This window comes from Boleophthalmus pectinirostris, unplaced genomic scaffold (genome assembly GCF_026225935.1).
Source record: "Boleophthalmus pectinirostris isolate CB_2022bp ecotype Guang Dong unplaced genomic scaffold, ASM2622593v1 HiC_scaffold_1, whole genome shotgun sequence".
In the NCBI taxonomy this organism is placed as follows: domain Eukaryota; kingdom Metazoa; phylum Chordata; class Actinopteri; order Gobiiformes; family Gobiidae; genus Boleophthalmus; species Boleophthalmus pectinirostris.
In genome coordinates, this window is record NW_026570970.1 from 16,797,314 (window position 1) to 16,869,249 (window position 71,936).

A 71,936-nucleotide genomic window follows, 5' to 3' on the forward strand; every position below is an offset into this window, starting at 1 on the left:
TAGAGTTGTGTTTTGTTTCATTCACACATTTGAGTAAATCTGCTTTATTAGTCTGTCTGCATCTCCAAAACTCAAAATGCTCTGTTCCACCTTGTGATGTCATGAAGCGGTAGTTTTCAAGTCAACAGGTACCAGAGGTGGGGACTTGCAGGTCGTGACTTGGACTCGAGTCAGACTTGAGTCACTATTTTCAGGACTTGAGACTTGACTTGATAAAATGGACTAAGACTTGGAACTCGACTTGGATTTGAAGGTCAGCGACTTGGGACTTGACTCGGACTTGAGGCCTGTAACTTGAGAAGACTTGAGAAGCACTTTTAAGTCTGAATTCTTTCTATTCTTATTATAATGATTCACTTTAAGATCTTGTCAAGACATTTAAAAAGGAAAAAATTTGCATTTCTACAACTCTTATAAACTTTATAAATACTCATGTAAATATGCTATGATTTTTTAAAGTACAATTTATCTTAAAAGTCACAAATTGCAAAAATCTTGAAATGACTTGAAGCTCAAAGCAGACAACTTGGACTTGACTTGGACTTATGGGCCTGTGACTCGAGACTCGACTTGGACTTGCCTGTATTTGACTTAGGACTTGACTCGGACTTGAGGTCAAAGACTTGAGACTTACTTGAGACTTGCAAAACGACGACTTGGTCCCACCTCTGACAGGTATCGTTTACCTTTAATTCTGTAGAGATTCACAATTCCTGAGCTGGGAATTATACAAATATTCCACAATTATAAAAAAAAAAAAAAATAAAAAAAAAAAAGACATAATGACATCACAGGGTGGAACAGAGCGTTTTCAATTTTAGAAAAGAACTCAACCTAAAAATTTATGAAAAATAGATGAAAAAAAAAAAAAAAAGAAACTAAACACAACTACACGTTTGTTTTTGATGAGGAAACAACATTATATATTGTTGCTGCTGAATGTATCCTAGAGACCTTGCATAACACAAAGTTATTTCAAGTTTGATCAAAACTTGTGTAAAAGTAAAAAAAAAAAGTAAAAATATTAAATTAGGGAAGTTCATGCAATTTCAACATTGTTTTGACCGTTCTGACCCATTTTGTAATAACGTCTGTTCATGTAATAACGTCACCAGACAGAACAGGAAGTACTGATATTTGCCTATAGGCTGAACTAGACGGAAACACATATGACTTACCCAATATTTTTTTATTCAGATCAGCATGATGTTTGGCTTCACTGAGAGGGAAGTGGTTTACATGTGCGTTTTGAAATTACCCTGAAAGTTTCTGACCTTCTTGTTTGTAAGACAGACATGAAAAGATGCTGGCGTCAGAGCATATTTGCATCATTAGATTAAACACTAGATACTTGGGCTAAAATCCAAATGTTTGAGTTGGTGAGTTTGTGCACTGCTGTGAATGAGAGTCTATAGCAGCTGTTAACAAGGGCAGGAGGAAGGCCAGAGCATCTCCAGCGCATTGCCATTGGACTTTTGTTGTTTGTCTCCCGTATTGAGTGTTTCTTTGTATGCTCTGACAGGCATCGCCATGGAAACACAGGGGAGTGGATAGATGGTAAAGTTAAAAGCAATGCAGCTAAGTGGAAGCTACTGCAGCATCTGTGTGGAAAAAAATATATATAAAAATGCCCCATCTCCTCTCTCAGGTCCTCTGTGTAACGCAAGGGTAACACTTAACTGGAGTTTTCTATCACAAGTGGGGAAACAAGCACGAGACAAAAGGCTTTCTCTGTCAGGGTGTAACATGCATTGTCTAGGCCTGGTTCTGAGATGGAAATGGATTCTATTCTGGTCGTGCGCCGCAGATGGAGTGTTAAACATTGATAGGAACGGTGCAGGCACACAAAGAAAAGTGTAGCAAATAGATGTTGTCCTAAGATTCAGAAGAAAAAGAAGAGTCAGATTGAAAATTGGCTGAGGAAATGAAAATGCCAAGGCCAATGCTAAGAATGATTCTATTGATATTTTGCGGTGACATCACGCTGGGGGTGTTTACGTGTATCTCTAATGGGGGAATGTTTAGATGTTGCCATGGTGACGCAACGCACGCATTAGCAAACACTGTCATGCAAGTTTTAAGATGAGTCAGAAGTCAAAAAATTCAAGAATTGATGATTAACACGGGCGTTCATGATCCTGTTTAGGTGTTTGATTTTCAGCAAAAGGTGAAAGTGACTGAAACTGAAAAACTGTTTGCTTAAGTTTTTCTTCTAAATTCAAAAAATTCATAGATAACAGAGCAAGTTCTAGGGTTCAGTCTTCACCTTTGTAAATTATTGACCCACTTTTATCAATAAGAAATTTATTATTTTCAGTAAGTCCACATGTTTGGTAAACTTATTGATATGATAATAAAATACGTGCTGTGTTCCCTTTAAAAACTGTGTTACTTTTTACTTTTACTCTGCTTTTTGCATAACTAAAACACACTCCCTCTGAGAACATACCTAATTTGGCCAAAAGTAAGTTGCTTAAATTCGACATGTGAAAAAACATGATGACCACATTTACTAACCTGATTGTCTGTGTTCTCACAAACCACTTCCTGGTTTCAGCTTCTCTCTCGCATGCATCTGTTTGACTTTTCACACTAGAGACACGCTATCGGCGGAATAAAACTGGAGACTGTCTGTCACACTGTGTTGCTTTGAAATGGTAATCCTGAGAGGAGATCTGGTTCACTGTGTAACTGTCCAACGTGAACACTAAGAAGCTTTGGATTTTTCAAAAAGCTCTAAACCAAAAAGCCTTTTCCATTTTATGTTCATTGGCATTAGTAAACCTCTCAACAATTCAAGACCACTTCATTCATTCATTTATTATTATTTCATTTATTTAACCTTTTTTTTTTTTTTTTAAATAATTTATTTAGAAAAATACATATACATAAAAATGTCACAGAACTGGGAGCATCCTCAAAAAAATCTCTTAAAGCTTGGCTATTTTTTGTTTGGTTTTTTTAACAAACATATATATATATATATATATATATATATATATATATATATATATATATATATATATATATATATATATATATACACAAAAACAATATAAAAATGTGGATAAGACTTTAAATGAACTATACTTTTAATAACCATAATAAAGCATAAAGAAAGATGAAATTCATAATGAACAAATCTATAAACCTGTATTACGAATGATTCAGGTTAGTAACTACTAGAGATGGGACCAAGTCGTCGTTTTGCAAGTCTCAAGTAAATCTCAAGTCTTTGACCTCAAGTCCGAGTCAAGTCCCAAGTCAAATACAGGCAAGTCGAGTTTCGAATCACTGGCCGATAAGTCCAAGTCAAGTCCAAGTCATCTGCTTTGAGCTTCAAGTCATTTCAAATCTTTAAACCAAAGTGCCAAATATAGTTTAGATTTATGACTTTTAAGATAATTTGTACTTAAAAATGATAGTATATTTATATATATGAGCATTTATAAAGTTTATAAGAGTTATAGAAATGCAATTTTTTCCTTTTTAAATGTCTTGACAAGATCTTAGAGTGAATCATTACCAAAATAATTCAGATTTAAAAGTGCTTCTGCCTATCTCTGTCTACAGTGTTTCTGTCTACTTCTCAAGTCACAGGCCTCAAGTCCGAGTCGAGTCCCAAGTCAATGTCCTTCAAGTCCAAGTCGAGCCCCAAGTCTTAGTCCATTTTATCAAGTCAAGTCTCAAGTCCTAACAATAGTGATTCAAGTCTGACACGAGTCCAAGTCTTGACCTGCAAGTCCCTGTCTCTGGTAACTACCTAATTAATGCCCAAACCCCTCTCAACCCATCTTAATTATTAAAGGTGCATTCTGTAACTTTTCTCTGTGGCGATGTTATTGCTTTTTCTGGAATGTTTCAGAGTATGGTATTAAAACTTTCTATTGTCATGGAGTCATGGAGACAAAACCAAGCCAAGTTACTGGTCAGATCTGTGGAGAGGTGCCCCCGCTCACAGTCAGAACACCTGTTTTTCTATGTATTATTGAGCTATAAAACCACCTGTAACTCAGTAAATGTAAAGTAGAATGGTTTAATGTCATACTGTGGAATATTCCAGGCAATGACATAACAACAGAAACAAGCAGGTGATGAACTCTGAACCAAAAAGTTACATAGTGTGCCTTTAAGTCTATGTTCATGCTTTATAAAGACTAAGGAAGATGGTAGTTCGTATAAAGTGGTACCAAAAATTGAAATGCGTCCTAGGTTTTTTTTTCTTCTTCAGAGTAAAAATCAGTTTTTTGGGTTCAGTTGGTGATTCTCAGTCCATAATGACTCCTCTTTCTTCTTCGCTGAATTGTTGCCTCTGCACATCCTCAGAACCAGCAGCAGAATCACCAGCAAAGATAAAACCGTCACACCAAAGAATGCTCCAATCCAGGTAGGCGAGTCACACACAGGCTCAGAGATTCCACCTGTGTAAACAAAACAAAAAAATCTTATTGAGTGCATTCAACCTTCAGTCCACCTTCAGTTATCTGCAACATTTAGAGGACTACTTCCCATTCAGATAATATAAGATTTTAATTTGGATTTGTTAATCAATATAGCAACAGACCTAAGTTATCATCATTCTGAAACCCATGAATAGTATAAAGGTCCTATGTTACCTATATATTTTCTTATTTTATATATCTTATGTTATAATGTTCCTTGACAAAAACATACCTGGGGTTTTGTTTTGTTTCATTCACGCATTTAACACACACACCCTGCATATTTAGTATGAGTTTATCTTTCAAACAGAAGACGCTCTTTTGATGTCATCTGCTAATTCAGGAAGTGATTCAACTTGTTCCATACACCTCCACCTCCACACTCCCCACACCCTCACTAGAAACATCAGCCCTAGAATTGCCATTGTCAATTAAATTAAATGTAAAAGGTCGCCGTTAACTTGAAAACTACCGCTTCATGACATCACAAGGTGGAATAGAGGATTTTGAGCTGGAGACGTAGACAAACTGATGATAAAGGAAATCTGCATAGTTGTAGATGGTTAATTTGTCATTAATTAGTATTTATTGAACCCTTATTTATCTAATTCCCCATAAGCTTACTCTGCTATTAAACATTAACAAACACTTTCCTATTAATACTCTCCTTATTACTGCTTATTAGTTTGATACAAAGCCATTTTTGTGCATGAATTATGGTGCTAAGAAGCTTTTGGTAATAAGTGTGTTGTTAAGGACTATTGCACAAGAAATGTAGATTTTACTTATTTGCACTTAATAATTTTAGCTTACTTAAATCATGGCTAGTTGGACTCTATTAACACCAAATAGAGAGTGTTTTAATGCATAAGAGTAAGCTGAATTTATTAAGTGCAAATAAGTAAAAACTACATTTCGTGTGCAAATAGTTCTTAACAACACGCTTATTACCAAAAGCTTATTAGAATCATAATTCATTGACAAAAATTGTTCAGTATCATACTATTAAGCGAGTGTATTAATAGGAAAGTGTTTGTAAATGTCCAAGTAATAGCAGAATAAGCTTATGGGGAATTAGACATTAATAAAGGCTGAATAAATACAAATTAATGACAAATTAACCATCTGGAACTATGCTAATACAGGTAGTTAGATGTTAATAAGTGTACCCTAAAATAAAGAAACAAAACACTATTCTAGGTATGTTTTTGAAGAGGTAACAATCTTCTAATATGACTTAAAGCTCACAAGAGTCAATTTTGCAAAATATAGGACCATTAGGACTTCAGAGTTCTATAGTCGAATTTACCAAGTTGTTGATTTATTGACCTGTTTTTTGTAGAATATCTATTTTTACTTGGCCTATTCACATGAAACAGAATTGTCTTAAAGTTCAATGACTTCTCTACTGACAGAAATAAACAAAAGTGAAAATATGTTCATGTATGCTTCAGAACGTGAATCCATTATTTAGTTACAAAGATGTGAAAGTCATCAGTTGAAAGGACAGAAGATTGGTGAAGCAGGTTTGTGGAGCACAGAGTATTGATACTTTGCAGAATCAACATTGCCTGGGGTGTGATGCTAAATGTAGGCTCTACTCTGTCTGAGGCTTTTTTTTAAACTTTAATCTCTGCATTAATTTAACACAATCTGACCATAAAGAACCGACTTAGCTGGAACTACAACAGGTAAGGCGATTTGTGCTGATCTCTCACCGTTTTTGTCAAAAATCGAATTCATAGATTCCTAAATACATTTTGCATTTTATTTTATTTTATTTATTTATTTATTTTTTCTTTTTTGATTTTTCAGGCAATCTTAATTTTTTTTTTTTTTTACAGTGTTTGCTAATGTGTGCATTGTGTCACCATGGTAACTCCTTAAAGTTCCACCATGGCTACCCGGCTCACACACTGAGCAACAAAATATTTTGGGTTTTGAGCTCAGTTTTTAACAGTAAATTATGGGATTTTAACTAAGAAGTACAGCATGTGCAGTTCAGAGGACACAAGTGAGGAACTGGTGGATCTTGTGAAATGTTTTTCTAGTATCCAAGGAGACAGTGCAAGACGCGAGCTATGGACATTTGAGATGCTACAGGCTTTGCTGCCAAACCATATGTGGCAGCAAATGTTTCAGAAGACCTTCTAGAGGAAATACTTTGAGGAAATGGTCAATTTCAGCATCAACCAAAACACTAGAGTGGAGTAAGACTGAGGCCTTTCCTGTTGTGTTCACTTGGTTCCCCTCAGGACACTGCTGTGATGCTGCAGGACACAGAGGAGGGCACTTTTGCTTTTGACTCCTCCTCTCCTCAAAATGTCCTGACACAGATCTGCTGACACAACCTGACCAGTCCTCATGTTAAACTGCACTGAGCCCTTTGACACAAAGGAGACTGAGAGGACGCAGTGTAAATGTTGAGACAGCAAAACTTGATTTTCCCTTTGGATCAATAAAATCTCTCTCTCTCTCATAAGAGATCCATGTAGAACACCTCCAGCACGATGTCACTGTAAAATATCAATTCTGTGCAAAACTGTAATAGATAGGGCCGAGTGAGATTTGAAATGCTGACCCACGATACAAACTTGACTCACTGCAATGATGAATTAAAAGATTAGGATAAATGACTCAATAGAAAGCTGATTCACGACTGTGCACTTCCTCGCCCCTATCTACTCACCTTCATCTTGAACACTTGCTGTTAAAGAACCCGACTTCTCCACAGCGACTTTTCTCCACCCATTGGACAAAGATGGTGCCCATTCCTCCACCTCACAAAAGTACTCCCCACTGTCTGCGGGGCTGGGCTTCACGATGGTTAAGTTGAACAGATTGGTGAGTGGGTGGCCAAACCTTAGCTGCTCATCACTCTTCCCAAACCAGTAATGTAAGGTGGAGTTACGGTAAGATGTAAAAAGAGGGCGTGGTTCGGAGTTTGTATCCTTCCGCCAGAACCATGTGATCTGGAACTGTGACAGGGGGCTGGACTGTGTCATGATGTGGCAGGGGAGAGTGAGGCTTTGGGAAGTGCTGATGTTGAACTCCTTGTCAATTTTTTCAATGAGGAGACTGCGTTCTGTTGAGACAAGAGATGCCGTTAAGTGTTTTTTTTTATTAATTTATTCATATATTTTCTATTGTTCCCATTTAAGAGTATTAAATCTTTAATGCTGGCTTTTATTCTTATGGGTTGCACTACTCAAAAGAAATATAGTCAGTGAGAGATACAGGACAGCAACTACACTTACAGTATGTAAAAGATAACCCTATGTCCTGTCAATAATTATATCATCTTTGCACTGTTTTTCCTATATAGCTGAGATATATTTGTTTTATTATATTTTTTTATTTTAATGTTTATTTGTGCATATACATTTGTATAATTATGCCTTATTTGACACCAGCCTCTTGTGACTTATTTAGAATATGTTATTACCATTTATATTGTTGCTCTTTGTTATTATAACATGCTGTGATGTGTGAGCTACTGTGTCCAAATAATTTCCCTTGTGGATCAATAAATTTTGTCTAAGTCTAAGCTTATTCAAAACAATTAGGCCAATGATTAGAGCTGAGCAGAAAATTATGCTGAATTTGAGAATCAACGTACAGTATAGTATATTGTTTATAGTGAAAAAGTTGCAAACTTCAAAACACTGGTGCAAAGTAATATTTCTGCACTTTTTTGGGAAATTTCACATTATCTGATACTAAAACATCAACTAATACAATTATCGACATGCTTTTGGATTGTCATGATATTGTCTGAATAGCATCATCCTGATTCTCTAAAAATATTGAGATATTCATTTTATCTATGTTGCCCACCCCTGTCTATAATGCAGTACGGCGCACTGCTGCTGATATATGAGCCAATAGTATTTGAGCCTGACCACACCTGTCACTGTGTAAGCCCTCGGTCCCACACATACCTGTAACAGTAACATTGAGTGTCATAGGACTGGTCTCATCTGAAGCCTTCTGTTGCCACTGCCCGTCTCGGTCCAGCTGGTACTGCTCCACACGGCATATGTATGTCCCACTGTCCTGCTCATGAGCCTTGTGAATGCCCAGGTTAAAGCTGGTCTGTGCGGGCCTGAGCAGCCGCAGCCTCCCCTGCAGAGCCCTCACGGCCTCGTCCACAGGGTACGACAGCAGTCCTGTGTGATCTAGCTCCACCAGAGGGACTTGCCTGATGGGCTCGTTGGCCTCAGAGTACAGCCAAATGACTTTGTAGAAAACAGACGGACTGTCCACTGCAGAGACCAAGTTACACTCCAACTCCACATCATCTCCTTCTTCTACAGTCAAAACAGGTGTGGTAGTATTCAAATGAAGATCACTGGCTGCAACATTAAAGCACAGGCAATGACATTTTAGTAATTAGTGACATTAGATAGACATACAGACGGATGGACAGATGGATAAATAGACATAGATAGATAGATCTGTCTCTTCTGTGTTATACTGACCAGGTTCAATAACAGAGAGTTGTGTGCTTTTGGAGACAGGAGGGAGCTGATGCCACTCTCGGCTGGGGTCCTGCTGCCACTGCACCACCTCACACATGTAGACTCCTCTGTCTGAGGAGCGCGTGTTACGAATGCTCAGAACAAACTCTGGGCCCTCGGCTCGGCGGCTCACACTGAGGCGCTTCCTCTGATTAAGCTCCAGATCAGGCTCAAATGTTACAAAGGCATTTTGGTCTGATTTGACAATCATCTTATGTCCTCCTGTCTTATTACTTGTGTCCTCTAGAAACCAGGTGACAGCATAACGAGACAACACAAGACTATTTGAGGAAACAGAACATTTTAATTCTATATCTGCGTTGATATTTGCTCTGATGGATGGTGCCGCGGTCAGAGTTAAATCGCTTGCTGTAAAAGAAAGAAATAAACAATGCGAGGTGAGATAGATAGAAACTCAGTTAGGACTCCCGGGATTTCGTAACATATTACCTGGGCGCACCACATTAACAGCTAGTTCAGAGGAAGACAGCTTTTTTGGGGCCTTATCCAGGACCACAGATGCACTGCACTTGTAGCTTCCAGCATCTTTTTTGCTGGCACTACTTATGATCAGGTGATACCACATTTCATCCTGTTGGTTTTTGTTCACTATTTCCAGCTGGTATCGATGTTGATCTCCAAACCAGCTGATGGCGCCATTGGAGTACAGCGTCAGGATGTTGTCTGGAGTCGGGGAGCCACGGCGAACACTCCAGGTCAAAGTTCGAGGCAGTTTCAACCGTCTGACACGACAAATCAGCTCCACCTTGTCTCCTTCTGAAGCTATGTGATTTCGGCCAATTACAGACACACTCGCAAATTTGTCTGTGGCAACAGCACAAATAAATCATCAACCATCATTTATTATTTTGTAACCCAAAATATCTCTGTCCATACAAACAGTTTCCACAAACAGAGTTATTTCATAAGATAAGAAACATACAGTACCTAGAGGAGTGACAATCACGCTGGATGTTGCCACTTGGCTGCTGGCCTTGTTGTTGGTGGTTTTCCATTCTGAAACCTCACACTGATAACGGCCAGCAGCAGCCTGTGTGGCCTCCTCCAGCTCCAGAGTGAAGAGGTCCGAGGCCGGGCGCAGTGCCTTCACCCTTACATCCGCACTGCCCTCAGCTTTGGCCATGACCCCGTCCTCGTCTAGGCTGACCAGACTGGAGAAGGGGGCACTCTGGGCGGCTCTCTGCCAGATCACAGAGAGCTGCCCAGTGGCTCCAGACACTCTGCAGGACAGAACCAGCTTGTCCCCTTCATTCACATTGCACACTGCTGGCCATTTCAACAGAGAGGCCACTTTCTGCAAGAACAACAAACAGATGGTTTCTATGCTGAATCATGTTCTTGTTATATACATGCATGAATACACAAGCATGTCCTGATGCTCTTCAGAAAGATAGATAAGTTTAAGTCATACTTTGGTACATTGCAGACAAACAAATAACATCAATGGTGATAAAGTGATAAGATATTTTAAGTAATACAATACTTAAATAAAAGTGTACTGCTTGAAGGGACCATATTACGCTACTTTCTGATCTATATTATAATGTAGTTTCCTCATCACAAACAGACCAAGAGATGTGTTTTGTTTCATTCACACATGTTTAACACAAATCCTGCATATTTAGTCAGAGTTTTTCCATAAAACGGAAAACATTCTGTTCCAACTTGATGTCATGTGGTAATACAGGAAGTGTGTACTGAACAAAAGGTAAAGGTAGCTGCTGCTTCATCATGCCATCACAAGGTGGAGCAGAGAATTTTGAACATTCTAGATGTAGACAAATAATAAAGGATTACTCAAAAGTGTGAATGAAACAAAATACAACTCCAGGTATGTTTTTGAGGATGTACCCACTTTATAACATGGCGTAAAGCTCATAAGAATCAATTTTGGGTAATATAGGACCTTTAAACTTTTCCCTGGTTGTCTCCTTGGAAGTTGTTAATTCTTTTGTTACTTCTGAGACAAGTACATTGAGACAAACAGGTAACAAGTCCAGGCTTAGTTCACTAACCTGTAAGAGCGATGTTGACAGCGTGGGGCTTAGAGTCCTGGGCTGCACCCTGTATGAAATCACCAGTGCTGCTACGCTCCTCAGGCCATGCTCTGCACACAAACTCTCCCTGATCACTGGTCCTGACAGGCTGAAGAATCAAACTATAATCCCTGTCCCCAATCCTTCCAGCCCGGAGTTCCCCCTCTCTCTCCCGGCTGCTGTAATCGGGCCCCACAGTCAAAACTCCAGTGGGGCCAACGCGAGCCAGCTCCACTCCTCCACGTAGCCAGGCCAGAGAGAAGAATTTCTGCTTTAGATTCTGGGAGTCCACCGCACAGGACACAGAGAGTCGCTGCCCCTCCTGCAGGGTAGAGTGTGGTATAGACATGGTAACCGCCAGCGACTCAGAGTCTAGCAGTATCTCTACAAAATGGAGAAACAAAAACCACAATTAAAAAAAATGCACACATCCTGTAGACAGAGCATTGTCATGTCATGCACAATATAGTTTCACACAATTACTTTTATCTGCATCTTTACATCAAAGGTGCATTGTGTAACTTTTGGGTAGAGAGTCAAATGCTTTTCTCCATGGAGATGTTATTGCTTTGTCTAGAACAGGGGTGGGCAAACTTTTTGAATCATGGGCCACGAATGGTTCTAAACTAAACGGACCAAAAGCAGATGGAGTTTTTTCATGATCCACCTCATAAGAAAACAAAATAACATGGGATATGTAGAAAGCATATACTATTTATTGAAATGACTTTTAAAACACTGAAAATTATCATTATTATTATTGTTTTTCAAGTTCAGTTGGCCGGATTAAAAAGATTAAGGGGCCGCATATGGCCACCCCGGTCTAGAATGTTTCACAGTTTGGCATTCTGTCATCATGGAGAAAAAACAGATTTATTTATCTATTTACTAATCAGATTTCTAGGTATTTTTAAGATATAAAACCACGTGGAAGTGAATAAATGTAAAGAAGAGCTGTTTAACGTCATGCTGTAAATCATTCCAGGCAGAGCAGTGACATCTCCATAGAAACATGCAGGTGACAGACTCTCTATCAGAAAAGTTACACATTGCACCTTTATGATTGCCATTGACATATCGACATTGTTAAAAGTATTTTCGTCATATTATCTGGTATAAACTGGTTACATGCAGACTGAAAAATAAACGCATATCAAATGAAGGGAATGACATTACCTTTAGCTTTCACAGTGAGACTTGTTTCTGTTGACGCTTTCGTTGCTATGGAGTACCAGGTCTGGTCGGGGTCCTGTATCCACTCTTGGGCCTCACAATACAATGCGCCTTGATCTGACAGCTTCAACTGGGATATTTTAAGTCTGTATGTCACCTGCCCAATTTTATCCAATCTGATCAGTCCTGATTTGTAACGCTGCTCAAAATCTTGCCCTGGGATCAATACAAAATCTTTGTCCATTGACATAACTAGACTGGCATTTTTTGTATTTTCTCGAAGGAAAAAGCCCACTGACAAATGTGTGTGCTGGATGGTGTTGGTGGATGCTTCACAGGTCAGCTCCAAACTGTCTCCCTCTGTTTGAGCCATGGAAGCAGGAGATGATGATGAGATGCTTAAAGAGTTGTCAATCACTACAGAAAGAAAAAAATAAAAGGTGATATTATAAATAGGAACGCAAACTTGTGTATTTATTTATGGTACTGAGGAGGAGTAGCTGTCATTTTTGTAGTCACTAAAAATACAACTAGAAAAACCTAGAAAATGTACCACTTCCAATGCAATGAATGATCACATGTCCCAAAGTAAGTCTAAATAATACATTTTTAACTCAATAATCTTACCATTATTGTATTGGCTATAATGAAATAGCACAAATAGAAAGAGACTGGTGTCAAATAAGGCATAATTATATAAATGTATATATGTTAGGGCTGGGTATCATTAAGAAGTAAAATACATATCTCGATACAGTGCACTTTCGGTTCGATACAATATGTTTCAAATCGATCCAATACGGTTTAATATAAAAAAAAAAAAAGGTTAAATGTGATACTAAAAGTTACTATTAAAAGTTTTGTTAAACCACTTCTTGTGCAAAGTGAATATGAAACACGCCCATTTTAATAATCAAAACAGTGAAAAGGTCAATGTGTTGTGTTGCATTTTCTTCCTCTGAACAAGCAACAAAACTGTAGCGCTGTAACAAAATAATTTAGTAAAATATATCACAAAATACTCGATATATCAATACAGCATCCCATGATATCGATACTGTATCATCATATTAAACGATACGATATATCAATATTTCGATATTTCTGCACACCCCGTAAGTAAAAAATAAATAGGAATATAGTAATAGAAATATATTTCAGCTATATACAAGAGGTCATAAGGAGAAATAATGACTGACAGGACGCAGGGTTATTTATTATGTAAGTGGAGAATGGTATGAATGTTGTCCTGTGTCTTTCACTTTTGGAGCGAAGCTGTACAAACCTTAATTAAACTTTTGCATCTCATCTGGAAATGACAAAACTTACCTTTAACTGTAGTCAGTGCACTGTATATCCCATTGTACGTGCTTCTGGTGTTGACAACAGAGCAGTCATATTCCCCTTCATCTGCCTTCTGAAGATGTAGAATTTTAAAAACCACTGAGTTTGGGTCCTTATGTATCACTGCGATCTCTCCAGACCTCACACGATCTCCATAGAGTGAAAAGGGGAAATATTCATCGTTGGTGCTTATGATATTCAATTCAAAATCTGGTTTTGCAGGCTTCTTGACTCGAAATTCAAAGTCATTTCTGCCGTCGGGGAGTGGAGGTAAACCGGTCACACTGCAGGAGATGGAGAGCTCGGAGCCCTCCACACGGTACAAGGGCCCGGCCTGAGCCTCTGTGACCACTATGTACCCTCCTGAGCCGAGCACTGCAAGTACAGACGCTACAGTTAGTTTATTTGTCATATGTGGTTACTGTATCGCAGTAATGGAAGGTAATGAAGTACAAAAGTAAAAGAAGAAGTATACTTCAGTACTGTCAACCAGAAAAGTTACGCAGTGCATGTTTAAGTATATTTCTACATTTCTTGTGACTTTTTTCTATGTGCAAAAGTTAAAGGTGCATTGTTTAAATCTTATGGTGGAGGGTCCGTCAAATGCTTTTCTTCATGGAGATGTTATTGCTTTGTCTGGAATGTTTCACAGTATGGCATTAAACCTTTCTACCTTCATGGAGACCAAACCAGACCAAGTTACAGGTCAGATCTGTGGAGAGGCGACCCCACTAACAGCCAGAGTAAGAGTTTTTCTAGGTATTTTTGAACTATAAAACCTGTAATCGAATAAATCTAAAGGAAAGCAGTTTAATGTCATACTGTGGAACATTCAAGACAAAGTAATAATGCAAAAGTTAAGAGAAAAATAAATGTAACATAATATTTCTATGCAAATGTGTTGAATCTACTTACCACAGTCAAACAGTAGAGTCAGACAGAGGCAACGCAGTGTCTGGCCCCACAGAGACCTTGGAGAGCACCTCATTCTGGACGCTTTGTACGGGCCATAAAATTACGACCACAACGAGCTCGTTACGCAGCCTCCATCTGAAAATCACGCTTCAGATACTTCATATATACCGCTCCAGTTTCCTGTCGGCGCACGGTAGAGGAAGCCCCGTGTATTTCCTCCATATCATACTTGCACTTGATTGTAGTCGTTGAACTTTATATTAATGCGCGCGTCGCTGCTGCACTTTTGGCGCAATCCATCCAGGTTGACTACGTGAGTAAAAATCGCGATGTGCAGCTTCTGGGATGTGAGTTCTTTGCCACGGACAGGTAAAAGTCTAAAAATAACATGGTTGAAATGACTCCCTCCTCTTTTTAGAAGTTTAGAAGTTTTTGAAGTGGCGCATGCACAACTTTATTGACGCTTTATTGAGGCTTTATTGAAATTCTCTCAAAAACAGCAATTCTTCGTTAACTGCAATACATTGTTTGTTTTGCATAAATATTGAGCAATGAAGCGAAAAATCACTTAAGCCGGTGCCAAAGTAGAAATTAGACTGAAACAAATTAGGCAACAGTGCCCCCTAGTGGATACAATAATTACTCACTCCTCAGTAGTTCATCTGGCTACATTTTAGAATAGATCACAAATAAAAATAACAATAAAAGTGTCAAATAAATACAATAGTAAAGAATTAATGTGTTGGATCAGAAATATATGCAAGAAGCCACATAACGTAAACATATTTTACAAAATAGTGGATTTTAAAAAGATAAAATGAAAAGCTATTACATAATTGGTCCTGTGTAATTATTTCAAAACTCAAATTTTACTTTTCACAATAAAAAAAAAACAATTTATTGCTCAAATAAACCACAAATAAAAACAACTTAACAAGCAAAACTAAATTATAACCTTCGGAACTTATTGTTGCAGTCACCAGAAGAGGAAGTATCAACTTGCTGTGCTGCTTCAAGTTCCCCTGTAGCAAAAGTAGGAAGTCTGATGATAACAGGAAAAAACAAATCAACATTATCAAAAACCACACTGCCATGATGCCGACCACGGAGCTATTTTTTGACATTTAGAATTTGCAGCTCAGCCCAGCGTAACGCCTAACCCTTACCATTTCTTACAGTTTTACAGCAGCAGTAACAGTGATGAGTGAAACTTTGGAGACAACCACAGATACCCCCGCCGTATGTGCCGAGTCTGGAGGTGAAAGCTGTCCAAAAGGAGATGGACAGACAGTTGCTGGTACCACTGACTTGTGCTGGGAGGATGCTGGTTTACCCATGGAGCTACAGAAAGGAATGGAAAACCTACGAGTGAACAGGGAGCTGACCGATGTGATACTGAGTGTGCAGGGAGAGGACTTCCCGTGTCACAGAGCCATTCTCGCCGCTGCCAGTCACTATTTCAGGTACAGTAAGACATTTAAAGGTCCTATATTACACAAAATTGACTCCTTTGAGATAAAAGCCATGTTATAATGCTATTACCTCCTCAAAAACATGCCCAGAGTTGTGTTTTTGTTTCATTCACGCATGCTTGAGTAAAGTTAGAATTAAGTTCAGTAGAAATCTGCAATTCCAGGGCTGAAATTATCCAAATGATTCTACTGAAGGTGTATGAAAACATGACAAATATGCAGTGCTTGAGTGTTAAACATGTGTGAATGAAATGAAACAAAACACAACTCTGGGTTTGTTTGTGATGAGGAAACAACATTATAACGCAGATCAGAAAATAGTGTAAAACTGGGCCCTTTAAAATACTATTCATATCATGTAATTTTCAGGTGCAATCATTATATCATAGTACTGTAAACATTTGAGGGGATCCATTACCTGCTTGTCTCCATCGGGATATTTTTGCTTTGCCCGGAATGTTCCACACTATGACTTTAAACTATCTATTTTGCATTTGTTCAATTACAGGTATTTTATTTTTATATTATTGGTTAAAAAGCTAATATAAGAGTAGTTTTCCTTGTCAGAATCCAACTGGTAATGCCGTAATTTATACATACGACATAATACGACATAATTGCAGAGTTTATCGTTAGTTTATTTCTTATATGACGGAAGAAATAATCAAACAACAAACACATTTCTTAATTGGGACAACACAGTTAAATATGCAGATTTAGTTTTAGTATACAAAGTTTTTAATAATCTCGCTCTATTTCCTAACAGAGACTGTGAAAAGAAATTCATATCGGACAACAAGAATAGGTTCTAGATGTGACTGCTCTGTGCCGTTTAGGAAACGTGCTTTTGGACAGCTCTCTTTTTCTTATCGAGCAGGTCAGATGTGGAGCACAGCGCCTGCTCATGTACGACAGATCTCAACACTGGCAGCATTTTCTAAAGCTTTAAAACAGTGATGTTCAATGATCAAATACGTCTCCATGTTTAAACATGAATAGGTCAACCTTTCTGGTGGAACTTCACCTGCTTGTCTCCATGGAGATGTTATTGCTTTGCCTGGAATGTTCCATGGTAAGGCCGTGCAATTAAATTAATCAAATTTTGATCGCAATTTCAATTTGTGTGTCAAATGATCTCCAAACTCATCTAATTGAATTGAAACGATTTAAAGCTTAACAAAGATAAGTATATTTATTTTATGTAGAGATTGTAGAACAGTAGAGATATAGTTTATTTTGGATACATTTATGTTTTTCTATGCCTTATTTCTTGTTCAAACTATACTTTATTCATTTTATGTTTTATAAATCTCAAAACTGCTTTAAGGTACAGATTTGTAGCCTATATTTATTTTCAATTTGAAAGTTTTGCGTAAATTATCAATAACAAAGTGTTTTGTTTTATTTTGTTTGTTGTTTTTTTTTCGAGAGAAATGCAGAATAAATGCATTGTGTAATTAAAAAATAATAGTTTGAATAATTGTGATTTCAATATTGACCAAAATAATCGTGATAATGATTTTTTCCATAATCGAGCAGCCTTATTCCATGGGATGACATTAAACACATCTATCTAGCACTGATTCATTATGGGTGTTTCAATTGATCAAAAACACAATAATTCTCTATGTGAATAGGGTGGCATCTCCACAGATCTGACCTGTAATGTTGCCAAAAGTTGTTTTCCTTGAGATAGTCTAATCTACCATGAAACATTCAAGACAAAGAAGTAACATCTCCATGAGGACGAGCAGGTGAAGGACCCTCCATCAGAAAACTTGGTTTAACTTTGGACTTCAAACAAACTGTCTGAAATGAATTGTATGTGTAGCGACTGAATAGTGAGTGTGCTGCTGGTGTTACTTATGTACTTTTGTAGATTCCTGTAGATTATTTGACATCAACCTGCTGAGGGACTGAAGATGGAAATTGCACTTTAACTATAATCTTTACATAGTTACATTTTAAATATTCATTAATATGTGCTGCTCCTTTACAAATAAATAAAATAAGAAAAAATACTACTTGTTTCCATGGAAATAGAAGAGTTTGCCATACAGTGCAGCATTTTTACTGTAGGTCTGGTACAATATTCAAATTTGATATCACAATTATCATGGTCAATATGAATCAGTGTTATGCACGTGATTAATTATACTTTTAATTTTATAAATAAGTTCCATATTTAAACAACGGTTATTGAATTGGACTTTGTTATGAGTGAAAACAACAATGATCTAGAAGAAAACATCATGGATAAGCAGCTTTTTTCAGCTACTTTCTGGTGATAAAATGACGATTTATTTGTTGGCGATTGTCACGATTATATAAAATGTCTCACGAATGATTATTGCCAACGCTTTTCATCATGATAAATTATATTATTGTCAATTGTCCCATTGGTACTTCATGGGGAAACGTTTCACGGTGATCCTTTTAGGCCTGTCACGGTAACACATTTTGAAGTGTGATATATTGCTGAAGAAATATAGATAAACAATAATACTGAAACTAAACCGTAAAGCAGAATTATCCCTAGAACAGCTTTGGAAACGAACAAAACTGTTTAAAAATATGCGACGTAATACCGGTAGTTAACAGAATGCTACGCTTCAGTTAGTTTGTATCCATAATGACTTTGACTCAGTGACTCAAATTAAATCTCATTGTAATACAGAAAAAATAACCAAAATTCCCCCATTAGTACAAAGAAAAAGTCCCAATGACGAATACGGACCCCCGAAAAGTATGGTTCCATCTAACATATATTGAAGTTGATATAGTGTTTTAGTAGTATTAGTATTTGTTGTGACAAGCCGAGATTCCTTTAATACATTAATTAACTGTTGTAAATGTTGTGTTTTCTTACAGGGCGATGTTCTGCAGTGGCCTGAGGGAGAGTCATGAAGAGCGAGTAGAAATGAAAGGACTGGACAGCGCCACCATGAGGATTCTACTGGACTACACTTACACAGGCCGGGCTCTTCTCACAGAATCGAATGTGGAGAGGATTGTAGAAGCAGCCAGTCAGTTTCAGGTGAGAGATGCAGAAATATGTATCGTGTTAAAGGCCCAAGACGAGACTTAAAACCACCGGGGGCCAGGGCCTTCTATGTAACCAAACAGCCCCCACGGTGGAGTGTTTTAAGTCTCTTCTCAAGACCTGCTCTTACTCTTTGTCTTTGAATGGTCCTATATTACACTAAATTGATTCTTGTGAGCTTGAAGGCATGTTGTAATGTTGTTACGCTCTCAAAAAAATACCTGGAGCTGTGTTTTGTTTCATTCACACGTGTTTGAGTAATGCTACATCTCCATCAATCCATCCATTTTCTTCCGCTTATCCGGGGCCAGGTCGCGGGGGCAGCAGTTTAAGCAGGGACTCCCACACTTCCTTCACCCCAGACACATCCTCCAGCTCTTGAGTTTGAGTTTTGCTACATCTCTAAATGCTCTATTCCACCTTATGATGTCATGTAGTGGTAGTTTTCAAGTTAACAGCTACGTTTTATCTTTTCTTCAGCTGAGATTGGCACTTCTAGGACAGACATGATCTAAATCATTGTTTCCCAAAGACTGGATCACAACCTTCAGGTGGGTCACAAGAGATTTTTTTTTGGGTTGCCTTGTCACGATCTGCATGTAGGTCTGCAATATACAGTTCTGACACATGACAGAGCGAGTAAGTCAGCAAATCCTATCTGTGTACCCTGAACGAGGTGAGAAATGTTTGCTTGGTTGTCCAAAAAGAAGGGTGATAAATCAGCAAAGGTCACTGCACGTCAGGAAAGCGAGGAAATTAAACTGGTACGAGTGTTGTTAGCACTGAAAAAATGTCTATTGACTTCAGTCTCGAAGGTTTGTGACTTTTAAAATATGGGTCGCCATAAAAAAAAGTTTGGGAAACACTGATCTAATTGATTCGAGTGAAGGTGTATGGAGTTTAAAAGCACTTCCTGTATTACCGCATGACATCACAAGGTGGAGTGTTTGCTGTTTGAGAGAACTTGGCCTAAATATGCATGGTTTGTGTGAATGAAACAAAATACAACTCCAGGTATATTTTAGATGAGGAAACATTATAACATAACATAAATCAGAAAATACTGTAAAATAGGTCCTGTGTTGTCTTTCATTATTTTATTGTTATAATATGTTTTATTATTTTGTTTTATTTATTTTATTTATTCATATTGTTTTATTGTATTAAATTGCAGATTTTTTTATTTCTCTATGTGCAGCATCTAGGAAACTTTTATTTTATTTATGTTTATGAAATGTGCTATAGAAAAAAAAAAGTGGATTGGCGGGGATAGGAAAGCTGTTAAAATGCTCACAACAAGAACATCCTGTGTTCAATTCTTGGACGGTGCAGGGCGTTTTTGTGTGGAGTTTGCATATTTTCCCTATGCCTGTGCAGACTATACTGGTAAAAAAAAAACGTTCAAATAAAAAAAGACAAATTCACAGTCATATGATGTACCAGGACCGACAAAATTCTGCTTTTAGTTTATCGGCAAAAGTAATCTTAATAGGAAAAATGAGTCACTGGGTACATTTCTGGTTTATTCTTAGAAATTGAGATTTTCTGATTTAAACAAATGACCGCCTCATGAAGAGAAGTGAAAGTGCAAACATGTTTACACTCCGGGTTAGTTTTCCATATGCATCCGAAATAACTTCACAGCTGCACAACCCAGCGAGCAGGTGTTTGTGCTGTAATGACATCTACAGGAGCGCTCAAGCTGTCACACCAGAATAATTCTCTTCATAATAATCTATTCTTGTAAACAGTTGAAATAAAAAAAAGAAGAAATGATAATACAATCAGCTAAAACGAAAATAAAACTGACACGTTGATACTCGTGTTTATGCAGAGGGTGTTAAGAAAAGAAAACCATTTTTAAACAGCAAAGATTTAGAAAACTAACAAAAATACATGCATATACATTTTATTTATTTAACTGTGTGTAACCTTTTGATTCGGGGGTCCATCACCTGCTTGTTTCCATAGAAATGTCATTGCTCTGCCTGAAATGTTCCACTGTATGACATTAAACAGTTCGACCTTACATTTATTCAATTACAGGTGTTTTTATAGCTCAAAAATACTTATAAAAGCAGGCATTCATGATAATTACTCTTACTTGACTTATTTTTCGATATATAAAAGCTGGAACGATATATTTTGGGCATCAGTATTTATCGTTTATACATTTTCTTTGCAATAGTCAGGAAGTTTATGCTATTTTTATGTAATAATAATGTAAGATTTTAGTTATATCTAAGGATAATTATTGGTTCATTTTGTTATTAAGTGTTTTCTAATGATAATCCTGCTTTCTTGTTATGGCGTCAGTGGTGTTCAGTATTATTTTTTATCTATCATGTATCATATTTCAAAATTTGTTATTGTGACAGGTCTAGAAGGCATTACTGTACAATTTGAAGGTATTATAACATAATTTTTCAGTGTGTAATTTTGTTTTTTCTCTTCATTCTAGTTCCTGCGTGTGGTTGAGGCGTGTTCTGTTTTTTTGAGCAAGTCTTTACATCTGGAGAGCTGCGTTGGCATTCTGAACCTGGCCGAGAGTCACGGCATCCCCTCCCTGAAAACTACAGCCCAGAACTTCATCATCTCCAACTTCACTAAGGTGGTGGCTCTAACAGACTTCCTGGAGCTGCCTGCAGACTCTTTAGAAACTGTCCTGCAAAGCGACGAGCTGAGCGTTACCTTTGAGGAGCTAGTTTTTGAAGCTGTGATGCGCTGGGTGAGAGCCGAGCCCAGTGAGCGCAGTCCTCTGTTGGGGAGGTTACTGGCCCGAGTGCGGCTGCCGCTGTTGGAGCCGGCGTACTTTGTGAACAATGTGGAGTCCGATGAGCTCATAAGGCAGTGTACGGATGCATTCCCACTCCTGCAAGAAGCACGCAACTTCCACCTGTCAGGCAGAGAGGTCAGTAAAACAAACACACTCTCTCATGTTACTGTCATTTTGTTTGTTATGTGAGGGACACAGTTTCAACCTTTACTTTCCTTGATCACTTTTTATTGATAATTAATCAGGTGAATTCTGCTCTGGTAATCTAGCTGTGAGAAATGATTAAAACGTATGCAATACATCACTGACTGAAATAATCTGTTCTTATAGAGGGAAACGGATGTATCTTTACACACACACACTCCCTTTATGGGTGTGACTCGACACAAAACAGATACTTGCTTAAAAAGGAGTGAGAAGATTTTGAAAAAAAAAAAATCTGAATGAAATTGCACCAGTTAATGCAGATGATGCTTTAACCTTGTCTTCATATTCAGTGTAACAAGTTACAAAGAAGGGGATTACTGTTATCAGATGACTTTTAGTAACTCATTCATATATTTAATGTAGTTACAATTGAAAACTGAGTAATTAGATTACAGCCACTTGGTCTAGTCATTTTTAGTTTTTAGTTTAGTAACAGTGGCATTAAGAAGATAAACAGCAGCACAGGATGTCCTCTTCTGGTGTCAGAGGCAATCGGATGTGAACCAAAATAACACAAATATTGGTCATGGAGGACTATGCATCATCTCTGCTTCACATTAAGCTCTATAAGTGTCATTAGTGTGAAGAATTCATGCTTTTTAGAAGGTTGTTCCTGAGCTACTGGTTCCTGAGTAACTTATCAGTGATCAAATTACTTTGGAAACAATCTAATCAGAGTAGTATTTAGATTATTTTTAGGAACGTTTACTTTTGCAAAACACTAAAAACATTGCTCATATGACATATATTACATGCATAATATTAATAACAGTACTTATAATAATACTATATTGACCTCACTCCATTTCATCTTCCAGCACATTTTGAGAACAAAAATGTCTCTCTCTCTCTCGTTGCCGACACCAATGCAGCAAATGCACCCACCATTGTTACAGTTTATCACGCGTTAAAAGAAAACCTTAATCCGTCTTGTTCACAGGTGGTGTGTGAGAGGACCAAACCGCGTGTCTCTCACTTCTTGTCCGAGGTCTTCCTGATCATCGGGGGCTGCACTAAAGATGAGCGCTTCATCTCCACGGTAACCTGCCTGGACCCGCTGAGGCGCAGTCGGCTCGAGGTGGCACGGCTCCCCTTCACTGAGCTGGAGGACGAGACCCATAACAAGAAATGGGTGGAGTTTGCCTGCGCCACGTTTCGCAATGAAGTTTACATTTCAGGTGAGAAAAAATAACATAAAAACAACATTTGACTCTAGCTACCTGTCCAAAACTTCAGAGTATTTGTATAATAAACAAAGCCAGGAGAGCTCTTTGTTAGGAAGATGCATCGTTTTGAATTTAAAATAATATCAGTCTCAATATCAAATCTCTCCCCCTCCACATCAGAAACTCAGACTCACTAAATACCCACGAAAAACAGCTCAAAACTCCTCAAGACCTATAACCCCCACACATGAAAGCTTCCTTACTACTCGTTTTGTTTGTCCTGTCCTTTTATCTGTGTTACTTTACTGTGAAGGGTCTTTGAGTTACTGTCAAAAACACGGATGAAGAATTATTATTATTATTACAGTGACAATTATAAGCTCACGCGAGACACGCCCAAAATCTCTACAATGAAAAAAAGTTTAGACATGTATTGTCTTGTCCAAACAGTTATTTGTTATGTTGCTTTGCCAGACCAGTACAGTATTGGCCCTATCAAAACATCAGGAGCATGCTCAGTCTTGTAGATGTGTGGTTTAACGTGTTTCCCTTCAGAGGAACTGACACCTAAGTTTCTGTTTACTCATACACATGTGCACAGAAAGTTCACCAAGGGCTTTTTTAAATTTGTCTGCCTTGTGAGCTATCATCACATCATTGTTTCGGAGGAAATAGTGGTTTTCAATTCTTTTTTTTTTCTTTAGGGGGCAAGGAGACACAGAATGACGTTTGGAAATACAACGGAGCCCTGGACAAGTGGATACAGATTGAGTCACTGTCAATAGCTCGCTGGAGGCACAAGATGGCCGTCCACCAGGGCAAAGTCTATGTGATCGGGGGCTTTGATGGAAACCAAAGACTTTCTAGTGTCGAAGCCTATGACCCCTTTCATAATCGCTGGACACCGGTACATATAATATAGATAGTAAACAAAACCTAGACTGGCCACATAATTAGGTACTTCTAACACGATCACTTTTAAACCTGTCTAATAACAAAGAGCACACAAAAGCACAGGCATGAAAGATATTTCAGATCAGTAGATAAAAATAGTTCATATGACATTACACCACAAGATTCCTGACATTCCTTGATCTAGAGGATAGGTCAGAAATCTTAACTGCCTAAAAAGCATTTCTGGTTTCTGGTTAATACAGTATCTCTGCGATTACTGGTCATATTCACAAAGAAAAACAGAAAAGTCAGTGTCTTCTCTGTCATTTGAAAAAAACTTTCCTTGTGAGTGATGCAAGTCACTGCGCACACAGTCTGTTCAGCTCAGAAGACAGGATGCTGCCTCACCTCCGATCACGCTGAACTCTCTCCCCTCTCTAACCACCAGGCGACCAGGAAGCTAGGAATCTGCATGCCCCCCCCACCCACACACACACTTGGACTTTTCCATTTATTATTATTATTTATTTAGAAGATTGGGAGGGAGGAACACAATTTCAATTCTTCATATGTTTCATATGAAAACTGACAATAAACGTTTTGAACTGAATTTGAATTGAATTGAATTATTCAACTCCATAGACATGAAGGCTTTAAATCTTTAAGGTGCAACTTTACTGGTGGACATCCTGCTACATGCTTGTCTCCATGGAGATATTATTGCTTTGCCTGGAATGTTCCATGGTATGATTGATTAAACATATCCCTCTAGCATTTATTCATTACAGATGTTTCTATTGCACAAAAATAGAATAATTCCTTCTGTGAATAGGGGCAATTCTCCACAGACCTGAACTGTAATGTAGTCTAATACTGTAACCTCTTGATAGATTATTAATTGATACAGTGGAACATTCTAGACGAAGCAATAACTTTTCCATGGAGACAAGCAGGTGGCGGACCCTCCACTAAAAATGTTATGCAGTGCACCTTTATGATTCATAAGATTAAAGTTTGAGGACCCAATCAACAAATAATGATTCAATATTTGTGGATCATGATAAGTTTGGTTATTTCTTCTAACAATGGTGAATATATAGCCCCATGCGCTCCCTCTCAAAGATTTATTTACTTTTACTGTAGAAGTACCTAATAAAGTGGCCAGTGCATATTTGTGTTAGAACATAATTTAATGCTCATGGTATCCAACAGGTGACACCTCTTGCTGAAGGGGTGAGCTCTTTTGCTGCTGCCAGTTTTGATCACTGGATTTATGTAATCGGAGGAGGTCCCAATGGAAAACTGGCTACAGATAAGGTCCAGTGCTGGGAACCTGGGACGGACACCTGGGAGACACGGGCTCCCATACCAGTGGAAACTAAGTGCACTAACGCTGTCACATTCAAGGACTGCATCTATGTAGTGGGTAAGAACAAAACATCCCAGGGCCCATATTATGCTATTTTCTCTGTTATAATGTTGTATCGTCATCACAAACATACCTGGAGTTTTGTTTAGTTTCATTCACACATGTTAAACACACAAATCCAGCAACCACTCAAACCAGACTGTATTTAAAGGACCTATATTAAACAAGATTTACTTTTGTGTGCTTTAAGCTGTTTTATAATGTTGTTACCTCCTCAAAAACATACCTGGAGCTGTGTTTTTGTTTTATTCACACATGTTCGAGTAATCATTTAATATTAGTCTGTCTACATCTGAACTACAGCTCAAAATGCTCAGCTCATGAAACGGTAGCTTTCAAGAGATTTCAGGGGAGAAATTATCCTAATAATAGTTAATCATTAATAGTTAAATAAAAGTTAATATCATTAATAGTTAAATAATAGTTAATAGTTAGTCTTAAATAGTTTTAAGAGTTTATGTGTTAAACAAGTAAATGCTTGTCTCCGGGTATGTTTTTGATGAGGAAACAACATTATATCATAGCTCAGAAAACAGTGTAATATAAACACTTTAACCTCTTTTTCTATCCCCAGGAGGAGCAATGCATGCGATGTACTGCTACTCCCCCAGGTCAGACTCCTGGTCCCTGGTCACTCGTCTGGGGGAGCGGGCGAGCTGTGCCATCGCCGCCTGCAACAACAAGATCTTCATCACCGGGGGGAGGGATAACAAGAACCAAGTCATCTCCGCGGTGATGTGCTGGGACGTGGGCAAAGGACAGCTCACGGAGGAATGCGTCTTACCCATGGGAGTGTCTCATCACGGCAGCGTCACCCTAATGAAGTCCTACACTCATATACACAAGATATCCCAGCCTCCTGCAGGGAACCAGACATGAACACTAATCAGAACCACATACTTGACTTTATATAACTGGTAAAAAAGGATTTTTCATTGTGCTGGCTCATTATCCTACAACATACAGGTCAATAAAGTTTGAAAAAATGTTTGGAAAATCTATGTCTGTTGTTGTCAAGTGTTATGTTAAAGGTGCATTGTGTAACTTTTCTGGTGAAGGGTCCATCAAATCTTCTTTTCCTTGGAGATGTTATCGAGTATGGTATTAAATATTTTTATTTTCATGGAGACCAAACCAGACCAAGTTTCAGGTCAGATCTGCGGAGAGGCAACCCCGCTCACAGTCCGAATACCTGTTTTTCTAGGTATTTTTGAGCTATAAAACCACCTGAAATTGAATGAATGTTTAATGTCATACTGTGGAACATTCCAGGCAGAGCAATGACAGCCATAGAAACAAACAAGCGACATAAGTTACAACACGAAGAGCTTAATAATGTTCCTGCAACAGAAGAAGATGGAGATACACACCCTAATCCAGAGGAACATAAAGATGCCTCAAAACTAGGACATGCACAAAACACAGACTTACTCATGAAGTAAGAATAAAAGTTAGTGTATGTAAATACAAGCACCTGCAACATTCAGGTGACTTATGAAATGTTATAAAAAGAAAACCAGAGTGAGTCATGTATTTGATAGGAATAGGATGATATAAAGGAGACGAAAGACAAGACTAAAGAATATGACTCATCCAGATCAGTGTGAAGCAATGCAGCACAAGAACACCTCAGAATCACACAGGTGACTTTTCATGACTGGTAAAGTTGATTATTTATTGTGCTGCTCCATCATTATTGTGCTGGCTGTGTGTGCGTGTGTGCATGTTTGTCTGTGTGCAGGTGTGTAGTAAACTGACTAAATCTTTTGTGTTCACTTTTAAAATGTAGATGTAAATAAGATATACTTGTGTTCCTTTTTGTTGCACTCTTTAAGAAGATCGTAAACAACAGGTGTAAACCCTGAACTTTGTCAAACAGTCAGTCAGTGTATTATGCGATCCAGCTACAATAAGCCTAATTGAATTTTACACGAATATTAAAAATCACTGTCATCAGAGACTCAATTTTCTTTTTTTTTTTTTTCTTGCTATATTATTACTAAATAAATCCCGCCCTGTGTTGCCTGCTGTTCCAAAGTTCACAGACAGGCGCACACCGGAAATAGCCACAGGTGCTCCAGCGGCTGCAGGTGTCCAGAGTCCACTCTCTTCTTCCTCGAAAGTTAAGCACGAATCCGTAGCATTTGGAACTGGAAACATCTTTAATTTTACTTTTCTTTCATGTCTATGCGAACTTTATTTTGGAATACTTGTATATTTTTATATCGGATCGATCAGGGCTGGCGATTTTGTCACCGATGTCATCAAAGATGAATTAAATGTGGGAGAAAGTTTCGTGCGTCGTCTCTCCAGACCGTGCGCCATGACGACCCTCTATTTCTACCTGTGGTTCATCCTGAAGCTAACTTTGGGTGAGTGTCGGATCTGTCCTTGTAAAATAAACATGGCAGAAGTAGGCGTGAGAATAACACTCCCATGAGATAACGCTGTGGGCAAACTTACTTCACTTGTTTTCTGGGAGACTCGTACTCGGAAGAAGTAATAGAACCTGATACGCTGGCTCTTTAATGGTACATTTATGGTTTATTATGCACAATTACAATTTCTGTGTTTTTATATAAAGTTATTATTTGTTAAATCCTCTTCTGTAAGTATAGCTATTATCAATAAATATAATGTCAAGTGGACTTAGATGAGGGATGAAATAATATTTTTATAGCAGTAAAATTCTACAAATAACTGCAAGCCTCCACTGATTTAAAAAAAAAAAAAAAAAAAAATGGCACTTACCCGTTTTTGGCAAACAAACCCATATTTCTTTTTTGTGATGTAGCAATTAGGCTTACAAGATATTCATTGAGGCAGCTTTTAATCTTTGCATATTCATGAAAAAAATCCCTATCCCAATACAGAAGTAGAACTTAATGATTATATCATAATAATGTAATAATTTTGTTTAGCAGTTACAGGTCAGTCTGCAAATTACGTCCTTAAGGGCAGAGAGGCCGTCTTGACTCCGGCCATAAACAAATTCCCTGATGACATTCTGTGGAAGCACAATGGGGACAAAGTGATCCAGTTTGATGGTGCAGAGGAGACCTTGTTCGAGCCATATCACGGCAGAATAACTCTGGCCTGGAGCACAGCCAAACTGACCATCTCAGATGTCAGATATGAAGACAGTGGAGAGTATGAGCTGGACATCTTCAGCGGTCAGAAATTGTACCGCTCACAATATATGCTCAAGGTCCTAGGTGAGTAAAAGGCAATGGGAAAAACACAGAGCTATAAAAACATTGAAAGGGCAATATAACTCATTATTCTAGGTTGACTTTTATTCAGCAAATCCTTATGTTGTGACAAGCCTAGATTTGCTTTATGATTTGATTAATAAATAAATAATATAATAATATTAACTTTTAATAGTAGTTCTTATTGCATAAAGAGACCATCTGTTTTATTCAAAATAAATGTCCAAAAAATGTTGAAAAGTTATATGATTTGTCACCAACTCTGCAAGCTTTTGTGAAACGGTAAAAACTCACATTTTATGATTATTGCTAATTTACTGATATTATTGTGCACAGACGAAGTTTCCAAGCCCGTGATCAGATGTGAGATGAACGATGAGAACAGTACTATTACTTCTGCAACACTGTTCTGCTCTTCACCGTCCAACACTCCAGAAGCTCTGACGTTTATCTGGAGACTGGAAGGTCAAAGTGAGCTGGGCCAAACTTTACCCATCACCCTGGGTGACGGGCACGATGACATCACGTACAGCTGCACCGCAAATAACCCCCTGCAGGAAGAGACCAGCACCTTCATAGCCAAAGACTGTTACACAGGTTGGTTCTCTAATAGTAGAAATATAATATTGTCTGGTATACTATGGATATATATAGAATTCTCACCCGGCGAATTTACGAATCCTACTATGCTACGCCAAAGTTCTCCAAACTCTGCTTCTGGTTGGTTGAGCTTCAAGGTTAGACTGAAACACGTGATCTGCATCAGCGGAAAATAGAGAAGATGAGGAGGTAAGAAGATTGTTTTGTTTCTCCGCTGGAACTAAAGAGTAATAGGCTAATTCATCTGTTACAGTGTGAACAATCATATTAACATTTTGCTCATCTTCCATGTGTTGAAGATACAAGGTTACGTGATGGGTAATCAGATGACACACTGAAGCGTGTATTAGGTAGGCTAGACATAACCTATGTTAGGAAGTAGCAACTAGTTTTTTAGGTATGAAAATAATGTAATGTGGGCAACTGTATATAACTAAACAGAAAAATCTTACCAAATCTGAACCAATATAGGCCTACTGCTGAACATATACATGATACTGGGCTGCTGCAGTTGCATTTGTAATGAGGATATGGAGAGAATAAGGGCTAATGTAGACTTAAGGTATGTTATCCTATAGAGTGGGCCTATCCATCTGTTGCCAGTTTTGTTCTTACCAGCCAACTTTATCTGTTATTATTTATGAAACACCTAGTAAAGGCATATTTATATTATTATTTATTATATTGTAGGCTATATTATTTTTCTTCATTGCTAATAGACTTCCATTATTGACATTTGACAACATCATTGCAATCTGTTGCTCATTAAAATTTCAGTGTTTGAAATTTATTACACACATTATTTATTTTCATACCTAAAAAAACAATTTTTTGTCCACTAATTGGCTTCCTAAAGTAGGTTATGTTTAGCCTACCTAATACACGCTTCAATGTGTCATCTGATTACTCATCACATAACCTTGTTTCTTCAACACATGAAAGATGAGTGAAAATGAATATGATGGTTCATGTTGTAACTGATGAACAGTGTAACTACGCAGCTAAAGACATTAGTATATTACTCTTTAGTTCCAGCAGTGAAACAAAACAATCTTTTTACCTTCTCACCTTCTCCATCTTCTGTCGATGCAGTTCACATGTTTCAGTCCAGCCTTGAAGTTCAACCAATCAAAAGCAGAGTTCAGTGAACTTTGGCGTGGCCACAGTAGGATTTCTAAATTTGCAACCGGGATGAGGATCGGGTTACAAGGTTACAATGATGGATCTAGATTACAAACTCACCCTGTTTAGCAAAAGGAATTTTGACATGTGTTATTTTACTTTATTTTGCAGAAAGAACTTCTGAGCCCCTGAATATACTTGTACCCATTATCATTGCTTCCCTAATTCTGTTGGCCTTTTGCATTTTTCCCATCATATTTCGGCATCAAATAAAGAGAGGTACTTTTCTTAACCAATGGCCAAATGATTTTTAATCAACAAGTCAGAGTCACTATTATCACTATCATTATTGTTCTTCCTTGTTTTTGTTTAGTATGTTTAGACATGAGGAAGAATGACGACTGTGAAAAACAGCTGAAAGCAGCAGGTTTGCTCTGATGACCTAAAATGTTCTGATTTACCAAACATTTCATTATACATAATTGTATTTTTCAAATTCTTCTCTTGTGCAAAATCAAGATGAATCTGTCAAGATTAAAGATGAACATGATCCATTATTAGCAAGTAATATCCACCGGCAGGAAACTATGTTATCATCGCAAAGACTTCCTCAGCAAGAATATGTGACAGAGGAGACTCAAGGTAAAGAGGGAAAATTGTTACATGACTGCATGTGATACATGAATATGAAAGATATCCTGAGAAGACTCAATGCATGCACATGTTTTTTTATACTCTGTCCCTAGGAAGGAGCAAGAATATACGTGAAATATTTGAAAATCATGAAAATGCAGAGACACTCTCAGGTCAGTAATTTTTTCACTACCAACTACCAATGCAGAATACTGTAAAAACATTTGCTGAAGTATCAATAGATAATCCTGTTAATAGGTAAAGGAAATTATGCCATTGGAGCTACATCTTTCCCAAACACAGCACCAGGCCCGGGGCAGATGGATACAGGAGGAGAGAGGGACTTACAACACAAGGAGCTTAATAATGTTCCTATAACAATGGAAAATGAAGATACAGACTCTAAACTTTCTGATGAAAATGAAAATGCTGCACCAGGTTTGAGAATTAAGGACATACACAATGCATACAGTTTTACTAAAGTAGAAGTAAAATGCATTGTTTTGTGAATTTGTCAACAGAGCCACAATCTACAAGCAGTGAACCTCAAGCTAACCAGGATATAGAGTCTACGTCATCAGAGCAGGGGAGCAGTGTTCAGACAGAATCAGAGAAAGAGCCAGAGCAACATCACAAAGACCATGAGGATGAGCCGAAAATTGATGAAAATGAGTTCACCAAGGCTCTAGAACAAACAGGTTGGTGTCCAAAATTCTTTTTATATCCACGTAACTTATGAAATATGATAACAAAAGAAAAAATAAGGACATGCATAACACATACAGTTTTACTAATGAAGAAGTAAAAGTGTTTGTATATTTGTCAACAGCACCTCCAAGCAGTGAGCCTCAAGTTAACCAGGATATAAAGTCTACGCCATTGGAACAGGAAAGCAGTGTGCAGACGGATCCAGAGAAACAGCCAGACGAGAATCACAAAGACAATGATGATGAGCAGAAAATGAAAGCGGCTCGTTCTTCAAACTCTATTGAGACAGATTCAGATGAGTCCACCAAGGCCCTAGAAGAAAAAGGTTAGTGTCTTGAAGCTTTTTAATCCAGTTTTATTCCCGTCATAACTGCAACACGCATGTGACTTCTCCAAAAGATGTGCCACCTACAAATGAAGAGCAAACTGAATTAAATGAAGTGACAAACCCAGATTGTACAGAAAATAATGAACCCAGTGAAAGACCCCATACATGCACCTGTTGCAAACCAAACAACCACAGCTGCTGATCATCCAAGTTTGAGCATTAGCTTATTTTTTGTGAGGTGATGTGTGTTATTGGTGGTTTTCAGATTTTAGAATGCGATGATGTCCTAATGCCAGATCTGGGTTAAGGTTCAGTTTTTCCGTATGTTGCACTTTGCCATGAAATATCAGAAAGGTAAATTCCCAAATATAGAACCTGATCATTTTCTAAGGATGATTCAGTTCTTCACAGATGTCACAAGCATCTTTAGGTTTGACACTAGATGTTTCTGTCTGTTTTTAAGTAAGTTTTAATAGTTTTGATTATTGAACAACTGTGATGTTATAAATGTTTCAATATTCTATTATTTTTAGTTGTTGTTTTTTCTGTATCTCTCCCCTCTAAATACAAACACTAATCGCACCTGCTAACACAACTTTTTTTTTATGTATTTGAGCTCATGTTTGTCTAATCCAGTTAAATTATATAAATGGCCCATGCATAAAAACAATAAAATTGAAGCTGAATTAATCAAAGAGGCAAAACCAGACCTTACAGATATTTTAACCACAACAGCTACAGCTTCTGTACAGCCAGGTTTGATTATTTACTTTAGGTTTTTGTCACTATGATGTGTGCTGTAGAGTTGTTTTGCGTTAAGCATGCCAGAGCTTTAAAGTGTCAAAAGTAAACAATATTTAGAAAATTTAAAGGAAGTACTACATACAGTTATAATTTCTGAAAATTCTTGCAGAGTTGTCAGCTGGATCTGGGAGCACAGAGCAGACCAATCCTGACGCAGACTCAAACACAGAAACTGAAAACAAGGATCCACAGAACGACCTCTCCAATAAAGAGAGTATGAATGATCTCTAGTATTTCTACTGTCACAACACACGTCATGCAAACCTTTTTTACATTTTACAACAGGCTAAGTATGCATCTGTTATGATGTTTATTTGTTTGATGGTTGTAAAATCACTCTAGAGTATACTTAATAATAAAACATATAACATTATGACATATTTATTACTTTTCTGTAGTGTCCATGACATGTATGTCACTACTCTTGAGATCATAATATCAAATATCTGTGTTCAGTTTCAGTGTCGCAGCCACAGTCTGCACAATCCGAGGACAAGAAGAGCGATGAAGAATCGAAAACCGATGGTCAGGAAACTAATGTACAGAGAGAGCCAGACCAAGATAGTGAGACCTCAGATGATAAAGGAACAGAAGAAACACAACCTCAAAATGAACCACCAGGTAGTTTCCCAAATTGCTAATTCTGACAGTTTTTTACCTCTATAACTGTTTAAAATCACATTCTTGCTGTATGTTGCTAATGATGAAGTTGTTGTTCTGTTAGCAGACACCCAGAGTTCTGAAACCAGTGCCCTCCAAGAACAAGACATGGACCAAACTCTCCTGTCTGAGTCCAGTGGTGTAGAAGACTCACCTAGAAATTCATCTGAAAACGTTGCAGAGAAAACGGAGACAGCTGAGTCTGAAAAAACAGGTATTTAAGCAAAAATAAACATGCAATAGTCATGTTATTTTTAAAATTGTGTTCTGCTATATTCTTTTTTGTAGTATGCTTGAACTGAATTGACTTTTATTGTATTATTGATTTCAAACTGGATTAAATGAAGTAACAAACCTAGACTGTACAGTGAACAACGAACCACTGAAAGACCTCATAGATGAGCTTGTTTTAAACCCAAAAAACACATCTCCTGATCATTAAAGTTTCAGTATGAGCTATTTTTTCATTGCCTGTTACTGAGCTACAAATGATGTTATGTAAGTCAATTAATTTTTAGACTTTCAAAAGTAAACAAACTATATATTAGCTTTTTAAAAGACATTTAAAACAAATAATTTAAACAGTGAGAACAGTGAATCTTCTGTTGAACCAGTTGGAGTTGGGAGCACAGAGGAGCCCAGTCCTGATGCAGACTCAAACACAGACACCGAGAACAATGACCCACAGAACGACCTCTCCAACAAAGAACGTATGACTGACCTATAGTATTCCCACTGAACACATGTCATGCAAACCACTGTAATAACTTTTTACAACAGGCTAAACACGCATCTGCTGTGATGTTTCTGTGTTTAATGGTTGTAAAATCACTCTAGATTATACTTAATGATATTTTGACATATTTATTACTTTTATGTAGTGCCCATGTCATGTATGTCACTATTCTTGAATTTATCATAATGTCAAATATCTGTGTTCACTTTCAGCATCACAGCCACAGTCATCACAGCCTGAGTCACCTGAATCTGAGGACAAAAAGAAAAGCGATGAAGAATCAAACACAAGCCGGTCTGGAAAAGAAAGCACAGGGAGACCCAGAACAAGATAGTGGGACCTCAGATGATAAAGGAACAGAAGAAACATCACAAGCTCAAAACGAACCATCAGGTGTGTGTCGTCATTCTTTATATAATCATTGTATTTTAAAAACAGTTTCACACAAAGCTAACTCTGATCGTTTTTGACCTCTACTACTGATTAAAATGACATTATTTTTGCTGTGTCTGTTGCTAATGAAGGTGTTTTGTTTATTTTATTAGCAGAAACCAGTGCAGCTCCAAAGCCAGGCAAGGACCAAACTCCAGAGTCCAGTGGTGTAGAGAGCAAAGATCATGACAAATCCAACACAGAGACACAGAAACAAGACTCAGCCTGCAACCCATCTGAAGACGAACAAGAAATGGTCACTGCTGAGTCTGAAAAAATAGGTATTTAAGCAAAAAAAACATGCAATAGGCAAGGCAAGTTTATTTGTATAGCACAAAGTAATTCAAAGTGCTTTACAGAATAAGAAATACATTAAAATCATAATAAAAACAAATCAAAACATAAATAATCATGAAGATTAAAATTAAAAAAGAGAGACATAAATTGGAGAGAAGAGTGCGGAATGAATGAATAGTCATGTTGTTTTTAAAATTGTGTTCTTCTACATTATTTTCTGTAGTATGCTTGAACTGAATTGACTTTTTATTGTATTATTGATTCCAAACTGGATTAAATGAAGTAACAAACCTGGACCGTACAGTGAACAACGAACCACTGAAAGACCTCATAGATGAGCTTGTTTTAAACCCAAAAAACACATCTCCTGATCATTAAAGTTTCAGTATGAGCTATTTTTTCATTGCCTGTTACTGAGCTACAAATGATGTTATGTAAGTCAATTCATTTTTAGACTTTTAAAAAGCTAATACATGGTTTGTTTACTTTTCAAAGACATTTAAAAGAAATAATTTAAATTAATAAAAATGTTTATTACTCATCATTCTTGTTGCAGAGTTTCCTGAGCCCCCTTGTCAGAACAGTGAATCTTCTGTTGAACCAAGACTCAGCCTGCAACTCATCTGAAGACGAACAAGAAATGGTCACTGCTGAGTCTGAAAATACAGGTATTTAAGCAAAAAAAACATGCAATAGGCAAGGCAAGTTTATTTGTATAGCACAACCCATCTGAAGACGAACAAAAAATAGTCACCGCTGAGTTTGAAAAAGCAGGTATTAACCCTGACGCTCTCCTGGTGGGTCAAACAGACCCCAAATTGTGTTTTTTCCATCATTTAACCCTCCCGCTCTGCTGTTGGGTCAAACAAACCCGAAATAGTTTTTTTCCCTTCATTTAATCGACACTTTATTAAAATAAAAAATATTGCCCCCTGCTGTATGCAGTCAGTAGTGCATGCACGAAAATGAGACACAGCTGTTGTACACAGGCCCAAGGAGTGATTAAATAAATAAAAAAAAAACAATTTTGGGTCTGTTTGACCCACCAGGAGAGCGGGAGGGTTAAAGCAAAACCCTAATGCACTGTCAAAGTAAACATGTAATGATTGCGCTGTCCATAATGGAGACGGTTATTAAGTATAGCTGTTATAAACTTGTGGTGGTTAGTGTAAATCCTGGATGAACAATTAAACTAAGCAACAACCTTATGAAACCTGTAACCTTTTGACTGCAATAAGCCATTTAAAAAGCATTTCCTGACACACTTCATATTAATATGTCATTCAGTTTTATTGGAGATGTTGATTATTTGATCAAGTTTCACTAGTTTTGTAGATACCCAAAATGTTTGATTCCTCTATTGTTATCAGGGTCAAATGAGCAGGTGAACAAGTCCCCAAACACACCAGCCTCACCTCCGAGTCAAACCACCGATAATGACAAAGAAAACAAGAACACTGGTGAGGATGTAGAGGATGACAAAAAGGAGAAGAAAGATGAACCCGACAAAGAATCTGGTTCATCTGGATCAGAGCAGAGCAATGGAGTAAAGGATATCCCAGGATGAGCACCTCTCAGAATCACACAGGTGACTTTTCATGACAAGTAAAAGTGATTATATATTGTGCTGGCCCATTATTCTACACCAAACCCAAGAAACGGCTGAAGAAAGTATTGAAAACATGTTTATAAAATCTATGATTTGGTATCAAGTGTTGCGGTTGTTATTAGTATTGTTTATTATGTTGATGTACAAGAGGTGGGAGTTTTAAATGTATTTCTTCCTCCCATTTCTTTTGAGCTTAAATATAAAAATCATACTATAATCACAGCGAAACATGGCGGACTCATGGTGAACGTTTAGTATTGTAGTGTAGTATGATGAATGTGTGTGTGCATGTGTGTGTGTATGTAAGTAGACAATGCAAATCTCTTGTATTCTCTTTTACACTTTTATACTTTTATTGCTTTTTTTGCACTATTTGTGAACATTTTAAACAAAACCTTTGTGGTAAGATCAAAATAAAAAAAAAAAAAAAACATTGTTATAGTCTATTGTATCTAATTCCATTCATCCATTTAAAATAATTGCATTTTTGACGAATGTCTAATTATAACCAAATATTCAACCATTGGAAAATGAATCTGAATCTTTTTCATTGCATCACTATTTTATTGTAATTGAATTTCCTTTAATTAAAAAATCCTGTTTGTCTGCTGTTAAGACACACCTCCTGAAATATGTGTGCTGCGGGTGTACAGTTTTGGCTGGCTGGATCAAATCATAATTTGTCATCGTCCTTATCAGAAATGAGTGAAAGCTGAAGTTAGATCAAATGTCTGGTGCGTCTCCTCTCCAGACCGTGTGCCATGGCTACGGTGTATTTCTGTTTGTGGTTCATCCTGAAGCTAACTTTGGGTAAGTTTCATATCTTCCTTGTCATAATATTAACATGGCAAAAGTAGGTGTGGGAATAAAACATGAGATAAGACTGGCAGCTTACACTTGTTTTCTGTGAGACTCTACTCTGTACTAGTTTAACTGGCAAAACATCTGTAGTAAGAAGTTATATTTAGAAGTAGATTTATGGCGTGGTAAAGAGGTTAATATAAGATTCATGACAAGAGACAGAAGAGACAGTGAGTTGGCATATTTGAAGAGTTCATTTGCAAAATCTAATATCTCCATAGTATTTTTCTTTTTGTTATCTGCTGAAGGTACTGTCAATTAATATAATTTATTTTTAGTGGATTATGGAGAAATAATATGTTGTTAACTGTAAAATACAATTGACACTTTCATTTCTTTTTTATGATGTAACAATTACAATATATTTATTTGTCCTCAAAGTGGACAGACTGGCTTTTAAAAGTGAAACTGAATTTAGACTTGGTAATAGGTGTGTTCAGGAAGAGCGTACCGGCCTGACAGGTTTCTGCATTTTATTCTCATTTGACCTCGTAGGGCTATAGACTGTATATGGTCTATGTGCAGGGCATAGGACTAAAGATTAAAATGAATGGATTTTTCACATACAACAGAGCATAAGGGTCAGATTAAAAAAAATATAAGAATAAATTACATGGGCACTAGAATAAAATTGTATTATTTCAAGTTCAACATTAATGTAAACCAGGTCAGAGTTCAAAACCAAGATTAGAAGAACAGATTAATGTTTAAAATCTTGCCAAGCCTGCTTCACTTGTATTTGGCTGTGGTCAGTGTTCTGCCCAGAAGTGCTCAGTTACACAAAGAGGCGCACGGGAGTCACTCCTGGGGAATTCAACAGTTGTTAATGTTTTAAAAAAAATATTAAATTATACAACCATCACTCACAAAATATGTGTGATCCCCATAAATTGCCCCCCTCCCAGAATATGTGACCCCTGCCCCCATATCATTTTATTTATTGATAAAAGGCTTGACTTATAATCATTATAATAATTACTTTAATTAAAGCTGATGTATAAATCAAAGTCTTACGTTGAAGTATGTACACCTAGTGTGGCACTAATATACTATTTATACAGAATCCATAAATGTAATCATGTTGAAGCTAATTGGAAACTTACGATAGACTTGAACACAAAAACATTTTCTATAATATTCAAAATTGTCTGGGGGGGCCTCTTGATAAGAAAAGTATTCTTGCTTATTTCTTGTGGCTATTGGTGTTCTCAGCCTCTATTAATGCCTTTGTACTTCACTGTCTGATATTACGATGTTGGGATCACAGATACATTTAGTGCAGATGAGGACAGTTGTGTGCATCATGTTGTGCAAAGTTAATAATCTAAATCCCAAGTGGTGCTGTTGAAGTATCGACGGCTTCCAAGCTAAATTTTGCTTAGGGCCCCCCCCTGAAGGTTATCTCCGTATTGCTTATATAAAATGAATTAACTTGTAATGATGATGTAATAATGTTGTTGTACAGTTACAGGTCTATCTCCGCTTTACGTCCTTAAGGGCAGAGAGGTCATCTTGACTCTGGCCCTAAACAAACCCCCTGATGACATTCTGTGGAAGCACAATGAGGACAAAGTGATCACGTTTGATGGTACAGATGAGCGCGTGTTTGAGCCATATCACGGCAGGGTAACTCTGTCCAGGAACACAGCCACACTGACCATCTCAGACATCAGATGAAGACAGTGGAGAGTATGTTCTGGACGCCATCATCGGCGTGAGGCTGCACCGCTCACAATATATGCTCAAGGTCCTAGGTGAGTAAAAGGCAAAGGGAAAGACAAAGTGTGATGCAATATCGAAATAGCTCCTGTAACCTATTATTTATTGTACACTGAACAAATCTTGTGTTGTCTCACAGGCTTATCACAAGTTTTGATTGTTTTTTGTTTTAAGGATACTGTTTCTTACTTCCATTTGGTTCACCTAATAAATTATTAATACCTAATAATTATAAAGAGACCATCAATTTTGTTCAAAGTAAACCTCCAAAAATGTCAAAAAATCTAAACATTTTCAGTTATGTTTCGTCACCAACTCTACAAGCTTTAAAACAAAAGAAAACTCACATTTTATGATTATTGTTAATTTACTGATGTTATTTTGTGCAGACAAAGTTTCCAAACCTGTGATCAGATGTGAGATGAACAGTACAAAACAGAACAGTACTATTACTTCTGCAACACTGTTCTGCTCTTCACCGTCCAACACTCCAGAAGCTCTGACGTTTATCTGGAGACTGGAAGGTAAAAGCGAGTTGGGCCAAACTTTACCCATCGCCCTGGGCAACGGGCACGATGACATCACGTACAGCTGCACCGCAAATAACTCCCTGCAGGAAGAGACCAGCACCTTCAAGGCCAAAGACTGTTACACAGGTTGGTTCTCTTATAGAAATATTATAATGTTATTGCCTGATATTGGTAGTTTTCAGATGTTTTTTGACAATGTTATTCTCCCAGATGGGGGCAAGGGCCAATTTTTGCTATTGATTACATTGTACTTTGCCATGAAATATCCAAAAGGTAAATGCAGAAATGTTGAACTTGTTGTTTTTTTCCCAAGAACTCACTGTATTACAACATAATTTTGCATTTTTACAATTTTAATTTTAGCTACCCCCATCTGTAATAATTAATATTGTTTCATAGAACGTGGTGATGTCATGTGAAACCTGTCAGTACTATGGGTACACTCACAGGGCTTCACAATAAATGACAAAAATATCAAAGTCATGTGGCAATATCGATATCGCTAGAAACTAAATATATTGCAATAACACTTTAGGTTTAGAGAGTTACAATTATTTTTTAAATTAAAATGTAAAATGTTTTTCCTTTTAATTTATCTTTTTAAATTGTTCTTAATTATCCTTGTTTGTCCATTGAATGTGTAAAAGTGAATATATTACTTTTTTTCATATGGTGCAGTTGTTGTTCTTATTTACTACATAATAGTCAGTTATTTTCATCATCTTATTTAGCACGGTTTAACATAAGAATTTGTATTTTGACATGTGTTATTTTACTTTATTTAGCAGAAGAAACTCAAGAGCATCTGTCTATAGTTTTACCCATTGTCATTGTTTCCATAATTCTGTTGGCATTGTTGGCGTTTTCTTCATCATATATTCGTATCGAAGAAAGAGAGGTACTTTTTTATTAACCAATTACCAAATCATTTTTAATCGTATCATAGCGACGTTATTATTGTTTTGTCTTCATTTCCTTTAGCATGTTCAAAAATGGGAAAGAATGACGACTGTGAAAAACAGCTGAAAGCAGCAGGTTGGTTCTGATGACTCAAAATGTTCTGATTTACCAAACATTTCATTATGCATTATTGTATTTTTCAAATTCTTCTCTAGAGCAAAATCAAGATGAGTCGAAGCCATTAATAACAAGTAATATCCACCTGCATGAAACAAAGTCATCATCACCAAGACTTCCTCAGCAATGTGATAAAAAAAATGTGATAAAGGAGAGTCAAGGTAAAGAGGCAAAGCTGCATTAAATTGTGAAGTAGTTTAATGATTTTATTACATTTTATACCAGTACTGTATGTGGTACATGAATGTGAAAAACATCCTGAATGAACTCAAGCCGCTAATAGTAAAATTTTGATAAAAGATTCAATGCATGCATTTTTTTTATACTATGTCCCCAGGAAACGTTAAGGATATACGTAAAAAATTTGAAAATACAGGGACATCTCCAGGTCTGTAGTTTTGCCACTGCCAACATCCATTATCAACTCTGAATACTGTAATAACATGAAGTGAATTATTAATAGATAATCCTGATGTTAACAGGTAAAGGAAATGACACTGGAGGAAAAGCCACATCTCCACCTACATCTCTGAGCAACAGTGTGCCAAAGCCAGCACCAGGCCCAGGGCAGATGGATTCAGGAAGAGAGATGGACTTACAACACAAAGAGCTTAATAATGTTCCTACTACAGAGGAAGAAGTGAAAGAAGAGGACTTTAAAGATCCATACGAAAATCCAGGTTCGAGAATTAAGGACAAACACAAATACAGTTTTACTAATGAAGAAGTAAAAGGCATTGTTTGTAAATTTTCCAGAAGAGCTGCAGAGAGCTGTGCAGATGGATGCAGGCAAACAGCAAAATGAACATCACAAAGACCATGATGAACACATTCAGAACAATTCTTCAAAAGACGATGGGCAACCTACAAATGAAGAGCAAATTGAATTAAATACAGTAACAAACCCAGACTGTACAGAGAACAATAAACCACCGAAACACCTCACAGATGCGCCATTTTCTCCAGGTAAGAGAGCAATGTGTGTGGGTCATATCGACAAAAATTTGTATCTCAGCTAGTTTGAGTTTAGCACAAAATATGACTGGACCATAATACCAGAATATATAACTTTATAGTCTTGTTTGGAAGATTACACTAGGTGGGTCTGTCAGTTTTAAATGCTTTGATATATTTTTTAATAGTTATAATTATGGACAATATACTCATTATATTGTAATTTTGCATATCTCCAAAACCATCAGTTGTGAGCAAACATTTTTCTGTGTACTATTCAGTGTATTTTTTCAATATCTCCCACCTCTAAATACAACCACTTTTTTTTTTTACTGAATATTTATTTGTTTGCTTTGTCCTTCACTGATTCTGTTAGCTTTTTCATTTTCCCTTCATGTTTTAGCATCAAATAAAAATATTTCTATTTTTTCTTGACCTACAAAAGATAAACATTTACAAATAGAAGTCCTAATTTTGTAGAACATGTTTTTTTAAAGGAGAAGAATATTGTGTTATGTGATTTACCAAACATTTTATTATCTGTTTTACCTGGTATATATTTTTTCCAAAGAAATAGAGCTGAAGCTGACAAAAAGGATGAATGCTATTAATTAGTGGCAAGTGATAATTACTGAAAGAATACAATACGATCCTATCAGCCTCTCCAAAACAACTTTTAAATTGTTACAGTAAAAAAAATCTAATCAACATTTTCCCAGTAATACAAAGTATATATAAAAGTAATGCAGAAAAACATTATAAATGAGCACAAGGAAACCACAGTAATGCAAATATTTTAAAAGATGCAATGCAGTTAGTTTCTATCTTCTGCTTTTAGAAAACACAAATACACAGACACACCCGATTTTTAATGTGCAAGATAATTTAACTCAAACTGAGACACTGACACTGAGAACAATGACTATGACTGACCTATAGTACTGCTACTGAACACACGTCATGTAAACCACTGTAATAACTTTTTACAACAGTCTGCATCTATGGTTGTAAAATCAATCTAGATTATACTTAATGATATTATGACATATTTATTACTTTTCTGTAGTGTCTATGCCATGTATGTCACCACTCCTGAGATTATCATAATCAAATCAAATAGTCAAATATCTGTGTTTAGTTTCAGCGTCACAGCCACAGTCTTCACAAAGCAAGTCAGCTGAATCTGAGGACATAAAGAAAAGTGATGGTGAAGAATCAAAAACAGCCGGTCTGGAAAAGAAACCACAGAGAGACGTAGAACAAGATAGTGGGATCTCAAATGATAAAGGAACAAAAGAAGCATCACAACCTCAAAATGAACCACCAGGTGTGTCGTCATTCTTTATATAATCATTGTATTGATTTTTGACCTCTACTACTGGTTAAATTATTGGTTAAACTGACATTCTTTTTGTTCTGTCTGTTGCTAATGATGAAGTTGTTGTTTTGTTTATTTTGATGGCAGAAACTCAGAGTTCTGAAAACAGTCCAGCTGCAGAATCAGGCAAGGACCAAACGCTATCCTCTGAGTCCAGTGATGTAGAGAACTCACTCAGCAAGTCATCTGAAGACAAAGCACAGAAAACGGCCACAGCAAAGTCTGAAAGAAAACAAGTGGTATTTAAGTAAAACGTAGTACAAATAAAACATGTAATGATTGTGTTGTCTTTAAAATTGTGTTCTTGAAAATGCTACATTCCTTTCTGCTTGAAATGACTTTCACTGTAGTATTGTAGACAATTATTAAGTATCACTACACTGTGTTTGTTAGTGTAAATTCTGGATGAACAATTAAACTAAGCAACAATCTTAAGAAACCTGTAACCTTTTGACTGCAATGAGCCATTTAAAAAACATTTTCTGACACACTTCAACTGTTATTATTTCTCTATTGTTTTCAGGCTGAAAGTGTGTGGCTGAGATGATGATGATAAGGAAAACAAAAACATGGGTGATAGCGCAAAGGATGTCAAAAAAGGAGATGAAGAAAGAGACTCTGAGCAAAGCAATGGAGCAACTAAAGAAGAGCAGAGGGGAACCATGGTGTACGATGGAAACAGTAAAGTATGACCGGGTTGAAGCTGTGAACTTTAGAGGTCAAATACAATACAATAGAGACATGGTTGTTAATTTGCTGTAATTATTTTGGTGCTTTGATAATAGAAAGACGGCATGACAAGATAAATTAAAATACTCTTTTTTTTTAGTACATAATTTGATCCTCAGAAGTTTTGCCAGTACTAATATCTAAGTTTAGTTTGCCCAAATTGTTGGTTGTAATTGTAGGCTGAACACAGCAACATGATTATACCAAGTCATATTTTAATAGCTTTTTTATACTATTTGAATTATAAGAAGAAAACAAAAGTTACTGAAAACAAAAGAAATGAAATAAATTTTGTATTATATTTTATACTATTTTATACTTTTTCTGTCACTTTTTCTTCTTGAGCTGTGACAGGTTAAAAACTGGCTTATAAAGTAAAGATTAACCAAATAAAAAAGAAAGAAACTATTAAATGAAGAAAAAGAACAGCTTATTTAATGTATTTTTTTTATGCTTTTGTGAACTGATTTTGCCAAATCAATTTAGTTTTATATAATGTTTCTTTGGCTTTAGCTAGATTTTAATATATTTATGAACCAAATGTAAGTATGTTTATTTTGTTATAAGTATTTAATTAATCCGTGAGAGTACTAACATCGTATGTCAATGCACACACATTGTGTTCATACCGGCTTGTCAAAGCCTGATCCCATCAGGTCTCAGAAGCTCAGCAGGGCTGGGCCTGGTTAGTACTTTAAAGGGAGACCTCTGGGAAAATCAGGTGCCACAGTGGGGCGCCAGTGTCCAAAACCAAAATTGTTGTGTCCTTAGGCAAGGCACTTCACCCACATTGCCTAGTATGAAAGTGCTGTGTGTGATTGGCAACTGTGTTTCTGTCAGTCTGCCCCAGGACAGCTGTGGCTACAATAGAAGCTTATATCACTGGGTATGGAGTGACTGAATAATGCACTGTAAAGCATCTTTGTGACATTTGTGAAAAGCACTATACAAATAAAAACTTACTTATGTACTTATATCATAATATAACATCATAATATACAACATAACATCAGAAGTCAACACTAGCTGTCAGTTAAAAATCTGCTTTAAAATACTCCTATTTAACATTGCAGTTAATATTGTATTTTATCTTTTTACAGTTTGATTCATGTGAATCACCTCAGGGTGTGTTTATAACTGTCGTCTTTTGTTGATTGGTGTTTATGCTTTATCATGTTTTATGTGCCTTGTGAGATTTTTACATTTTGTGAATTGTGATTATTTTGCATAATTTCCAGTAAACGTTGTATCGTTGGGTTTAGTGATTCATGAGCACAATTTCTTATTAGCATTTGTTGTTTTCTTTTTGGCACTTGAGGTTTAAGTTTTGCTTCAAACACATTTCTGCAATCAAGAGAAGTATAGAGGCCAGAATACATCAGGAGATCCAGCAGAAGACATTCATCAGGCAAAATGTAATCCAATACTTAGGGGTTGAATGAAACGAGATCTTTGCTGTTTGAGACTAATGCAGGATGCAAAAACACTTTCCGTCTGTAGGGGGCAGTGTTGGCCAGCTTTCATGACTGGTTGGCCCTTATCTCATCTGCCAAGTGAGAGATTGTTTAAATTTTCCATCCCTGGTTAGGATGTTGGAGGTGAAAATGGCTGTGTTATAAACATAGCTGCAGTTCAGATTCACACATTTTGGACAGCCTGATCTCATTGCCACTTTGCAGCAAATGCAGTTTCAAGGTTAAAGCCTCATAAAAGCTTTTCGGATTGACTGGCATCTCAGAACTCTGTTGGTTTGAATAATAGTCCCGATTCAGAGCGTTTAACTGAGTCACAGAGGTCTGACCCGATGTGAATTAATTATGGTCCACAAGGCTGCTTTAGTTCACCGTTACCAAACAGGGACACTCCCAGCCAATTTTACGCCGAAGTGAACTCAGATTCATGCGCCTGCTGGGGAAATAAACCCGGCTGATTTGAAACAATACAGAAGATTTGGGGGTAAATTGTCACTGTCAGTATTTTCTGTTACTTAATAAATTTCAGGTATGGAAATAAAGTAATCCTCAATAAAAAACAGGCCTATCTATCTAATGGGGCTACCTCTCCAACCCTACACAATGACATTACTCCAAAAAAAGGAAACGTACCTATGGATTATTTCATGATCTCATTTAATTCATAGTCAGTTAGGCCTATCAGTAATTTAACTAGACCTGATTGAACCTTTCCACACTGGGCCACAGGAGCTCAGCTGGTAAAGTTTGTCCACTGATCTAAAGGTTGACAGTTTGAATCTAGCTCTTGATCATTGGTTGAACGGTCAGATCCACTGGCCCACAGGTTGAGGGTGCGATTCCAGCTTCCACAAATGAATGCTGTTGTTATGATCTTGGGCCAGACACTTTAGTCTTTAGTGTAAAACGTGTTGAGTGTCTTACTATTGGACAAGTGCTGTATAAAAATGTGACCATTTACTAGCCTGATTCATCAGCCGGGTTCACTTCATAGAAACCGTCTGACCTCGCAGTGTTAGGATTCGCTCCATCAATGTTTGGCGAGTACTTTTTTCATTTAACCAGTCGCTGCTATTTGGTCGTGATGTATGTAATGCACCACTAACTGGGCTAACTGGTATATTAAGCTTTTCTCAAATCCCGTAGGAAGAAGGGCAATAACGTCTTTCCCCTTGATAAAATTCATCAAACATTCTCTTTGTTCCGGCTTTAAATCCTTGATCTTGGGAATCGTTGACAACACAGAATATATGTCTCTTCGCTGATTGGCTGGTGCCCGAACTCACACTTCCGGGGTTTTTGTGAACCATCTAGTGTATTCCAATTCCTGACCTAGTCGCTGGAAAGAAATGAAACTGAGCGGAGGCACTAGGTGGCTCCAGCCTGGCTAACCATTTTACTGCAGGCTATGAAAACAATGTAACCAGCTGGCCTCTATAGCCTACTATCAGCTGAAGTTGTATTGTATTTATATCTAAAATGGTATGTAAATGATATGAACAGTGCCCTCTACTGAATCTGTTTACATCCATGTGATAACAACCCCTATCCTCCCACAGCTCAGGCCGATGCTGAGACCACGGGAGAAAGTCATGCCTGATTAGTTTAACCTCTAAGTCACAGCAGCAGTGTGTGATGTGCTACCTCCTGACCCACGGGCCCAGGCCACAAGCTGGGGAATGAACGCTATCACGTTTCTGTGGTTGCAACCAATACCAAGGGGATATTAAGAGTATTGAATTATTTGAGGACTTTTCAGACTATAGGGTCACATTGTGCTTCCACTGGGACCATGTGAGGTAATGGCAGCAGGAGGATGAACACCCAACCAGGTACTTTCTATGACATCTAATTTTACTTTAAATTTCCTGTATTACACAAAATGGACTCTATTAGAACATTCTTACCTCATCAAAAGCAGACCTGGGGTTGAGTTTTGTTTCATTCACAAATGTTTCCAAAGCTGTTGTTTGTTTAGTGTTGATTGAGAATGTCATGGCTGAAATTTTCCCAATGATTCTAGTGAAGGTATGGAGTTTAAAAACACCGTGGAGCACATCCTCTGTAACCACATGGCATCACAAGTTAGAGGGTTTTTGATTTGAGAGAACTCAACCTAAATGTACAGGGCTTCTGTGTTAAACATGTGCGAATGAAGCAAAACACAACTCCAGGTACAACTCCAGCTGCTCATACAAACTATTTGAACTATAAAGCTTCTAAACATATGCTTTCTTAATTACTGCCTCAAGATGTCTTTATCACGTTGTTGCCAGTTGTCAAGAGGAGACAAGTTGCCCCCTCTTGACAACTGGCCACCAAATACCCGGGTATTTTTAATAACCTTTCTTACAAATTTGCTTTCTACTTGTGATAATGTTGACTGAAAATAATTCTTGAAGTGTACTGGGATATATGTACCGTTGACTATGCTCCAACTTATACAGAACAGTGTTTTTTATCTGTTGTGTTATGAATATACTATCTGTTCTGTTGTCAATATACTTGGATTCAACATGTATAGTGTTTTTGGATATTTTGTTTGTAATTATCACGTGTCTGGGGTCACGATCCCTATAAGTGGTCACACTGGTCAGATGAAGACTAAGTAGTTGAAAAGCTATGGCATAACAATTAATAAATGCGTCGTAAATCAGAGTGCCTCCGCCGTCCTTTTTTACTATTCTACAACTCCAGGTATGTTTGTGATGAGGAAACAACATTATAACATACAGTACATCAGAAAATAGCATAATATGGGCCCTTTAATCATTCTTTATGTGCTTTTGCTGTATCCTGGGCCTGTTCAGAGAATCCTCATTTCACTCCTGCATTTTATTTAAACTCATGAATTGAACTTCACCTGTGGAAAAGAGATGAGCTCTAGGCCTATGTAAGTTCTATAAATTGACTGCTAACCCTTTTGATATTGTTTTTCACAGTTCATAATTCTCCAACACAATATGTAAAGTATAGAAAATGTATTATTTTAGTCAAGACATAAATGCCAAATGGCCTCTAACGATCATTACTATATCACAATAACTTTGGGGCTCAGTGTGTATCGTGGTGGGGACTTTTCTTTGTACTAGTGGGAAAATTTTGGTAATTTTTCCATTCTACGATAAGTTTTGAGAGGGTTGAATTATGAACTTCTATGACTCGTTATGTATCCTCTTCTGTCATGTATTTATTGGCGCTGATACTTTTAACAATCTTGAAATACTAGAATACTTTTTGCGGGAACAATTCTGCTTTATGCTTTGGTTTCAAACTTCAGCAGTATATCAAACTTCAAAATGTGTTAACGTAATTTTTACAACTTGTCTAAAATCCCCAGGCCCAGTTACTTTCCTTTTTAAATCCTAGCTTGTCTTCTGGGCCTTGTTGCAATAACAGTGAGAGAAAGTGGAGTCCCTTTAATAGCAGGTTGATTAGCATGCTGGCTGCTTTAAATTGCCTCCTGGAGCGCTGACGTGAAATCGAACCATAACCCCCGGCTTTAGCGAGCAGCCCCATAGCTTCTCATTTATTTTTATGCAGGGCCGGGACAGAAGCTTGGCTCTGGTGCAGTGGAAGCCCGGCCTGGTGGAGTTAGGGTCTGGGGAGGTCAGGACAGATCAATTCATATGAGCAATAAAAGTAGTGGGCTGATTCAGGTACATACTTTATTGTGACAGTGCATCCAGGGTGCCTGCTACCCATTGTAATTAAGGAGAGAAATCGTTAAGAGTAGTTCTTTGCCAGCAACAGAAGATGAGAACTACAGGAGTGAGGATTCTTAATTACTTCATGAAATGTAAAAAAAACTATCTGGAATATCTGTAAATTACTTTAGTTTACTAATACATGTACGTAAAGAGCACCTGACGATATATTACACCTACTTTGAACTAGGGCTGTGCAAAAATATCAAGATATTGATCAATTTTGTGACACAGTCTCATTTTCGTGGGCAGCTGTATCGATGCATCTGCAATATCAAGTATTTTTGGTATCTTTGACCATTATTTTTTGTGAATTTTATGGCTCGTTTAGTGGAAGGAAACTTGTTTATGCAATACATTTGACATATTCTCTGTTTTGATGATTTAAATACATGTATTTTATATTTAACTTTGCACAAGTAGTGGTTTAACAAAGAAATATTGTTGCTAAAATGTATTTGGTTCTTTATCATGTGCAATATATCAATATATCACCATATCGTGCTAATATTTTATTGTGTCTGTGTGTGTTGGGGGGTGTGTATCATATCGAATCATGAAGCACCCTCAGATTCCCAGCCTTTGAACTTTTCACCAGTGTGGATTTTTTTTTCTGAACGCAATCTGCATCCAGACATACAGACTTAAGTTGACTGGTTCTTTTTTCAGTATGTAGTACAAACTAGAAATTGTAAGAAGAATAGAGAACACATGACATGATCAGAAATATAATAAAATATGTATTTATTAACAGGGAATATTTTGAAAAATATTTGAAAAAATCTTATTGTAATTTGTCTTTTGGCCATGATATTTACGAATTGTTGAGTAAATTATTTGCTGTTTGATTATAATACTGAGCAGATTCTCCCTTGTGCAGAGCATTTTATGATTGTACATTTCACTCCCAGCCTTAATGCCAACATGTAATATCCAAAATGCTCTTGGCCTAATATTATTATACCCATTGGAAGCTACCAGTGAGGTGGAAACTCTTAATAATGTGCTTATATAGCTCTAATTTCTCCAATTGGGGAGGATAAAATAGGTGTAGGGTAAAGTGTTGGACATGAGCTGAGTTCAGAGCTGTTCAAGTAGCTACTACATGACTCATATTTGTTATGATCTACAGAAATTAACCGTGCAGACAGTATCAAATAACTTAAGATTAATGTTTTTTATTACTTCACTATTAGGGAAACTTCATTGGAAAATGTTATCTACACACTGCTGCTTCCAAGTTGATATTTTGTAGCTCTAATGTAAACAGTGGTTATTAAAGCCCCGGGCTGAATAAATGGAGGTGTTTACAGTGGCAGCCATGATTGCGTGAGTATCATTCCACAACATCAGGGCAGCTTAGGAGCTGCTGCTCTGCTGTCTCAGGCATGTCTCTGTGGTCTGCTTTGAGTTAACAGTCACATCTCCATGCCTCCACCATACACTCCATCTGTCAAACAATATCATGGAAGACATCATGTCAAGCCTTTTTAGTGTGTTTTTCTGTGGGTCTTTTAAAACAAGTTTAGACTTCTGCAAGAGGGGTAAGAGGAGTAAAGAGGGCATTTTGTAGAAAAAACTTTACTGTAAGCACTTTAAGCATTTACATAGTTTCAAAAGTTGCGTTTCCAAAAGGGCATCTGCTGTAAATCTTTGCATCATTTTCAAAGCTCACAGTGGATGTTTTATTATAGAAAGCTCAGAAAGAAGAGAACATTAGGAAACAACACTTGAGTAATATTTTTTTAAGGGGACAGTTCTTTTGCACAATTTGGAGCACCTCATCCACTTTTTTAATCCAAAGAGCTGTCTAAGAGCTCCTCAAGAAAACAGACCTCCACGTAAAAGGCAGACCGAGAAAGCTCTCAGGGATTCATTTAGAGATTTGGTTGACGTTTGTGTGATTTTATTTGATTTACACAGTTATTTGGAATCACTGTCTTGTTTCACACTCCCACTAGCTGACAAGTTTCCAAACTGTTATATGTTGCACAACATGGTGACAAAATCTTTATTATATCGTAACAACCAGCAACAGATGCTCTAAATGCTTCACACTTGTAAAGAGGATACTTCACTGAGGCAACAAAGTCAAACTAGAGCAAATGTCTCATCAACATCTATTCCAAAATACCCCAATTATTATATTTTTTCTCTCTGGACATCCTTGTTGAGTTAAAGGGCCCATTTAAGACTAATTTCTGATCTGTTATGTTGTTTCATAATCAAAAACATAACGGAAGTTGTGTTTCGACTCATACCAAAGAGTTACTCAAAGATGTGTGAATGAAACAAAACACAACTCCAGGTATGTTTTTGAGGAGGTAACAACTTTCTAACATGACTTCAAGCTCACAATAGCCAGTTTAACGTTATATAGGATCTACATCCATGTTGTTCTGACTGTTTTACTTAAACTTTTCCACAACCACAATAGTTTACAGATAAATGGATTAACTAAGTTGTTGTTGTTTTTGTTGTTATGTGCGTACATGTTTTTGGAAATACTTTCACAACAGTCTACGTGAGCCAAGTTTGTGCGTTCAAACCCTGTGAGGTCTTTATTCAAACAAGCTGCCTGTCACAGAGCCATGCTGACGTATCTGTGAGCTCGCAAAACCTGACACAATCCTCTGGTGGCAAGACTGCATAACACTCACATCTGATGGAAGATTAAAGCAAAAAACAGAATTCACTTTTCCCCATTTTTTTTTTCCATTAGGAGACCTCCAACAGCTCATTCAACTGTCAAATACAATCCTTCCTGTCTAGCGGAAGAAGCTACTCTATTTCATATCAAGTGAAAGTGTAGTCTGAATTGTATATATTGGAATAAAGTAAAAGTAAAATTGGTAAAAGTATTGTCATCTGCATTGGACCCATGTTTCAATGTCTCTAGGGCAGCCAGTCAGGAGCAATGACAGCAACAGAATCTAGCGGTGTCACGATCATGTTCAGGATCAATGAGCTGTAGTGCTTTGTGTGTGTGTGTTTTTTTTTTTTTTTTAAGGATCCTGACAACCTGAGGAAACCAGCCAAAGGATGGAGACAACATGCAGACTTCACACAAACTCTGAAAGCAAGCCAGGCTCTGTAGTGGGTGCAAAACTTGACTCACTCACTTCTGTGGCTGAGAAGAGGGCCCTAAACAAGCTCCTGACCATCATGGATAACCCCCCCCAGCACCCCCTGCCCAGCACCAACATCACACAGGGGAGCACCTTTGGGGACAGGCTCTCTTGTTCTCAGATTCTGGAAGTCATTTGTCCCACATGCCATACCACTTGATAGAACTGATTTTTTCTTTTGTTATGGATATGGACATGCTTATTCTATTCACTGATATCTTGGCATACCATTTTATACAGTTATGTTTGTACCTTATAGTTTTATTTGATGTTAGTATTCTTATTTGTACTCTACAGATGCAGCAATTTCCCCATTAACAACAGAATAAAATGGTAATATGTCTCCTTCAAATTCATCTAAAACCCAGACTCAAACCATGCAATGTCAATTTAAATTTCTTTTTGATCTCTTTTTTTTTATACTTGTACATAATGTGACCTTGGTCCATCCTTCTCATTCTTCACTTTCCATGTTTGTGCTTTGATCTGTGATGGCTGCATTAGCGTTGACCAGGACAGACCTTACATGTTTATAAATACCTTTGACGTCTTCAGACGGTTGATAATGAGGGCGATGCTGATGTGCTGCAGCTCTGCATGCCTCTATCTGCTTAATTGCCAGTGTGCTGATGTGTCCAAAGCTATTTTGTGCTCTTAATAAGAAGTCGAGTTGGTTTGGGTATCTGTAATGGGCACATGTTGAGTTATGATAGACAGACAGGAACAGATTCAGATACTTTATCTTTATGTGATGTGCAGAAAAAAATAGTGACATAGTAGGTTGAAACTTAGAATTTTAAACTTAGAAACTTAGAAAGAAACACTCACCCAACTGAGTAATCTATCTCAAGGGAGACAATTATAGACTACATTACAGGTCAGATCTGTGGAGTGGCAACCCTGTTCACGGAGAGAATCATTGTATTTTTGAGCAATATAATGAATGGAACATTCCAGGAAAAGTAATAACATCTCCATGGAGACAAGTAGGTAGTGGACCCTCCACCAGAAAAGCTGCACAATGTTCGTTAAAGGGAGTTATGTGCTTTGTCAGTGTTAACTGATTACCAGTACAAAACATTTTATTTTATTGTATTTACTGACCTTTCTTTAAGGAGGAAACCTACAGAGACACAGGGAGCACATGCAAATTCCACACAAAGGCTGCCCCTGGAAAATTAATTGGACATAGTCGAACAATTAAAGATGATACTATTCTTGTCATAGTTTGGGGTACTATTCTCAGTACAGATCAGTTTGGATCTTAATGTACTGAGCTTTTGCCATTTGAGCACAGCCTACAAGATCTTCAGTTAGCGAGTAGATTAGACATCAGGTACTGTCTACTTTTGTTTTTAGATATTTGCAACAGTGAATCTGATAGCATTGTTGCTATGGTGCTGGCAACAGATGTTAGTGTATCCTGGCCTGTAAGTACTGCTCCTGTTATCCCCCTCTTGCAAAACACAATTTTCTGTACTTTGCCAACATCAAGGGACTATCAAGGAGCTATCAATCAAAATGTAGTCATCACTAGAAAAGAACAGTGATTGTAGTCATGTAATTGTGTTAAATCAGTTTCTATAAGTAAAATGGATCCAGAATTCTTGTGTAAGGTTGTGGCTGTTTAGAATTTTTCTGAAAAAGAGACGTTACCAAAACAAGATGTACAACACTGTGCGTGGCTTTGTTGTGGCCGACATGGAGTCTGAATGTATTGAAATGCCCTCCATATGTCTGGAAACTCTGCTGACCGCTCCTGCTTCAATATATCAGGCAAGCTAGCGTGCTATTGTTTCACATTACTGTACACGATCATGTCTACAGTACTAATTCTCCGGGAACCTGCCAAAGAAGATAAAGATACCACTGCAGCATGTTTAGGCTGGGACAGGGGAATCGTGACATTGTCTTATAATATGCTGCTTTTACAACATGACTTATGCACATTCACATAATAAAGCTGAAACAACACTGTCTTAAAGTTGTTTATTTATCTTGGCAAACTGTCACTTCAATCCAGCAGCTCAAAGTGCAATGGAGTGATTTGTCGAGACAGCAACATTGTTCACAATAACTCAGAATAATTCAAGTGTGTGTTCATAAGATTAAAGAACAAACAAAAACAGACCACGCCACAAGTGAGATTATGTTACACAAAATTAAGCCTTGTGAGATTTAAATGTGTGTGATGTAATTATTTGGTTGGGGGTCCGTCACATGCTTCTATTTATGAATATGTCATTGCTCTGCCTGGAATGTCCTGCAGTATGACATGACATTTATTCAATTACAGGTGGTTTTACTGCTCAAAAATAGCTAAAAAACAAAACAAAAAAAACAAGCATTGTGACTGTGAGCAGGGTCGCCTCTCCACAGATCTGACTTGTATCTTGGTTTGGTTTGGTCTCCGTGAAGATAGGAAGGTTTAATATGATATACTGACTCCATGAAGAAAAGCATTTGACAGACCCTACACTGGAAAAGTTACACAATGCCCCTTTAAGTCACATTATAATGTTTTTGCCTGCTCAAAAACATAACTGGAGTTGTGTTTTGTTTCTTTTGTTTCACACATGTTTGAGTAACACTTTATTAGTACTCTACTCTAATCCAATCTACATCTCCAAGGCTCAAAATGCTCTGTTCCACCTTGTGATGTCATGTAGTGGTAGTTTTCATGTCAGCAACTATCTTTTATCTTTTGTTTAGTAGAGATTGGCAGTTCCAGGGCTGAAATTATCCACTGGTGTATGGAGTTTAAAAACACAGTGGAGCACTTTGTATGTACTGTCACATGACAAAACACAACTCCAGGTCGCATATGTTTCTGATGAGGAAACAACATTCTTACATAGATCAGAAAACAGCGACCCTTTAAAGCACTGGAATGAATCTACTGGAAGAGCTGGTGAGCATATTATTGGTACTTTCCAGTGACATCACGCTGGGGATGTTCTACATGTATCTCTATGGTGGAAATGTCAGTAGTTACTATGATGACCTAATACACACATTAGCAAACACAGCCAAAAAGGTTTTAAGAACTCTGAAAACTCAAAGAATGTAAAATAGATTTAAATCACTCATTTTCAGGAGCCTGTGATCATGGTCCTGTTTAGGTGTTTAATTTTCAACCAAAAAGGTGAGAGTGACTAACTGAAAAAACTCTTGACTAATGCTACTAAGCTCGTGACTGCAATTTTATGTGTGAGAAACTTGTTTAAGAACACACGACATCTCACATTTTGTAATTCATTCAGGTCAGATTGTGTTAAAACAAAACTCAGACAAACTTTAGACAAACTGTATTGATCCACAAGGGATATTTATCAGTAGATCAGACATCCCAATATAAGATAATAATAAAGAGCAAAAATATAAATGGTAATAATTAGGGGTGTGCATTGCCTTGAGTCAGATGATACGATACATATCATGATTCGTATGTCACGATTCAATATATTGTCAAGTCAAAAAGCCCAGCCCCTCTGCTCCTAGTCTTTACCTCCACTCCTGAGCCCATTCACCTCTCCTCCACTTTTTTATTAGTTTATTAGGTTATTCTTAGTCTGGCCAGTAGATTGGAGGTGATTAAAGTATATTAATTAACATACAAATAGATTAAATTACTAATGAAATTGTAAAATGTATATTTAATTTCATTATTACGCATATTTGTTTACTTTAAAGCTTTTCGACCTGCTACTGCTACAACTACTACTACTACTACCACTGTTGAAGAAACTGAACAATTTCAGTAAAAATCTTCAAGCTGAGTTGAGCCTTCTGTCTGTTTTCCTGTTTTTTCAAGTTGGACCTGCATTCCTTAATGAAAGACTTGACATATATCACGATATATGTGATACTAAAACAATGGATGATATATTGCATTTTATCAATAAATACCTCTAATAATACAGTCATCTATACCTTTAATTGTAGGAAATATAATTCATAATTTTTTTTATCATGAGAACAGTGAATGTAATTAATTAATTTTTATGGAAAATATTATTTAAAAAATCAATTCGGACCCATTTTGAATCGATTCAAGAATTGTGCAATGTAGTATCACGATATATCGCTGAATACATTTTTTTTCTTACATTCCCAGTAATAATGCATTCAAAATAAGTAGCAAAAATAGCAAGAGACTGGCATTAAATAAGTTATAATTAGGCTACAACCTCAGCTTCAGAGTCAGTAGTACTTAAGGATTTGTTTTGTAATGTGCTCAAATAATTACTTCTACTATCATACTAAAACTCTCTCATCTTGGTATACACGTGTAGTATTTGCAATATTTCATAGAGCATTGTACTTCTATAGGTTCTCCTTTGTATGCTTGGAATCTCTTGGCGTTCAATCACCTCTGCCAGTGCACTTTCCTGCCTCCTTGTTCCTGTAGACGGAGGATCTGGCCTGTTCCTCTGACCCGCGGTGGGCCTCTCAGCAGATGGATGGTCTCAGACAGTGTCAGAGAGGTGACAGCTGGTGGACTGGGCCTTTGGAGCCAAGGCTCTGGATCGTGTCCTGCGACAGCTCCTGACAGCTCCTGATGGGCCACACCTCGCCCCCCTCACCGCCCTCACACCCTCCTCCTATCCCGTTAGCTTGCATCATGGAAACTCCTGGTTCACAGAGAATCAATGATGTCTCACAGTGCGCTTTAATGAAATGTAAATTATGTGAGCCACACCCCGGAGGGAAGACGTCTGAACTCATAAGTGCTCTATATGAAGTAGACGCCCCACTGTTGATTGAACAGTCAGCGCACAGGAACTATTTTACACAGGAAGCAAGACACTGTATTCCAACTGAAAGAGGAAATATTGACACACACTTCCAGCATATTCTCATATTTATGTAAATCTGGACCTCATGTTCCTGAATATTTTATGAAAATCACATGCCCATTAGTTTAGTCTTCACAAAACAAATACAGTTCATTGTAAGTTGTCATCTGGACTTTGTCTCTGGTGAAATACTGTTACTTACATGCAGTGTAAGGGGAGTTAGACAAGTTTCTATTAAAGGGCCCATATTACACTATTTTCTGGTCTATGTTATAAAGTTGAATCCTCATCAAAAATACCCCTGAGTTGTGTTTTGTTTCATTCACACGTTTAACACACAAACCCTGTTCCTCTCTCAAGCAGAAAACACTGTTCCACCTTATGATGTTATGTGGTGATACAGGAAGTGCTCCAATGTGTTTTTAAAGTCCACATACCTTCACTAGATTAATTTGGTCTCTATTGAACTTAAGGTAAAAGGTAGCTCTTAACTTAGGCTATGTTTATGTGATGACGGTCTTAACAGAAGACGCAAAAGCGGCATCGTGTCTTCACTTTTTATTCTGCGTTTAGACAAGCGTTTTTGGGAGGAAATCTGTGTGCAAAGTGTGTGGAATTCGATTGGGTGTGCTTGTGCATCTTTGGACACATGGAAGTTTTCACGCCACACATTTTCATCATCTACTCCTTCCACAAAATTGTCCCATCATCAAATGTTTCTCCCAGGTCTTGTTCATAGCCGTCTGGCTCGCCTGCGATAAACTGGGGCATCCAGAATTTGGCAGAGATAATTGCACATCTTTCTCTGTTCACCAATAGTATCTCTGCATATTCTGTAAATTTGTTGGGATGCCTCCTGTAAGTTTATTGGAGCTGCCAGAGCACTTTGAAAGTCCAACGTATGGAAATGATCCGACATGTTTGTTTCTGTGTACCATATGTATGTGACATAAATGGAGCAGATCTAACCAGAGTTTTGCGTCTTGAGCAGTGTAGATGGAAACATATTTAACTTTTCCGCTCTGGAAGGTGTTTTCAGATGGAAGGTGTTTTTTTGTTTTGTTTTTAAGTCCCAAAAACACTGTCACCGTCTAAATGAAAGGCACTTCCGATAAAATGTTTTGTCGTTTTTACCCTCAAGCATTCTCGTGTTAACAGGCCCTTAAAAACTATCACTTCATGACATCACAAGGTGGAACAGGACATTGTGAGCTTCAGAGACTTTGGACAGACTAATAACACATGATTACTCAAACAGGTATGAATGAAACAAAGCACAACTCCAGGTATGTTTTTGATCAGGTAACAATATTCTAACATGGCTTAAACCTCACAAGAGTAATTTTTTTGTAATATAGAACCTTTATGTTTTGCGTGATAATTACTTTAATACTACTGACACATTGAACAGTATGGCAACCATCCGTCCGTTGACCAAAATTCTGTCAGACTGAAGTACATTTTTGCAAAGTCATAAAATACTAGCACTGCTACTTACCTCTTTTCACCTTATACAGTCTGATTTGCCTTGCCTGGTACTTTTTAAACTTAAGTGGCCTCAGCGTTACTGTCAGCTTGTTAGCAGAGCTGGGGCTACCTGGGGAGTGGCAGCGGAGCATCAGGGGACTGTGTGATGTGCAAGTCATTATATTCAGGACAGAGACAGGCCTGCGCTCAAAGCAAGGCATTGTGGGTCCCGTGTTAATGAGACAGCTCTGCAGGGATGAGAGGAACACACAGAGCCAGAGTCAGGAGACGGCTGTCCGGCCTCCCATAGGTAATTCCCTTAAATGAAAAGCAGACCACATGCTAGTCATTGTTGCATTGAGGGGGCGAGGATGAATGGTGACGGGGCTTGTATTTCAACGCACCTCCCCTCTCTCTTATTACTGAAGCTAGATCCAGTCTGTGGTACCTTGTTGAGACACTCCCCACTGTTACACTTTCTTAGCCAATTATCTTTGACTAGGATGACTTGAGTAATGCTGGCGGTGTCATACAGGCTTTTGCAATGCTTTATCCTATCAAGGCCTCTTCATTTCTCAGATTAAGAGTTTTTGCCTTCTCTCAGCCAAGGACACGGCGGTGAAGTGCGTCAGCATATGGTACACATTAGAACACATGGAAGGAAGAGGCTGGTTTTAGGGCTCCTATTAGCTCACCTTAAGCAGGAGTGTTAATATCTATTCACTCAGAGATGTCCGTCCTGTGAGGAGTAAGGACGTAACAGTATGGGATGTAACTCTCTATAATATCGTGGATCATTGCAATATGTCCAATTACAAGTCTCTTAAATTTTATTAATAGTTATGGTAGAACTACATTAACCATGATCCTTTGTTCTGTTTCAGTGCAGACTACGTGAAGAAATAATGGTTATCAAGCCTTCTCAAATACAACCAAAGCCTATTCATCATCATATTGATATTTGAGATTTATGTATTTATTTTGGACAAGTAAGAAATGCACATTATTTTACAATGGAACATATAACATTAATGAAATCATAGCAGAAATCACAACAGCAAAAAATTAATAAATTGGCCCAAAAAAGGAGTGGGAATAAGACAAATTATTTAATCCCACCCCCCTCTTCTAATCTAACACAGTCATCTTTCTTTTAAATTTTTCAGACATTTTACATTAAACTATATGAACTATTTACAAGTGTGGACAAAGAGTCACTGTTAAAGTTTGGTAACATAACTGTATTGCAATAATACATAAGGACACCAACAACAGTAAGGAAAATGAAAGATACCAGCAATGGTAATAGTCACAATGTTGTTAGCCTCCACAAAATATCACATTAAATATTGAACTCTGAGATGAATATCATGAAAATATCCAACTGAGAGACAGAGATATTGTTACATTCCTAGTGAGAAGTGAACATAGGAACATGTTGGTGTGGAATTTCTACATAAACACGTAAAGGTGCACTGTGTAACCTTCCTGGTAGAGTGTCCGTCACCTGAGATGAGGACACAGCATTTATACCCAGAGACAAGTTTCAAACATAGGATCAACAAAACCAGTTTAGACTTGCAGAAGGAGCACAAGGCCAGGACACTCTGTCACGCAGGATAACGGCTAAGATTAAGGCAAACAGTTAAGAAACTAGGAGCCAGACTGTGAGATCTTGACCTTGTATAACATCAAAGGTGCATTGTGTAACTTTTCTGGTGAAGGGTCCTCCACCTGCTTTTCTCCATGGGGACGTTATTGCTTTGTCTTTCTAACATCATGAAGACCAAACTAGATCAAGTTACAGGTCAGATCTGTGGAGAGGCAACGCTGCTCATAGTCAGAATGCCTGTTTTTCTAGGTATTTGTGAGCAATAAAAAGCACCTGTAAATGAATAAATGTAAAGTAGATCTGTTTAATGTCATATTGTGGAACATTAGAACCAGAGCAATGACACAAGCAGGTGACAAACCCCCTACGAAAAAGTTACATAGTGCACTTTTAAATCTGTACGGAAGCCCTGAGCGGCAAGAGAAAAAAAAAAAAAAGAAAAAAAAAAGAGGCACATCATTCGGGCTCTATTTTTTAAGTGTTTTTTTATTTTTTTTATTTTTTATACCAACAACTCAAAAATGTTTTTTTCTCTTGTGTGTGTGTGTGTTTTTAAACACCTTTTTTTTTTTTTTTTTTTAATCATTGATGTACTTGAGAAAAAACATTGTGTAAGAAAAAAAAAATTAAGACAGTAGGCAGATTTTAATTTTTTAATTTTTTTTTTTTTTTTTAGGAAACATTTAGAAAAAAATATATATATATTTTGGTGCTTAGAAAGTATACTTAAAAACACTTAGAAAATAGAGAGCCCAAATGACGTGTCTCTTTTTTTCTCTCTCTCTTGCCACTCAAGGCTTCTGTACATCTCACATACCATTTATGAGCAGCCTGAACCAGGTAAAAGGTTACTGATGTAAAGATTTCCATAACAATGTCAAATCCAGGCTTGCGTCAGACGCCGCTATCAAAAAGACCCAAGCTGAGATCTGGACTCAGTGGCTTTTCCAGATGTTCCCCTTGTATTTCATTGAAAGCAACACCTCTGCAGGCCACTGTCCAGCTATAAATCACAGACTGCTCACTTTGTGAAGAGAATGACAGGATATGACTTGATGGAGAAGTCACATGTTTGATTCGTGAGCTCACCGTGCACAATTAGCTGTTACCTTAAAGTAGTCCACAAACCCTCTTAAAGGACTTCGCAAAGCCCTTTATACGCCCTGGAGCCTGTAGCCCAGAGCGGTGGGGACAGGGCAGCTTTATAAGAATGATTTGATTTTATGTGGTATTCTTGGAAGATGGTTTACCACGAGTCACTGCGTAGTGTTAGTAACAGTGTATGACATTATTTGGTTGTGTGGGCGGGCTTCTGGTCCAGGCGTTTAACATTAAGCAGGTTCAGTGGTGGAAGAAGCACTCAGTTTTGTTAAGTAAAAATACAGATACTAGAGCAAAAAAACACTCAAGTAAAAGTATCATGTGCAAACATCAGAGTAAAAGTATTAAAGTACCTGTTTCAAAATGTATTTAAAGAGTAAAAACTAAAAGTATTTTGGACAGATTTTGAGGTCTACTTTTTTTATTTAAAAAATTGTGCTGCATTTTGTCACTTTTCCTAGCTTTTTAATTTGCATATTTTTGTTTGCTCAAACTACAGACGTGTTAATAGTAAACCCCTCAGGCTTTTCAGCCGGTCTCAAACAATAATAAAAATACTTTTACTTTTCAGTCCTGTTCAAAAATGTTGTCAAGTAAAAAGTACAGATACCTGCTCTCTTTTAAATTTACTTTAAGGTGCACTATGAAACTTTGGGGTTTGTCTCCATGGAGATGTAATTGCTGTGCTGTGGAATGTTACACAGTGCAACATGCATTTATTCAATTAGATGTGATTAAATTGCTATATATGTCATATTCTTGTCACCAATCCAGAGATCTGACCTGTAACATGACCTGGTGGCATTGTTTGTACAGAGTTGGATAAGTATATTGTAGATCAGTGCAGGCAAAGCAATGGCTTCTTCATGGAGACCAGCAGATCGCAGGCCCTCCACCAGAAAAGTTACACAGTCCACCTTTAAGTAAACTTTTAGGTTAGGGGTCTGTCACCTGCTTGTTTCCAAGGATATGTCATTGTTCTGCCTGAAATGTTCCACAGTATGACAACAGCTCTACCTCATGTTTATTGAATTACGGTTGGATTTATAGCTCAAGAATACCTAGAAAAACATGAATTCTGACTGTGAGCAGGGTTGCCTCTCCTGTAACTTGGTCTTGTTTGGTCTCCATGGAAATAGAAAGGTTTAATGCCATACTGTAAGACCTCTCTATAGAGACAAGAAGTGGATCCTCCTCCACAAAAGTTGCACAGTGCACCTTTAAGCAAAGTACTTTCCTACTTTAACTTTGTTACGTTCCACCGTTGGACAGGTTGAACAGATGTCGGATAAAAATGGACCTCTCACATCCACTAAATGTAAATGTACTGTGCGGTCGTCCCAGGTTGTTATTAATCTCCCAGGTGGTGTTCTGCTGCCAGTGAACAAGCCAAAATAAGACTGTGCTCGGAATTACATCTGTATCAATCTGCAGCATGGGGACTGATGTCTGCTTAGTGCATCCACCTGATTGAGTCCCCCAGCGATTTGACAAATTTAATGAGTATTCCACTAATGAGCAACTTGACCTTGAGCAGCCTGTTTTTTATTATGTAGCCTCTTCCTTTGTCCCAGTCTTTACATAGAAGACAAGTGCGAGAAAGCTATATTTCACTGTAAGCCCCGAACTACCTTTTTAGCTTCAAAAGGCCTTTGGGAAATCATGCCACTTTAAATCATACAGCTTTCTGAAAGGACGTCCCCTCTTTCCTTTCTTTACCTCTTAAAAATGGTTGTTGGCAGCTCTGAAATCTTTTTTAATGTGTAATCCATCTGCCATTTGGCTCACCTCGAGGAAATGAACAGATGTGAGATGTACCTGCTCCAGTGCGGCTATTCAGGCAACACAACCACCTGTGTTAGTATTAAGTTTTATCTTTGGGAGATATTTAGGTACAATCAAAATATCTATAAAGGTGAGTCCCCTGGGAATGTCTCAAATCAGTCTCTCTATATTACACAAAACTGACTCTTGTGGGTCATGTTATATATATAGCTTGTGTTATGTTTCGTTCACACAGTGGTGGAGTTAGCAGTTTGGGGGCCCTAGGAGACCTTGAGTTTGGGGCTTTCACTATAATTTTGTTGTTGTTGTTGTTTTTAATATTTATTGTCTGTTTTTTCTCATTGTTCTTGAGACGCGCACATCTTTATTTGAATTAGGGTAGATTGGAAACTTGTCTTACTAGTTAGGTGACCAACTAGATAACCAGATCTGAAAGTAGTTTTATTTTTTTGCTAGAACAATTACATTTGTGTTTATATCCATTACATGTGATTATGATTATGCTATGATTATATTCAAATCAGGGTCAAGCTGATGAGTCCATTATAACGTAAAAAGGGGGGATGCTTTGACAGTCAAAATAGGATTGACGATCATATACTATTTTGATGGTGTTTTCTTGTTTAAAAGTAAGTCACTCTCATTTAATGTCATATTGAGAGAAAATCAAATTGCTCTGAGGCCTCAGCCATTAGTGGCACTGATTGCAATTGGGTGGGGGCCCCTCCAGGTTCAGGTGCTCTGGGCAGCCGCCCACTGTTGCTCATGGTAGCGCTGCCTTTGCGTTCACACATGTTTGAGTAAACCTTTATTACTACTCTAACTATATCTTCAAGGCTTTAACTTAACGCCTACCTTTTATGTTTTGTTCAGCAGAGATCGGCAGTTCCGGGGCTGAAATCATCCAAATGATTCCAGTGAAAGTTTATGACATTTAAAATCACAGTGGAGCACTTCCTGTTTTACCACATGACATCACAAAGTGCAATAGAGTTTTCTGCTTGACAGAAGAACTCTAAATATGCAGGATTTGTGTATTAAACATGTGTGCATGAAACAAAAACAAAACACAAGTCCAGGTATGTTTGTGATGAGGAAACAACATTATAACATGGATCCGAAAATAGTGTAATATGAGCTCTTTCCGTTTCTGTGCTAAAAAACATTGTTAAATGAAAACATTTGCAAATCTGAAATGAACCAATTTGTAGTTTCTGACAGTACTGCCACTCAAACCTCAGCAGAGACAAACACAGCTTCCACTCTTTGCATTTCGATCATTGTTTGAGCTAATTCTGTAACAACCTATAGATCAGGAAGGAAAAAAGGCAGGCACTACACAAAACTATATGACCCGTTTCTCACACTTTGTTAGACATTCTACAAGTTTTCACACATGTGCACTGTGTGAATGTGAAGTCATTTTTGTGTAACACGTTCACGCCTCCTGTAAAAGCTCTTACACGGTTGCTCATGGTTTAAAGGGCCCACATTACATAATTTTCTGATCTATCTTATAATGTTGTTTTCTCATTAAAACATACCTGGAGTTGTGTTTTGTGCTTTTTGTTCACACATGTTGAACACACAAACCCTCCATATTTAGGCTGAGTTCTTCTCTCAAACAGAAAACCTTCACTAGAATCATCTGGATAATTTTAGTCCTGGAATTACCAATCTTTACTAAACAAAAGGTAAAAGGCAGCTGCTAACTTGAAACCTGCTGCTTCAAACATAACTCTGGGTATGTTTTGAAAAGGTTACAACATGACTTTAAACTCACAATAGTCAACTTTAAGCAAATAACACCCACACAAAGATGTTTTTTTCCCAAGATAATAATTCCAAACTAGGGAGGATATGATTTGGCTGGTGGTTTTTGTTACGTGTTGACCTTTCTGTGTTCATATCGCTCATTCGCTGGAGGCCCAGATGCTCCACGCACAGTTCTCCGTGACGATGGCTCAAAATGTGAGTGCCGCTGGTCCTCTGGAGAGAGCTGCTTCTTCCCCGGCAACAACAAAGCCCCAGGCAGCTGCTGTCATAAGATCATCCTGTCATTTATTCCATACAAATTACTTACACATGTTCAGCACTGCCTTGCCCCCGAGGTTACGGCATTTCCCTCTTTTCATGCGGGCTTGAGGAAGAGATGGATAGATAGCATATTATGAGGTGTACCAACATTTCACTGCACATTGAGTCAGATTTGTACAAGGAAACAGGAGTATGTAAATGTTTGGATTTTAACTTTTAACTTGACCAAAAATGTTGTTTTCATTTTGTGTTTAGTTGTGTTTAGGTGCTATATTACACAAAATTGACTCTTGTGAACTTTAAGCCATGCTGCGATGCTGTTACCTCTTCAAAATCATACCTTGAGTTATGTTTTGTTTCATCCACACATTTGAGGAAGATGGCATTTTTTAGGCTGCTTACATCTCCATAGCTCAAAATGTTCTGTTCCACCTTGTGATGTCATGTAGTGGTAGTTTTCAAGTTACCTTTTAGTTTTAGTTCAGTAGAGATTGGCAATTCCAGAGCTGAAATCATCCAAATGATTCTAGTGATGGTGTATGGTGTTTAAAAACACAGTGGAGCATCTGTATTACCACATGCCTATCATAAGGTAGAGTGAAATGTTGTTGTAGTGTAACATGGACCGTTTAAATAAGAAATGTTAGATATTTAGTATTAAAACATAACATACATATATCATTATGTTATATTTTGTTGACTGTAAACCTTGATGTAAAATGCCTTTATAATTGAAATGGGACAAAAACTGCAGAGCTGCTAAATTCCCTTCTCTTTAGAAGGGAATTTCACTACAGCACCCAGCTGATTCTCATTTACAAGTTGAAATAGTTGAAAAATGTGGCATTTTTAAGCCGTGTGTCTGAGTCTGCAGCTTGTTTTTTCAAATGATCAGAATTAAGCACAGGGGTGTGGGTAAGGACAGGGGGCAGGTGAAATCAAATTTTTCAGATCACTCAAGACTTTGCAAGATTACTCAAACATGCATGAATTAATCAAAATGCAACTTTGAGTTAGCAAATGATGACAGAACACTATTTTAACGTTGTTAAGTTTGCGAAAGGTGCATTGTGTAACTTTTCTGGTGCACTACTATGTAACGTTTCTGGTGGAGGGTCTGTCAAATGCTTGTCTCCATGGAGATTATTAGGGTTATTGTTTTGTCAGGATTGTTTCACAGTACAGTACTCAACCTTTGTATTTTCATGGGGACTAAACTAGAACAGTTACAAGTCAAATCTGTGGAGAGGCAAACCCACTCACAGTCAGAATGCCTGTTTTCTAGGTATTATTGAGCTATAAAACCACTTGTAATTTAATAAATGTAAGGTAGAGCTGTGCAATGCCATACTGTTGGAACATTTTGGGCAGAGCTAGGCTGGTGCCACCTAGTGCCTCCTCTCAATTTCATTTCTTTCAAACGACTAGGTCAGGAATCGATATACACTAGACCAGTGGTGTCAAACTCATTGTGGTCCGGGGGCCGTATACAACCTACTTTGATCCTAAAGGGGCCGGATCAGAAAACTCATGGCATAAATACCCCAAAAACAGCAATAAGTTCAAATAATTATGCAGAGAAATGCAAATCTATTACAGAAATCTTTTTTTAACTGATGAACTCTTTCTTTTACAAAATATTATAATATTATGAAAAAAAAAAAGCTATTTCAACACAATGTTTTAACATTAACTTGTATGCAAATAGGAATAAGTCAATTTTTCTTGGAAAATCCTGCACTCGGCATCCACTTTTCTCATTTGTGACATTTTTCTGATGATGGTGTCACGGTCAACAGTCAAAACGATCGTCCTTTAAGAGCATTTGGAAAGAGACAAGTCTTCATTTGTGCTGCTCTGGTGGGAGGGGCCACGTACAGAGACGCTGGAGATGCTGCTATGCTAAGCTGAACAGAAAATTAACAATGTTTTAATAGAAAATATAATTAAAATATTTTAGTAGAAAATCAGCCGAGGGCCAGATTAAAGGTCTTGCAGGGCCGGATCCGGCCCCCGGGCCTTATGTTTGACACCTGTGCACTAGACGAACTGGGGCAAGAACCCCGGGAGTGTGAGTCTGTGCACCAGCCAATCAGGGAAGGGCAATACATCAAGGGAAAGACATTATCGTCCTTCCTACGGGATTTGGGAAAAGCTTAATATACCAGTTATCCCTGTTAGTGGCGCATTACTTACGTCACAACCAAATAGCAGCGATTGGTTAAATGAAAAAAGTACTCCCCTACCGCCGAGCGAACAAATTCTAATGTTGTGAGATCAGATGGTTTCCAAGAAGTGAAACCAGCTGATCAATCAGGCTACAGAGCAATGTCACCTCCACGAAGAGAAGAATTTTACAGACCTCCCACCAGAAAAGTTGCACAATACACCTTTTAGTTAAGTTAATTTAGTACAATATGTTACCTATATGAGTTCAAACTCATTATTTGTATAAAAGATAAAGTCTATTTCAGTTGTCCAGTCCTATGAAGTTTTAATCCTAATACAATAAATTTGCAGTGACTGGGGTCCAGTTTCCTGCTCTCTGCTTTACACATGTTCACCACTGCCTTGCCCCGGAGGTGAGAGCCTTTCCATCTTGCATGCGGATAGAGCGAGCTTGGCAGTAAATGATGGATGTAGTCTCCATCGTAGCCACTGCAGCCATTCTTCTTCTGCACACCTCCCAGCTACATTCAAACACTGTGAGAAATGAGAACCAGAGATACCCTGCGCAACCCTCAAACCTGTTTGTCATCACACCTATGGAGTCAGATCAAAGTCAAATCAAATGTAACGCAAGGGAACACCATCACACAGCTAGCAATTACAATCAATGTCATTTGCTGGCAAGCCCAAAGTGACAAATTGGGTCGTTTCCATTTCAAAGTCGTCCTAGTTTTCACGTTGGGTGGATGTCAGTGCAGAGTGTTGAAGGGTGCGTCTGATAAATGGGGAAAGTAATAAGAGGAAGTAGACCTGCGGTGCTACAAGGGGCTGGGGTGTAGGTCGGGCTGCCCTGTCACCAAGTTTGGACCTGTCAGAGAGAGTGGACGTGGCATTCCAGAAAGTTACACAATGCGTCGACAAACAGCTACAAATCTGGAACATAAGACCCTGTAACTGTCCTCATTCTGTGACTTCATGCTCGGAAAATTTCATCCACCACCACGTTAACAACAAAAGCACATCTTATCTGACTCGCCGAAATACTTGAAACTATTCCATTTTGGAGAATCAGTCACGATATTACACGAAGCCAAGTTCACTTATCCTCATCACATTTTAGTCTCTGTAATTGGTGGTTGCATTAACAGACCATTTTACTTGTACAATATTACTGAGCTATTTTTAAAATGATCAAACAAATCATTTAGTTTGCTGTTAGTTTGGCCAGTCGTAGCTCCAATCTGGGACGCACTCCCATTGAACAATTCTTGATTCTTCCCTGTCTCTGTCTTGGGTTCTGTTTGTGTATTTGTCCAAAAACCATTTGTTGTTGAACTTGTCAAGTTGAATTCAAACTTTATTCCACAAAGAACAGACAAACAAGAAGAGAAAAGCCATAGGATTAGCATTAGCTGAGCAGCCTTCCATTTCTTTGTAAAGCAGGCTAGTCTCCCTTAAGGTGAATGGGACTGTGACTGGTTTTTCTTTTCCTAAAGAACACCTCACCATCAAAAGAGGATCATACAGCCAGCCTTCCAGAGAATGAGCCTCACTACCTTTTTTATCTCAGCCCTGATGGAAAAAAAGCAGAGGACATGTGGCTCATAGAAATGAAGCCTCTCTACCTGTTGCGTTTGTTAATTCAGAAAAAAACTCCAATAATGAAATATTACGTAATGTTTTATTAAGGTTATATCATTTGGGTTATATAACTCAATAGACTAGAAGCCTAAACCAAAACACTGTCTTAAATATACTTTTGTTGTGTCCTTGAGCGAGACAATTCTGTCATCTCTTTTTCATTTTGTGCAGTGTAGTGAATAATGTGTTGGCACTGAAGAGTAAATGGGTGAATCATTTCATAAAGCAAAGCATTTTTTCTGTTAAAAATTCACTATTGAGCTGTATTAATGTTATTAATTTATTTTTCTTATTTTTTTTTATTAAGAAATGTTTCCTGGTTTGCAATGTCTTTGAAAGCTGTCTAGCCACTTTTCATAATGTCGTTCTGTATATTCTTGTTCAAAATATTACACGCTGAAATGAGAAATAGATTCAATATAATGCCACATTACCAGGCAACTCTGAAACCAAATGTCATTAGACATTCCTCTATAAAAGTTCAATAGCAATTTTGTCACAAGCAAAACATTAACCATATTATATTGAATATTAGATTCAATATGTCTGAGGACACAAAACTTATAACATTGTGTTTGTGAATGATGACTTTTCATCACATTTGTCCACTCAGAGGTATTTCACTTTTATCCCCAAGGCAAACATACATTATTCTGTCTCACATCGGAGCTTTAAATGAGCTCCACTTTGACTGTACAAAACCTCTATTTGTAACTGTTTTTGAAAACACTCAACTGGGGTCATTTGGAAAATAATTTCTCATTAGTGAAAGGGACAATTCCAAAGTGAAGGAAGCGAAGTTAGTGGCAAAGTGTGGACTGAATCAATCGCAGCAAATAGACTTCCGAGTGAAGTTCCAGGAAAGTTTTATGACATTCCAGGTCCGATCCTTTTCATATTTAATACAGATTATTGATAGGCACTTCACAAAAGAATGGAGTCAATTCCTTGTAAAATTCAGGATGTTCCAAGGGGAATATATTCACATGCTCCTTTCTTGACATTCCCTTTGCGTTTTAATACGCTTTGAGAGACACATAAAGCTGTCTATCCACAGACGGGTTGATGCAACTCTTTTAAGAGTTTAAACGGGATAGGCACTTCAGACAAATGCAGATCTCATTGAAAGTTAAATAAATCATCAGATTGTGTGCCGTTCAAAATTGATTCCTCTTTTTCAGCAAGCGGTGGTTTTGGACGATCTCAGATGAAATGTTTTGACGGGCTTTATCCTGTAAGTCGATTCATTTCCAAAAAATGAACTCTCTCACAACCATAGCTATTCGATCAGTCTTTCATGTTGGAGCCCTCTTTCAGACTGGAATATCATTTTAAAAGTAGAACTGACCAAAATGTAATGATTAAGAAAACACTTAGGGGTCACATTCTGTTTGGAAATACTTAGCTGTAATAAATGAGATTCTGACAAACAGTGTCACGGCTGGCCTCCTCCAGTCATATCCAAAGGTTTAGTGCTCCAGGAGTCTTGAAAGAAAATGACAGCCTGCATGCCATGTCCAAAGCTCTCTCTTACAAATAGTCAAACAAATAGACATATTACCCTGGTTATGAATGTCTTCTGGGGCATGAACATGTCAAAAATATGCAGATTCATTCAGGGAAATATTCAAGGTCCCACATTTCGCACAATAGACTAATGTGAACTTCTAGTCATGTTACAATGTTGTTACCTCCTCAAAAACATACCTGGGGTTGTGTTCTCTTTCATTTACACATTTTGAGTTTGACTCTTTATTATTAGTCTTCATCTCCAAAACTCAAAATGCTCTGTTCCACCTTGTGATGTTATGAAGAGGTAGTTTTCAAGTTAACACCTTTTACCTTTGGTTAAGTAGAGATTGGCATTTTAAAGAGCTGAAATGATCCAAATGATTCTAGTGAAGGTGTATGGAGTTTAAAAACACAGTGGAGCACTTCTTGTACTACCACATGACATCACAAGGTGGAACAGCGTGTTTTCTGTCTGAGAGAAGAACTCTGCCTAAATGTGCAGGGTTTGTGTGTTAAACATGTGTGAATGAAACAAAACCCAACACCAGGTTTGTTTGTGATGAGGAAAATACGTTTTAAGATAGACCAGAGAATAGAGCAATATGGTCCATTTAAGTTATACAATGCAAAAAAGTGCACTATGTAACTTTTCTAGTGGGTGTGTGACCTGCTTGTCTCCATGGAGATGTCATTACTTTTGATTGGAATAAGGAAGTAAACGTCTATATTCATGGAGATAAGCCTGATGCTGCCAGAGCAACCCCCAAGTAGAAAATCACCTTTATATACTGAGGATAAATAATATTTTTGTGGCATTATGAATGTCCTCTGTATTGAAGGAATTTTACTTATTCTCCACAAATGCTATGTCATGCCGTTTGTGCAATTTGTCTTATATAAGAGTATTAGCGCTAAGTGATAAATGGCAGTAATTTCTTCATTTTTGCTGTGATGGGATCCAGCAAAGAAGCTTATACTAAAACTGATCTACTGTATGAGATAAATGATGACATTGGAAGAGTTTTGACTTTGCAGAATCACAGTAATAAGATTCTTACATCATTCTTAGTATATATTGGACTTTCAATCAAAGCTAAAGTGGCTGTTAAAGACTATTAGGCTGTTTTCTAGTAGTAGTAGTAGTAGTAGTAGTAGTAGTAGTAGTAGTAGTAGTCAGAGAACACCTTCAAGAGAATGATTTGAATCATTTCAACCCTGGAACTGTACATCTCTACTCAACTAAAGATAAACGGTTACCTGTCACTACATGACATCACAAGGTGGAACAGAACATTTTGAGCTTTGGAGGTGTAGACAGACTAATAAACCAGGATTACTGAAACATGCTTGAACAAAACAAACCACAACTCTGGGTATGTTTTTGAGAAGGTGACAACATTATAACATGACTAAAACCTTGCAAAAGAATCAGTTTTGTGTAATATATCACCTTCATTTCTGTCCAGCAACTAGGTCAGGAATCGAAATACACTAGACAGTTTGCAAGAACCACGAAAGTTGTAGTCCGCGTACTGGCCAGACAGCGAAGAGCTGTGAAGCCATGACTGGGTCCCTTTTGTGGTACGGCACAACAGTAAACCAAAGCCGTCGAGATGGACGTAGACGAAGCCATACATTCTGTGTTGGCAACGATTCCCAAGATGGAGGATTTAAAGCTG

The 71,936-nt window shown here is 37.5% G+C and overlaps 4 protein-coding genes, 1 long non-coding RNA gene and 1 pseudogene across 15 annotated transcripts; 5 read left to right on the plus strand and 1 right to left on the minus strand.

Annotated features, from left to right (window-relative positions):
• Positions 1 to 4,020: 4,020 nt before the first annotated feature.
• On the minus strand, positions 4,021 to 15,325 carry LOC110166588 (immunoglobulin superfamily member 3-like). The gene is given in 11 exon segments (XM_020931856.2): positions 4,021 to 4,421; positions 7,132 to 7,527; positions 8,384 to 8,797; positions 8,924 to 9,331; positions 9,413 to 9,787; positions 9,911 to 10,241; positions 10,243 to 10,277; positions 10,999 to 11,403; positions 12,196 to 12,609; positions 13,522 to 13,911; positions 14,452 to 15,325. Coding segments are annotated over 11 exon segments (3,423 nt in total). The 5' UTR covers positions 14,525 to 15,325; the 3' UTR covers positions 4,021 to 4,239.
• Positions 15,326 to 15,508: 183 nt separating this feature from the next.
• On the plus strand, positions 15,509 to 26,439 carry klhl6 (kelch-like family member 6). Its single transcript, XM_020931875.2, has 7 exons — positions 15,509 to 15,914; positions 18,795 to 18,960; positions 21,428 to 21,877; positions 22,890 to 23,127; positions 23,820 to 24,022; positions 25,222 to 25,435; positions 26,013 to 26,439. Exons 1-7 carry the CDS (start codon positions 15,652 to 15,654, stop codon positions 26,315 to 26,317), a joined length of 1,839 nt encoding a protein of 612 aa, XP_020787534.1. The 5' UTR covers positions 15,509 to 15,651; the 3' UTR covers positions 26,318 to 26,439.
• Positions 26,440 to 27,471: 1,032 nt separating this feature from the next.
• Positions 27,472 to 37,010, plus strand: LOC110166555 (uncharacterized). Of its 10 annotated transcripts, none has more exons than XR_008632193.1 (16): positions 27,472 to 27,810; positions 28,360 to 28,653; positions 28,987 to 29,247; positions 30,544 to 30,651; positions 30,746 to 30,799; positions 30,892 to 31,014; positions 31,119 to 31,178; positions 31,264 to 31,443; positions 31,527 to 31,703; positions 31,835 to 32,038; positions 32,955 to 33,059; positions 33,302 to 33,466; positions 33,570 to 33,719; positions 34,120 to 34,213; positions 34,446 to 34,634; positions 34,790 to 34,921. XR_008632193.1 is itself a non-coding variant. In XM_055153832.1 (16 exons), the coding sequence occupies exons 1-15, from the start codon at positions 27,762 to 27,764 to the stop codon at positions 35,595 to 35,597; spliced, it is 2,169 nt and encodes a 722-aa protein (XP_055009807.1). In that variant the 5' UTR covers positions 27,481 to 27,761; the 3' UTR covers positions 35,598 to 35,638; positions 36,341 to 36,478. The 10 variants fall into 10 exon arrangements, 5 of the variants coding, with proteins under 5 accessions (XP_055009816.1, XP_055009801.1, XP_055009794.1 ...); XR_008632194.1 differs by having other exon boundaries at positions 27,475 to 27,810; positions 34,120 to 34,215; positions 34,454 to 34,634; positions 34,787 to 34,925; XR_008632192.1 differs by having other exon boundaries at positions 27,475 to 27,810; positions 34,787 to 34,925.
• A 227-nt stretch (positions 37,011 to 37,237) lies between these two features.
• On the plus strand, positions 37,238 to 40,840 carry LOC129408322 (SLAM family member 8-like). 2 transcript variants are annotated; one of them, XM_055151652.1, is made up of 6 exons: positions 37,238 to 37,389; positions 38,906 to 39,194; positions 39,549 to 39,815; positions 40,475 to 40,587; positions 40,671 to 40,724; positions 40,805 to 40,840. In XM_055151652.1, exons 2-5 carry the CDS (start codon positions 39,179 to 39,181, stop codon positions 40,713 to 40,715), a joined length of 441 nt encoding a protein of 146 aa, XP_055007627.1. In that variant the 5' UTR covers positions 37,238 to 37,389; positions 38,906 to 39,178; the 3' UTR covers positions 40,716 to 40,724; positions 40,805 to 40,840. The 2 variants fall into 2 exon arrangements, with proteins under 2 accessions (XP_055007627.1, XP_055007632.1); XM_055151657.1 differs by having other exon boundaries at positions 40,478 to 40,587.
• Positions 40,841 to 42,862: 2,022 nt separating this feature from the next.
• LOC129408862 (uncharacterized) lies at positions 42,863 to 44,012 on the plus strand. The gene is made up of 3 exons (XR_008632124.1): positions 42,863 to 43,047; positions 43,186 to 43,337; positions 43,622 to 44,012. It is a non-coding gene; the product is annotated as an uncharacterized LOC129408862 (long non-coding RNA).
• Positions 44,013 to 44,442: 430 nt separating this feature from the next.
• LOC129409054 (5S ribosomal RNA) lies at positions 44,443 to 44,560 on the plus strand (annotated as a pseudogene).
• The last annotated feature ends 27,376 nt before the right edge of the window (positions 44,561 to 71,936 follow it).

Excerpts from the sequence above, each read along its gene's own strand:
- klhl6 (XM_020931875.2), top strand. The coding sequence starts at position 15,652 with ATGAGTGAAACTTTGGAGACAACCACAGATACCCCCGCCGTATGTGCC. Across the intron at positions 15,915-18,794 it reads GCTGCCAGTCACTATTTCAG|GGCGATGTTCTGCAGTGGCC; the intron begins GTACAGTAAGAC and ends GTTTTCTTACAG. Across the intron at positions 24,023-25,221 it reads TTCATAATCGCTGGACACCG|GTGACACCTCTTGCTGAAGG; the intron begins GTACATATAATA and ends GGTATCCAACAG.
- LOC129408322 (XM_055151652.1), top strand. Across the intron at positions 39,816-40,474 it reads GGCCAAAGACTGTTACACAG|CAGAAGAAACTCAAGAGCAT; the intron begins GTTGGTTCTCTT and ends TACTTTATTTAG. Across the intron at positions 40,588-40,670 it reads TTCGTATCGAAGAAAGAGAG|CATGTTCAAAAATGGGAAAG; the intron begins GTACTTTTTTAT and ends CATTTCCTTTAG.
- LOC110166555 (XM_055153819.1), top strand. The coding sequence starts at position 27,762 with ATGACGACCCTCTATTTCTACCTGTGGTTCATCCTGAAGCTAACTTTG. Across the intron at positions 28,654-28,986 it reads ATATATGCTCAAGGTCCTAG|ACGAAGTTTCCAAGCCCGTG; the intron begins GTGAGTAAAAGG and ends TATTGTGCACAG. Across the intron at positions 33,467-33,569 it reads ACCTCAAAATGAACCACCAG|CAGACACCCAGAGTTCTGAA; the intron begins GTAGTTTCCCAA and ends TTGTTCTGTTAG.